Source organism: Monodon monoceros, unplaced genomic scaffold (genome assembly GCF_005190385.1).
Source record: "Monodon monoceros isolate NGI ecotype Baffin Bay Population unplaced genomic scaffold, NGI_Narwhal_1 Super_Scaffold_21, whole genome shotgun sequence".
NCBI classification, from domain to species: Eukaryota; Metazoa; Chordata; class Mammalia; order Artiodactyla; family Monodontidae; genus Monodon; species Monodon monoceros.
The window spans coordinates 86,855,773-86,921,812 of NW_021703778.1; the positions used below are offsets into that span (position 1 = coordinate 86,855,773).

Genomic DNA, 66,040 nt, shown 5'->3' on the forward strand with positions numbered 1-66,040 from the left:
AATGTTTTTAATACAAAAGAAATAAATAAATAAGAACCAACTAAATCTGAAACCCTGTGCTCTCCCTGCTGACTTAAGTCTCACTTCCCTCCCTGTATCTCAGTGGTCCCTAAGCTGCCACCCAGCTCCGTTTTCACTATATCCACAGCTCACCCCGGGCTGACACCAAGGGTGGGGGTGGGGGGGCAAGGAGGGATTTCCCAAGTCAGCAGTCCTAGCCCTGAGTCACTTCTGCACTCTGCAAGCATCAGCCTCTGAGCTGGAGCCCTCCACAGGGTGGGACCAGCAACCTCACCCTGCCCCAGGCACCACCTTTGGAGAAACCACCACCTATCCTGGTCTTACCCCTCCCCACTTCCTGCTGCTGACCCGGCTAACCTGAGGCAGTCCCAGAGAAGGGCCTCGCCCTCCGCCGATCCCACATTCGTGGTTAAGGAGATATGGCCAGACTTTTCTGGAATTCAGCACATTTCTGATCTTTCCCAGCTCGGAGGAGTAACAGCTGGAGACCAGTGTACTGACCAATAATGGTTACTGCTCCCTCCAGCCCCCGCAGTAAATTCTGCCCAGCATAATGTGAACTGAGGCAGTTTCCTGATGCTTGGAGGTTTATTCGGAATGCACGATCGTAAACAGACCCAAGAAGCTCCAGCTCACCCCGGGAAAGATTTCACAGTGACTCACCCCGGAGCCTCAGCCGTTCCCAGAGACACAGCCTCACTCTCTGAAAATACATTTTTGTCCACGTTTAGGGAGAGGGTCCTGGCTGGTTATTCCCAGGACTTCTTGGACCTTGCAGGGAAAGATCATTTGGGGTGAAGAGCCCCCAGCTCTCGCTGACTCAGCAGCCCACCAGGAGGCAGGCTGCAGCGGTCTCAGGCAGGAACTCTGTAAAGGCCCAGGGACTCCGAGAACAGGGCAGAAACACCCCACCTCTGCCTGTTTCAGAGCCGCACAGAGGGAAAAGCAGTGCCACCTATTATAGCACTGCTCTCCCATTCTAGAACTGAGGTGGGAGTGGGAGGGCTGAGTGCGATCACTACAGTGGTCAGTATAATCTATGCTCCAAAAAGGACAGACATTTCGGAGAGTGAAAGGGGGCGTCATTGATAGCTATGCCAGAATAACATATGTTAAACAGGAAGATGTGTGGTCACGCAGAAAACGTCTCCCACTTCTAGTGCCAGATTAGGGGTCTGCTGCTAGGATGGTACCCCGTTCCTCCTCAGAACTGTGCCACTGAGGAAAGTCTACTTTCCAAATCAGAGCAAGGCCTCTTTCGGCAAGCTCCCCAGCATCCCAGGGAAAGGAGAGGAAACTATCCTTTAGGAACCACAAAACTGTGGCAGGGCCGTCCGTTATCTGTCGGCTCACCACTGCATCTCCAGGGCCAAGACAGTGCTTGGCAGCTTGTAGCAGCTCAGTAAATCCTTGCTGAATTAATGAATGAATGCCTGAGCAGAGTTTCTAAAGTCATCAGGGAACTTCAGGAAACCAGAGAGACTTAGCAACCCTAGGTAACACTGTTACCTAAACTAGGTAACAGTTTAGGTTTGAACTCTAAACTGTTATGAAAATCTAAGGCATTGCATAGACTGCTAAGCAATGCCCTTTGGTGGAGTGTATAAATAAATGTGAAACATGCAAAGCTTTCAAATACCAGACTGAACTGAAACTGCAAGCTTCCAAATAAACTGGTTGGGAACAAATGATTTTGCTGCTGAACTTCAAATAAACTGCAACTACTTCCTGCAATATTTCCAATGTGATCTCATTCAAAATTTTATTGGCCAGAATTGGGACTGAATCAACACCATCCTCGCTGTGTGTATGTTCTCTGCAAAGCAGGGGCCATGACAGAATTAGATTTGCAAGAGATTTATTGGGGGAAATGTCTGTCAAGGCTAAAGAAAGAGGAACAGGAGAAGGCAAGGGAGGGCTTTCAGACCATGATTCGGCAGGGACACCTGGGAAAGGAGGAGGGGAAGGAAGGAAGGATGGGAAAGAACCACCTCAGGCTTGATGCAGTCCCGAGAAAGTTTCAGCCAGGCTAATGGGAAATCCTGGAGCCAAAGTTGCCAGGAAGAAGAGTTCCACATCCTGTAGGAATAGGCCAGCATGAGTACCCACCCCACTCCCCGCATCAGTCACTGGCTAGGAGAACGTGGCCTCCGCGTGAACATGGTGGCGGAGCAGAGGGGCAGCAGCCGGGCTCTCGGTCCACTGCCCCCGCAGCATCAGTTCTAGGCCGCACGTCTTTGAGGCTTTCACAGACACTGTTTGAAATACTATTCTCCCTGGAATGACTCTTGTTTTCTGTAAATCCAAACAGGCTCTGGAGAAATTAGGCCCGCTATCAGTTGAATACTCGAAGTAGATAACAGGTAAGCTAACCCACCACCACCATCTTTTCCTCCCCAGGGCCGTAACTTTTCATTCCACTAGTCAAGATAGAATTTTCTCACAGAATGTCAATCAGTGGCAAGCTTTTATTTAAAAAATAGAAGTCTATTCTTTCATTTGCGTATTTCCAAAGAATCAAACTCATCCTGGGCAGCCTGCATGGTGGCTGTCCAGAGGGACTGAAAAGGGAGGCATCTGGTCACCATCATCCAGCAGTAAATGCTTTACGGGGTTAGATTTTGAGTTCTTCATGCTGCTCGCGGTCAATCAGTGGCTGTGATTTTGGTCCAGGAGCCATCCAAGGATGGATGGCCATCCCTCCAAGCCATCCAGAAGCTGAGCCATCCTCAGCTCCTACCCAGATGGAACAACTTCCGCAGAAAGGCTGGTCCTCCCCAGTAACCCCTGTAAGAAATGACACAGAAAAGTTCTTTGCGTCGGAAAAGATGGGGGTGACTTCGGCCAGCCTGGCGGCTGCTCACACAAAACACTTATCAGGCCATACAGCAAGACTGACAGCGAAGTAGAAAGATCCCAGGACTAGGAGGGGACAAGTCCTGGCTTTGACACTGACTTGCTATGTGAGCCTGAGCACGCTGACTCGGTTCAGCCAAACAAAGCCCCTACTACATGCACACTGCAATCCCTTCTACCTTCACCTGCTCGTGAATTAAGTGTAGGTCAGGGTTTCTCAACCTCGGCCCTACTGACATTTTGGACCAGATACTTCTCTGTGGTGGAGGCTGTCCAGTTCAGCTACATCCTAGGCCTCTGCTCACTAGATGCCAGTAGCATCCCCTCCAGTTGTGACAACAGAATGTATCTCCAGACGTTGTCAAACGTCCCCTGGGGAGCAAAATCACCCCTGGCTGAAAAACACTGGTATCGATATTCTGACTTACTTTTCTTAAAGGGTTCAGGAAAGTCAAATGAGATCATTTTTTTCTGCAACCAAAAATGAGGAATTATTAAGTTTGGTACTCTGTTTACTACTTGAATGCCTACTATGTAGCTGTCTCTTTAGGCATTGTCTCATTCTTCCCCATCCTGTGAGGAAGACAATGTTACTTTCATTTTGCAGATGAGAAACTTAAAACACAGAGAGCTTAAGCAACTGGCCCTAGGACACACAGCTAGTAAATGGCAGACACGTGATTCAAACAAAGGTCAGACTCCAAAGCTTATGCTCTTAATCGCTATGTTTTCTTTGTCCTATAACATAATAAAAACAAAAGCAAGGTAGATGATAAAGTACTTGACATGTCAAAGTGATTTACTATGATGATTACTATTATTTATCCAGCAGCAAGAGAGAACCAGAAACTGGAAGACAGAAGACTCGGTCACTGCCAATAATGGAGACAACAGGCTGCATCCCCTGTGGGTGGTAGCTGTGCCAGGGCTCCTTTCCCTCACGCAGGGCAGCCTCTTTCCCACCACATCTGGCCGAGGCTTCAGAACCCTTCTCAGGCGGCCATCACTAATCTATGAGACCTGGCACAGCAAGGTGGTTCCCTTTCGACAGTCCTGCTCGGGCTCATATCTTCTGAAGCTGGAAGGCCTTTTGGAAACAACCGCCCTGCACAAGTCGGTGCGATCTGCTAACAGCTGTGCCTCTCCCCCAGGCAATGCACTGACCTTAGCATCACATTCCAATACAGGAACGGCATCATGTCAGCCTTCATGAGGTACATGGAAAGCCTCTCTTTGCTCTGGTCAAAGGGGAAGGTTTCCAGGGGCTGAGCGTTGTAGTCAAATTCCGCGAGAATAACACGGTTGTAGCCAGTCACCAGTGGACACGACGTGTAGCCATCATACTAAAATTGGCCATGAGACAGAGTTGGAAAGTGGCTTCTTTCACGGTGCTATGTAGATACTTTAGAATTTATTGCTTACTCTGAGCAGTTGTAATTTTTTTCTTTTTTTGTATATTCTAATTTTTTGTACAGTGAAAAAACAGAAATTATATAATACACTAAAGGCAAAAACTGAAGTGCCCATATTAGAGAAATTAAGAAAGTGGCAAAATTGTGGGAAAACACTGTTTTCATGCAGAACGGAAGATGGTAAGTTGAGACAGTGATTCTTACAAGGCATACAAACCTTCTTCACTGGTGTTTGATTCTTCATAATCAGAGAAATTGTTCTGTCAAGTATTCCTGACTGGGCAGCTACATGAGAAATGGAGAAGTCAGAAAAACATAAGCATCTAGATTTTCCATGAAAACTAATTTGTAAATAACTTTAATGTGAACATGTTAAGAAGACCCCATCCCTCTAGACTGTAACTAGAGCACAACTCTTAACCCAGTGATGAAATCTAGCTTCACCAGGGACAAGACAAACTAACATGAGGGGCTCCTGAGGTGACACAGTGGGAGGTACACAGCCTCACTGTGGAAGTCTTGCCGAAACGTATGATCTGAATCTGATCATCAAAAACTACTAGAGGGTTCTACATTGTGGGATATTCTACAAGATAACTGGCCTGGACTCTTCAAAAATGCCAATGTCATGAAAGTAAAAAATAAAATAAAATAAAATAAATAAATGTCAGAGGCTTCTAGATTAAAGAAAACCAAAGAGACATGACAACCAATACAGAGTGTGGCCTTTGACTGGCTCATGAATTTAAGGGGAATTGGGGCCGGGGGGCAGGGAAAGCTATAAAGGACATTTTTAGGGAAAATGGAGAAATTCAAACTGGATTGTATTGATGATTTTATAATACAATGTTCAGTTTCTTGGATATGATAATGGTCTTGTGAGTATAGAGGAGAAAGTGCTTTTTCTTAGGAGATAGAGGTTGAAGTGTTTGAGGGTGAAGTATCAGGATGTCAAAACTTACTTTCTAATGACTCAACCAAAAAATGTACATAGTGATCAAGCAAAATATTAATTTATTGGGTAATTATTATGTTAGTCACAAAATATTAATAACTGGTTAATACCTGAAGGGTATATGAGTATTCACTGTACTTTCAAATTTTTCATAGATTTGAGATTTTTGAAATGAAAAGTTGGGGGAAAATTACTGTTAATAATGAAAAAGACGGGTTTCCCTGGTGGCGCAGCGGTTAAGAATCCACCTGCCAATGCAAGGAACACGGGTTCAAGCCCTGGTCCAGGAAGACCCCACATGCCGCGGAGCAACTAAGCCCGTGCGCCACAACTACTGAGCCTGTGCTCTAGAGCCCGCGAGCCACAACTACTGAGCCCACGTGCCACAACTACTGAAGCCCGCGCACCTAGAGCCCACGCTCTGCAACAAGAAGCCACCGCAATGAGAAGCCCGCGCACCACAACGCACCGCAACAAAGAGTAGTCCTGGCTCGCCGCAACTAGAGAAAGCCCACGCACAGCAACGAAGACCCAATGCAGCCAAAAATAAATTTTAAAATAGTAATAATAATAATGACATTCAATGGATTTCCTAGAAAGTCTTTCTTAGGTTGACATAGTCAAGCAGAAGTAACACGTTTGGCAGGTGTGTAATTCACACAAAACGCTCCCATACCTGTCAGCAGGGAGGTCCGTGTTTCATAGCATCTAAAGAAGACAGTCCCTGTCTACAGAAAACAGAATCTAAAAGGCAATTCCCTCCATCACTGCTAGAGCAGAACATCGACGTGAAGAATTTAGTTTCCCAGGCTGAGGCCTTAATCATGTACCAATCAGGGCACTCTCCACTGTATCTGTCTTAGTGCAATTTTCTGCTCTGCAAGCTTTCATTGACTTGCATGTGTTTTCTGGGGAAACAAATGCTTCCCTAGTTTTACGGTGTTTCAGGCAGAAGAAAAATAGCCAACCTGCCTGGCATCGGGGGCAAAGAAGGCCAGGGATGAGAGCACGGCAGTATGAGAAGTAACAGAATTCTAGAGAGCTGGAAAAGCGGTACCTCTCTCTCTCTAATGCCCCCTCCCCTGAAAACCACCCCTCTGACAGAGAAAAGGCAGATGAGGTCGTGCTACTCTGGTGCAAAGCACTCAACAGATACTTTCTTCTTTACACAACACTAGGTTCACGGACAACTTGCTTCTGTGTTGGGGAGGCCAAAGTCATTTTTAGGCCACAAAAGTTTCTTCATTATTAATGAAGATAATGAAATCTATCTTCATTAATATAATTAGCACATAATGAAATGCCACTTGTGCCCAACTTTTGTTTTTGTTATGATGGTGCCTGAGGATGACATCATGTTGAGTGGGGAAGAAACACAACTCGTGGTCTTACCTACAGCAGCAGCGGTCTTTGACGTCGGCAGGTTGGTGCAGTCCCCGATCCCAAACACGTTTGGGTACCGCTTGTGCTGCAGAGTGTCTTTATCCACGTCCACCCAGCCGGCAGCGTCAGCCACAGGACTTGTCTTGAGGACATCTGGTGGGCTCATTGGCGGTGTGACGTGAAGCATGTCATACTGCAAAAAGGGAGAGCATCCAAATGTGAGTTTCTTCTGTTATTTCTATAGCCCCACAGGCTCCCGTCCTAACTCCCTAACCCACACACTGTGCTATGGCCGCACGGAGCAGTGTAAGTGCTCATTACTGATCCACACCCACTCCAAGATTTTACACGCTCCTGTGCAAATGTGGTGATAAAATAACTGACATGGTCTCCCTATACAGAGGGCACGTGATCCCTTGGGCAGTAGGCATGGGGGAATCCGAAATACTGGAGTGAACCTCACTAACATTTTGAAAGAACTCATTGATGTTTCTATTTATTACTAAAACAAAGCAGGGGCTGTATCTCAGTTGCTCTCGCCCTGACCCTCAGCTGTCGACTTGTAAAAGTCTGGTACTTCAGTTTTATTCTGCAAAGAGGTTCTCAGAGCACCTGAAACTTGTAAAAGCCATGTTAGGAGCTCGTAAGTGGGCACCATTCCCAAATGTGGGCCAACACTCAAAATACATAAAGGAAACCATCAAAACGCCAATTTAAGGTGAAATAAAGGTGGCAAGAATATTGGCTAGCACTTTGAAGAAGGAGGGGTCTGATTCAGTGTTGGGTTTATTGAACCATGTGGGAGGCAGGGTGGATTTTTTTTCCAAAAACCTGTATCAGGGTTACCCTTGGCAATAGGGCACTAACCAAACCTGGTCAATTCTGATGGCTCATTTAACTCTTTTGTTTATGTAATGTTCTTTTTTGTTTACATGAGATTTTGCAGTTTATCCTTTTTATTCCTTTCATTTAATAAACTCCATCTAGCAATATCAAATTGATTTAAATGTTCACAAAACATTTCATTACGGTGAAAACTTTAGCATCTTAGGACAATCCTAACCTTGTAATAGTCAACAACCCCTGGTTTCCATAAGGAGCTCTGTCCCCTCACCAGGGCCTGGCAGTCATTGGTGGCAGAGGGAGTTAGGCAGGTGACTTGTATTTATTCCCACTCTCAGACAATTATAAGCTTAATCAACCTTAAGGTAGAAGGAGTGGGGCAAATGGGCAGTGTTCTGCAAAGTACTCTGGGTGGCTCTTCAGGGGCCTGGGTCCCTGAGGCTGGGTCTGTTCATTTACATGGAGACTGACCACATGTCTGCACGACAGCAGATGGAATGGTCAAGAACCGTCATCCACCAAATTATTAAGGCCATGTCTGTATTTCTGCAGTTAACCAGACCACTTTTTTTAGCTGAGGGCTAAACCTTACTAAAGTTACTGTGCTTGAATTTCACAAATACACATGAATTTCATACATCTTTTCTAGAAGGAAGGTTAAATATTTCCACATAATCATCATAAAGGTATGAAGCTTTACTTGAGAAAAGAACTACTGGGGTTTGCATTATAGATTTGCTGAAAATTAACATTAGCATTCAGTTGTAGCTTGTTCTTTATCCATTATTTCCATAAACTGAATCTGATAAATAACTTGGTTATCCTTCATTAACATAAATCATCTATTGAGAATATAAACTTCAATGTTCATAAGCAGCATTTGGGAGACTTGTGGAAAATGCAGGTTCCTGGGCCCCACCACCCCCAGATCCCAATCCAGTACGTGTGGGAGAAGAACAGGAATCTGCACTTTAACAAAATCCCCTAGTGATTCTGACATATGAAACCTGTAGATGATAGTCTTAGAAGCTCTGGCTTGAAGGAACAGGTTCATTTACAATGAAAAATGAAATGCTATTACTTAGAAAGTGATTTCACCTTTCCTTTCCTCATCTATAAGGAAATGCACTACGTTAGACAATCTCCAAAATCTCATCAGTTCTAGGACTCCATGATATAAAAAAAGTTTAGGACTTCCCTGGTGGCGCAGTGGTTGAGAGTCCGCCTGCCGATGCAGGGGACACGGGTTCGTGCCCCGGTCCGGGAAGATCTCACATGCCGCGGAGCGGCTGGGCCCGTGAGCCATGGCCGCTGAGCCTGCATGTCCGGAGCCTGTACTCCACAATGGGAGAGGCCACAGCAGTGAGAGGCCCGCGTACCGCCAAAAAAAAAAAAAAAAAAAAGTTTAGATATTTATAAACATAGGAGACTTGGACCAGTTCACAAGCTCTCTATGAAGGATCAGAGACTATAGGCTTTTGGGTACATTTAATTCTTTACAGCAGTGGTGCCCAATCCTGGTTACACAAGAGAATCATTAGGGGAACTTTTGAAATTCCCAATCCTCAGTCCACGCCCTAGACCAATTAACCAGAATCCCTGGGGGTTAGACCCAGGCATCAGCACATTTTAAAAGCTCTCCAGGTTATTGCAATGTGCAGCCAGGGCTGAGAGCCACTGCTCTAAAGACTTTTGGTCGATTTTTTGAAATTCATATTTTAAACAGGGGAATTGGGTCTGGAGGGAAAATCTTACCTAAAATCCTATACTTCAAAAGGGCACAAATAATCTTCTTTCCTTATAAACCCTTTAGAAGAACCATAACCATTTATTTATGCAAGTCCCTATCTGCAGCCTCAACTATCCACAGCACAGCTGAGAACCAAAGTAAAAAGGCCCAAATAACAAAATTAAGTCCATGCACTCAAGCTCATACACTTTGCTCATAAAAGTATGCTGTGGGCCCTCACACACACATAGCCTATTTGCTTTAACTTTACATAAAATTTAATGCTTTTGGCTATCTCATTTTCCAGCCAATAAAAAATTAGAAATAGCAATTTAAAAGAGCTGAAGCTGGAGGGACCTTCCAAAGCCACAACTACCTGACAGCAGGAAAAAAGAAAACTGGAAAACCACAAAGCGGACACACACAATATCAAATAACAGAGTAGTCTGAGACTCTTTTGTAAGGTGATAACTGGCTCTAAACAACCCAGTAGGCCCTAAGAGCATAACTCTGCAAGAGCTATGCAAAATTATGACCCTGAGCTGGGGCAAGTAGATAAGCCTGAGACATACTGTGACACCAGAAAGCAAGGAAGTGCTCAAAAATATGATGGGGACATGTCACAACGACATAGGAGCCATCCTGAAAGGGCTCCTACTGACCAAATCTGGGACAACTTGAGCACCAAAATAATTAAGGACAGGGATGAATTATAAACCATTGGGGGAAAAAAACAGAAATTCATGAGTTCATACTAATAATTAATTAATTAATTGAGAAGAGAGGGCTTTTGCTGACAGGATGCCAAGAGTCTACCAGTAAAGGTGGAGGGAATGCTGGACTGGAACATCATTTTGCAACCATCATAGTAAAGACTGGATTAGGCAAAAATCATCAATGGATGTTAAATCTAGTGGGAAACTTTACTGAGTAGGGTGTTTGCATGGTCTGAAATTGCACCCCCCTCACCCCCACCAAACTCCTTATTATTAGCAAGGAAGAAAAAGAATAATAAGTATACAGTGGAGAAACTGGACCATATCTTTTTATATGTTTTTTTGTTTGTTTGTTTGTTTTTTTGCGGTACGCAGGCCTCTCACTGTTGTGGCCTCTCCCGTTGCGGAGCACAGGCTCTGGACGCGCATGCTCAGCGGCCATGGCTCACGGGCCCAGCCGCTCCGCGGCATGTGGGATCTTCCCAGACCGGGGCACGAACCCGTGTCCCCTGCATCGGCAGGCGGATTCTCAACCACTGCGCCACCAGGGAAGCCCTGGACCATATCTTGACTGGCGATCAAAATGAACATCTTCAGCGAGGGGCAGATGAGCACTGTGTGCTTTCCCATGTTATGCCCTAGAAAGACACACCACTTATGCGGTATTTCAGTCCAAAAAGCAGAGCCTGAAACTCATCAGAAGAAAACATAAACAAACCCAAAATGAGGAACATTCTATTAAAAAATGAAAGTGGGGTGGGAGGGAGCTGTATAATGTCAGTGTCATGGAAGACAAAGAAAGGCTGTGGAAACATTCCAGATTAAAGGAGGCTAAAGAGACATGGCAATTGTACCAGCTTCTGTCCTGGAGGGGATAGCACTACAAATGCTACTTGTCAATCAACAAAACCGGACTGTAACTCATAGATTAAAATATTGTATCCATGCTAAATTTACTGAATTGATAACTGTACTGTGGTTATGGAAGAGAATACTCCTATCTCTTAGGAAATTTACAGTGAAATATTTAGGGGTAAAGGACCATGTTGTACGATGTACATAACTCACCTTTAAATGCTTTGGGAAAATATATTATATTACATTACATTATACTTACATATAGAGAGAAACAGAAAGTGAAATCAATGAGTAAAACTCTATAATAAAGTGAATCTAGGTAAAGTCTGTATACAGTCTTCTTTGCACAATTTTTATTTTTGTAACTTCTCTAAGTTTGAGATTATTTCTAACTAAAAGTTTTTAAAAATATGACCTTGAGTCATTAGCAGCATTTTAAATGATAGTCATTACATGCCATTTAAGAAAGGAAAGATGTGTGAAATACATTTTAAAAAGAGTTTGTACTAGGAAGCTTAACATGTGAAGTTTTGATGTTTACAAAATTCATCTTTGGTTCACTTCAAAATTTCCTTTTATGGACTCCTTCATTCCTCTAAAAATGCTGAATGAATAAACTGTGACTCTATGTACTGTTTCCTCATTAGTAACAGCTCTTGCCAGAATGACAATAAACAAATGATGCTTCCATGCATCTTCTCCAGGTGGCTTTGTTCTTAATGTACTAGTCCCACACTTCACAGAAGAAGAAACAAGACACATAGAAGCCAAGTCCATATACAAAGGCTAGATCTTTCCAAGCAGGATGTGGCTCCACCAGATCTTTCAAGGATTTTTAAGCCTTTCCTTTCAGGCACAGGTGAAAGATGTTTAAAGACAGCCCCTTCCACAGTTGAAAGATACCCATCATTCTTGAACTACCCACAAGCAGGGCTGACTCTCACAAACCATAAATTGAGACAATCACCAAATCCTGCATTTAAGGAGCCTTTCTTAAACTCTAGGCAATAAGTGAAGTTGTAAAATATTTTTGGCAGCTTCACGTGACTCAATGCCAAGGAAGTACACACAAAATAGCATAAAAATTCACTTGGTACTGGTAGATGAACCTTCCTCACCTCCCATAGACACAGCCTCTTACCTCTTTCTCCTCCCCACCCATTTTGGTCCACCGTCTCCCCTGTTGCAACCCTAATATGCTCACTGTAACCAGCCTCCCAAGCACATGACAATGATGGACAAGGAAGTGAGGGCCTCAGCGCCGCCTGCATCTACGGCACTGCTCAGCTGACAGCTTCACCTCCACACTCACTGAAATCACTTGGGTCTCTCCAGGTTTGTCCAGATTTTCAAAAACAGCCTCTTGTTTATCAGCTCGGACTTCAACGAGGTTTTGCTTGTAGTTAACGGTGAGGTTCCTCTCCCGGATAATCTCCTGCAGGGCATCTGCATACTTCTTGACCCCAAAAATTGCTCCAAGAGAAGTGTTGAAAATGATATTGGCCTTGGATCGCTTCCCTGTCTGAGAAAAAGAATAGAAACAACCAACATCAAAGTATTACTCCGGCCACCCTTTTTTTTTTTTAACCTAGACAAGACTTAAAACCCTCAGAAGAGACCTCGCCAGCTTTCTCCATCATTGTGCACTGGTGGGTGAGCTGTGGACCAATCCACTGCCTCCACATTTTCTGTCAGTGACACAGCAACTAAGAGCAACTTGATTCAGGTGTTGAGGTGGACCCTGTTCAAAGAGGGCCAGAGATGAAAGTCAAGTCCAAGGGAAGACAGAACTGAATTGTTTATTCATATATTCATTTGTTGATTCACTCAGTAAACATTTAATGAGGTCCTAGAGTTGGCCCGGTACTATTCTAGGTGCTGACAGGACAGAAGTGAACAAAACAAAGTTCCCGTCCGCTTGGCTCATACGCTCTAGTATTGTTCATATGTTTCAGAGAGGCTGGTATCCTCCCAAGTGCCTAAGATCTTAAGGCACCTGAAAGAGAACCTTCCTCTCGGGCCATCTAAGACTTGGAAGATGTTATGCAAAGAGAATTCCAGGAGGGAAGAAAGCTAACCTCTGACTCTTTTCTTTTGTTCAGCTCCTTTTAGGATTTGCTCACCTGGATCACACTATTTGAAAGAAGATGGGTGGGTAAGAACCTCAAAAGGCTGTGCCAACCTGGAATTCTCATGACCCAGGAGTGACCTTTTCTTAGAAACAGCAGCGATGGTGGACCTTTTCCTTAACTGCCCACCCCACAGGGTTGGGGCAGGTTTACATAACCCAGGGGAAGGCCTTCCCAGTGCCAGGCTCCAGGCACACATTCAACACCTCTTCAGTCCCACCTTCCCCTCCCCTTCTGCCCACCTGTCCCTTTACAGAACCAGAGGCTGCTTTGAATCCTGTCACTGTCTCAAGTCAAACCGTGCTTTGGTAAACCAACTGTGACATCCCACACATGGGCAGGAGGGCGACAGCAGCTTCGCCACAGCTTCTCATCAGGTGTACCCGAGCTGTGGACACCTGAAGATGTTTGAGGAACGCTGAGAAAGCATCCTCACCCAAACATCTCTTTCCACTAAGGTCCAAAGTTCTAAGTGAACAATTTTTTGTCTTTAGAGTTGGCGGTTTGCCTATTATACGTCCAAGAATATATAATAAGAGCGAAAAAATATTCATAACACTGAAGTTGAGCGGGAGCAGCTGAGGATATTATTATGTACAAACATGAACAATGTGCAACTAACTGTGCAAATGCACGGATATATTTAAACAATCTCTAACATATCTCACCAGTAGACTTTTATACACACATTTAAAAGTATATTACAAAGACTATTTAATAACATATAATACATATAAATTTGTATGTACAGTATGATTATAACCATGTTAAAAAAATATGTATAGGGAAAAGAATGGAAGTACATGTCAAACTGATGACAGCAGCTATACCAAAGCAATTGGATTATGAGTGACTTCTTCCTTTTTTTCTATTTTGTAAACTTCCAATTACATAATTTTGTACATATGTAATAAAAATTTTGAAACAAAAAAGGTATTTTGACATGGATAAAAATGAAATCCCGGGCTTCCCTGGTGGCGCAGTGGTTGAGAGTCCGCCTGCCGATGCAGGGGACATGGGTTCGTGCTCCGGTCCGGGAAGATCCCACATGCCGCGGAGCGGCTGGGCCCGTGAGCCACGGCTGCTGAGCCTGCGCGTCCGGAGCCTGTGCTCCGCAACGGGAGAGGCCACAACAGTGAGAGGCCCACGTACTGCAAAAAAAAAAAAAAAAAAAAAATGAAATCCCTCCTGCCCTCCTTGTCTCTATCCCTGGAAAAGAAGCATACCTTCCTGAAATAGGCCTCTGATAAATACATGATCTTCTGCGGGGCTCCAGCGCACTTCACTGGGGTATTAGGGAAGGTAAAGATGGCATTGCCCTCCTTAAAGTCCTGCAGAGCTTTCCATGTCTTCTCTACCGTCCTAACTGAATAATTGGACCCTATTTGGGGATGGGCAAAACCTTCAGGGAGGCCTTTGATCTGCAACAAAGCACACAAAGAAATTATTATTTAACAAAAGTGCAAATGGAGCCTGTGTTTAGAGTCCTTGTTCTCTGCCATTTCTACAACCTCTCAAGTATTTCAGCACAATCATTAGCCCCAGGACTCACACACAGTGGAGCAGGCAGGTGGCTGAGGGATCTGCTAAGCCCAGAGCTGTGGTGCCTGCAGTCACCTGTCAAAGCACAGAACAGGCTTGGCCCGGCGGAAACCCTCGGCCTCCCTGGCCTGGAGACCAGCATTTGAACCTATCTCTGCCTACCATCAGACTGAGGACAAGAAGCCAGGCTTACTTCCTTTTCGGAGAACCCGTTGCCTTACTGGGGAGAAAAAGAACAACAGGCAGAACCAAGAGCCATACTGTCAGTGATTAACAAAATTAAATTACTCTGTATCAGGCTGGACCAGGCCCAGCTCTTGGTAAAGGCCACAAGGGCAGGAAATTAAAAGCATGGACTTGGGAACCCTACAGACCGAGCCCGAGTCCTAGCTTTTCCACTTACAAGCACTGTGATCCTGTGTAAATTACCCAATAAATCAGCTGGTGGGTCTCAGGTGTGATCCCCAGAACAGGACCACCTGGGAACTTGTTAGAAATGCAAATTATCAGGCCCCACCCCAAACCTACTGGATCAGAAACTCAGAGGCCAGCCCAGAAATCTGTTTTAACAGGCCCTCCATGTGATTCTGATGCACACTGAGAAGCTTATGTTCAGCATCTGTGAAATGGGGATAAAAGTAACTGCTTCATGGGGTTGTTGGCAGGAATAAAGGAGACCAAGCGTGTAAGGTGATTAGAAAAATGACACTTACGTGGTAGTGTTTTGTAAGTATTAGTGTATTCCTGCCAGGAAGATTAACTGGGTCCCTGTCTTAAATGTTAGAAGGTTCATACAATGCAATGAAGATGGAAAGGAGTGAGTTAAGGGACTCAGGCACAAGCAGGGAACCATCAAAAACAGTCATCAAGATGGCCTGGTCCTTCAGAACCTCCCCAGGCTGTTCTCCATCCTGTTCTCCCGGCTGTAGGGCACCCACCTGCAGAGTCACCCAACACCTATCCCTCAGGTCTCAAGGAAACAGAGTCCTATGGTCTCCTCCATTGCATCCAACATTAAGAGCAACTATTCCTCTGATTACTGACCATGTCTTCTGCTGCAGTTTAAGTAGCTGTAATATTCTCGGTCTCAACAACAGTAACCATTTATTACCATAAAATCACCTTGCATTTTAATGTTTCTGCAGTTTCACATCTATGTTAATATTCACTCTATTCACTATACCCCTCTGAGGGAGGGGGTGGAATATTATTGACCCACAGACACAGACAAGGAAACTGAAGAGCGAGGTTGAGAGACCCACCTAGACTCTTACAGAACTAGATACCGAGGCCCCTGACCACTGCCTGTGGCTCTTCCCACAGGACCTCCATACTTCCTGGCTCCCAAAGAAAAACTCAGTGTCCAAGAGACAAACAAACAGCAAATCTGCCTTCATCGTTTTTCTCTAGTCTGAAGAAGTTGTTGCTAAGGAAAAGGGTGCCATAAAGCGGTAACCAAGTTCCTTTTAAGGAGACTTGGTCGTAAAGGGCAGTTTATGACGCCACTGAATCCAAGTTGCTTCTGGGAACCCTGAAGCAGAAGGAGACGGGAAAGTCTGAGATGAGATAACAGGCTGTGCGCCGGGAGCTGTGGACCGTCCTACTGCACTGGGCAGACCAGCGAGCAGGACACGGCGCTGCAGAGACTCCCTCGGGAGCTGGTGGGGGAAAGAGGCGGAGGCAGCTGGGCAGAGAGAAGCTGCTGCGGTTCAACAGAGCCCAGATCAGAGATCCAGCCCTTCTGGAGGCCCAACTACATTCCTGCCCCCGAGATCCAAACACCCTGGTATCCTCATCAGAGAAATCCCTTTTTGTTTACACTAACCTGGGTAGTTTTCTAGTATCTGCAAAGACTGCTAGGTAACACAGTAGCCCTGGTAATGTTATTCATGCTCTCTTAGCCTCAGTTTCCTCATCTATCAAGAGGAGATAAAAATATCTGCCTCACAAGCAGTTGTGAGGAGTCAGCATTAGATTCCTAGCATGGCCCCCGTACATAGTGGAGACTCCATAGTAACAGTTGCTTTTAAATATTATTGTTTCTTGGTTTACTGCAAGAGGGTGCTAAGAACCCTCAGCACTGGTCTCTTCAAACAGTCCTCCTCTCACAGCACTGGGCTGTCGGGGTGACAGGATGGTGGAGATGGGCTGTCTTTGCTAAGTCAACTGTGGTGGGCTTTTTAAGAGGCACAGACATCCCAGAAATTGTAACTGGCACCTTTCTCCATAGAGTCTCCTCCACAGTTTGTCGTTATATGAGGCTCATGACCCATGGCACCAAACTCTTCACACCTTCACACCAAGTCACGGCTTGTTTAAACCTTCACAGAACACGCCCCAGGTCATTTTCACTACACCCTACCCTGGACATGTCACGATTCTGGTTTTTTACACAGAAACACACTTCAAAGACCCTGCTGATCCAACTCAGACGTGGCCCTCACCTGGACCGCATTCCTGAAACTTGTGACCTGGTCATCACAATGCTTTATGTGCTTCAGCTACTTATCCACAGTCCCCAATAAGCTTCTGGAAATCATAATTACTAACTCACCCCATTATGTTTTAGGAAAATAAATTTGAATCTCACAATTGTCAGAAGGCATCTGGCTCTCTAGCTCACTGAAAAGGGAGGTCTAAGGAACTTCTAGGGCAGCATTTATATTGTGTCGGTCACTTCATACCAAAAACCCCAGCTCTATGCAACAAAACTCAAGACATCCTTCCAGCTCCTGATAAGCTAACTGCTGGTATTCTACCCTTAAAGTCTACTTAGAAATTCACACTCTAAATCTTACTTTTAAAGGAAAATTTAATCTGTAATATAACCAACTAAGTCCTACAGAGAAAGGTAGTTTTCTTGTAAGTGTGGAAAAGGTGGCTATTTTGCAAGAATTACCATCAGGCCATGGACACGCCGAACTCTGATTATAGTTTAAAGCTAGAACATATCATGATCATTGACAGAATCTTAGAGAAGACTTTTTTAAAACCATAAAAAGACTGCTGAGAAATAAAACTAGAAGGGGATTGCTTAATACTCTTTCTTGTCAAAATGAATGTAAAGCAACTAAACGCTGTTTTGATCGTAGCGTAAGGACGCCAGTGTAACATAAAAGTAGCTTAAAACAGTACCTTCTCATAGTCCAGCTGAATTCCGAGAGCAATGATAAGATATTTGTAGGAAATCTGCAACACACACAAAAATGACATTTTAGACCAGGACCCAAAATGTGGCAGCCCAAGGGCTGACTCAGGTCCCAAATGTGTGTGGCCGACACTGCATTTCCATTTTTTACCGTGACTGACTTGGGGTTGTGGGTAGTGCACAGGACAGCAGGCAGGGATGCACGTTCCAGTTTGCCATCATGCCCACCATTCTCTGCTGCCTCACACCTCACTGCTTCACAAATATTGTATAACCTGCCTGGCCTCTGGGAGCTCGAGACACCTGTATTTTTACACAGGGGAGAACGACAGCAAAGAGGTCACAGTGCTTCCCTAGTGCTTGTGTTAACACAACATTTTTCACGTTGAAGAGTGGGAGGATGACTTTCAAATCTTAAAACAATCAGCTTTTTTTTTTTAACATCTTTATTGGAGTATAATTGCTTTACAATGGTGTGTTAGTTTCTGCTTTATAACAAAGTGAATCGGCTATACATAAACATACATCCCCATATCTCCTCCCTCTTGCGTCTCCCTCCCACCCTCCCTATCCCACCCCTCTAGGTGGTCACAAAATACAGAGCTGATCTCCCTGTGCTATGCGGCTGCTTCCCACTAGCTATCTATTTTACATTTGGTAGTGTATATAGGTCCATGCCACTCTCTCACTTCGTACCAACTTACCCTTCCCCCTCCCCGTGTCCTCAAGTCCATTCTCTACTACACCTGCGTCTTTATTCCTGTCCTGCCCCTAGGTCCTTCATGACCAATTTTTTTTTTTTTTTTAGATTCCATATATATGTGTTAGCATACGGTACTTGTTTTTCTCTTTCTGACTTACTTCACTCTGTATGTAGGTCCGTCCACCTCACTGCAGATAACTCAATTTCGTATCTTTTTACGGCTGAGTAATATTCTAAAAACAATCAGCTTTCTTTAAAAGCTATCTGATAGCTTGTGAATCCCAAGCAAATTTGACCTGTCGTATGAATTGGATTAATATCGTAAGTGAGAAACTGCTCTTTTGAGGGCCACTAAAAAGGATGTGTGTGATATAACCTACCTGATCTTGTTTAATGATCTGTCTGGAATTTAAAACTCCTCTCTTTATATATGGGCATTGTGCTTACCCATGCTGAAGGCAAAAGTATCCATGTTTATTGTGATGGAAAATGGGGGTTTAGGATCAGAAGTTGGACAAGTTGAAGCACAAGAGTGTAAGCAAGAAGGATGTAAAGTGAAAGGACTTGCCTAGAAAACTGGAGAATGATTGCCGTGACAGGAGCCCAGAATGGAGCCACAGGTGGTGACTGCCACAGTCTTGTGCCAAATAGAGAAGCACTTGTGTTATACAGCAGCAATGTTCTCCTCACTACATCGAACGCTCCTAGAGGATAAAGGTTATGCCTTGTTCCCTATAGTCCTAGAATCTAGCACAGTCACTAAATTAAAGTGAGGAAGTTGGTAATGTCTGTTGGACGAAAGGATAGGTGGATGGTTGATTTCAGTTGCTTGTGAAAAATACAGTTTATCAAAGTGGACAGATAATATATACATCTTCACCTGTATGATTTGCCTACCCACAGAGACTGGGTGCCCTTAAATTCCTTGGTCTGTAGGAAGGTGTACCAGGCCCACTAAATGGCTGAGTGAACTGTGTTGAGTCTTCAGGGTGTGAGGTCAGAGATGGCATGGGGTCTGGGGGTGGTGCCCTACAGGTAAGACATATGCACACTGTCAGCAAGAAAAGCCATTGGTTTGTGCATGCCTTGATGGTTCTATTAGAGCATAATATTGATTATTTTAAGGACTAGTAACAGACATGCTTAAGATTATTAAAAAAATAAATAAATAAGGGAGAATAAACCCTAAAGTAGCAAACAACACAAGAAAGCCTCAGGTCTTTTGAATGAGTTCAAGCTTCCAGGCCAGATGACCTAACTCTAAGGAATTGCAAAAACTTTAGACAAAACTTTTGAGCAATTTCAGAGAACAGTGCAGACCCCGCTGGAAGGCTAAACATGGGCAAGTGTTCTAATTTTATACAGGGGATGAAGGAGGTAAATTCTGACACTAACAATTTAGTAAATAGGATGTTTAAACATTTCAAAATTCCAGGCTCATCTACTAAATAGATGTCTCGTAATAACTTAGAAAAAGAAAAGCATCAGCATGTGTTCACAGATTGTAAACCTGCTTTCCATCAGTCAGCAGTCAAACACTCTGCGGGCGCAGGGAGGATACTCAAATCTTTCCTTTTCCTTTCTTCCATGTATTCTTTTTTTTTAAAATAGATCTTTATTGGAGTATAATTGCTTCACAATACTGTGGTAGTTTCTGTTGTACACCGAAGTGAATCAGCCATATGCATACATATGTCCCCATATCCCCTCCCTCTTGAGCCTCCCTCCCCTCTAGGTCATCGCAAAGCACCGAGGAGCTGATCTCCCTGTGCTATGCGTCTGCATCCCACTAGCTATTTTACATTCGGTAGTGTATATATGTCGATGCTACTCTCACTTCACCCAGCTTTCCCCTCCCACCCCATGTCCTCAAGTCCATTCTCTATGTCTACATCTTTATTCCTGCCCTGCAACTAGGTTCATCAGTACCATTTTTCTTTTTTTAGAGTCCACATATATGTGTTAGCATACGGTATTTGTTTTTCTCTTTCTGACTTACTTCACTCTGTGTGACAGACTCTAGGTCCATCCATCTCACTATAAATAACTCAGTTTCGTTCCTTTTTATGGCTAAGTAATATTCCATTGTATATATGTGCCACGTCTTCTTTATCCATCCATCAAACAACCTAAACAATATTTAGGTTGTTTCCATGTCCTGACTATTGTAAATAGAGCTGCAATGAACATTGTGGTACATGTCTCTTTTTGAATTATGGTTTTCTCAGGGTATATGCCCAGTAGTGGGATAGCTGGGTTGTATGGTAGTTCTATTTTTAGTTTTTTAAGGAACCTCCATACTGTTTTCCAAAGTGGTTGTATCAATTTACATTCCCACCAACCAGTGCAGGAGGTTTCCCTTTTCACCATACCCTTTCCAGCATTTATTGTTCCTAGATTTTTTGATAATAGCCATTCTGACCAGTGTGAGGTGGTACCTCATTGTAGTTTTGATTTGCATTTCTCTAATAATTAGTGATGTTGAGCATCTTTTCAGGTGTCTCCTGGCCATCTGTATGTCTCCCTTGGTGAAATGTCTATTTAGGTCTTCTGCCCGTTTTTTAACTGGATTGTTTGTTTTTTTGATATTGAACTTCATGAGCTGTTTGTATATCTTGGAGATTAATCCTTTGTCTGTTGTTTCATTTGCAAATATTTTCTCCCATTCTGAGGGTTGTCTTTTTGTCTTGTTTATGGTTTCCTTTGCTGTGCAAAAACTTTTAAGTTTAATTAAGTCCCATTTGTTTATTTCACGTATTGTTTAAAAATTAATAACAGCAACATTTCTTGAGCATTCACTCTGTACAAGGCACTGTTATGAATGTTTTATGTTTTAATTCATTTAATCCTCACAGCAACCCAATGAAGTAGGTATTATTAGTAGTACCATTTTACAGATGAAGAAACTGAGGCACAACTTGATCACAAAGATTTACTGAACACCTTCTGTGTGACAGATATTGTGCTAAGTCCTGGACATACAACGCTGAACAAGAAAGACCCAGTTCCTACCCCTCCAGGAACTCAGTCTAGTGGGCAAGACAGACATTACCAGATAATCACACAAACAATTACTAAACCACAGAATGCTGTGATGGCATGTCAAGGGGGAACCTGACTAGTCTTGTAGATCAGGGAAGGCTTGTCTGAAGATGTCATCTCTAAGCTAACAATAAGCAGGAGTTAGCTAGGGTAAGAGGTGGAAGCAGCATGTGCAAATGTCCTGGGGAAGAAGGAGGCCAAAGTATTTGAGGAAATGAGAGGCCAGTGTGCTGGAGTAGGAACAAGGAAGAGAACAGAATCAGGTTAAATCTGGAGAAGGAGCAAGGACCAGTCTACGTGGGGCCTGGGGGACACATTCCAAACAAACAGAACTCTGAATCAGGGAAAAATCAGAGACACAGACACACTGAGGCTAGATTTCAGCAGTACCCTCACATTGTAAATAGGATAGGAAAGTGTAAACAAAGAATGGAAATGATTTGGTAAATTTTTTAATATTTTCAAAAGAATATTGATTGATTTATGTAAGCTAGAAAAAAGTTCTCTAGGGGCATGTTAAAGAATTAAAACCTTGAACTTAAATGAAACCATCATGGATAATGGCAAGGAAAAATTGCTAACTGGATGTCTGAATCAAAAATCTAAAAGATCCAGGCAGGCTGAGAGGGTGAACCAAAACCAAGAAGAAGAGACGTTATATGTAGATTTCTGTGGCTATGGAATATTTTTGCTTAAAAAGTCTCGGAGAAGAGTCTCACCAACTAATACCAACTTCTTTCACAGCCCTAAAACAAAACTCTACAACTCTCCCAAGGGTCTAGGCCTTAGATGTCAAAGCAGGACTCAGAAGTGAGAGCATCTCCCAGTGCCTCTCATTCTCAAGAGATAAGACAAGTTTATGTTCCTTAAGATACACACAAACCCAATCACAGAGGACTCTGAGCTATTCCTATAATGCAAAGGGGTCTGACTAGGAGGCAGGCACTGCTGTACCAAAGGGGGATGTGTATTAGAAGATACAAGTCCGCTGTTCCCATGAGCTGGCAGCAGACTGGCAAGGGAAATGAGCCCCAAAACTCAATCCTGTGAATTGAGAACTATCTTGTGTTTAATCCAGTCTGCTCTCCTGGACATGCTGCGGAAAATATGGACGTGTTTCAACAGGGAGAAAATAGTACATATATAACATATAAACGTTTTAATTTAATGTAAATAAATAAATATGTATGCATATATTTTAGGATGGGGGATGCCTGACTTGACAGTAGATCATGTGAAAAAAAGACCCAGTGGTTTGAACTGACCTCTAGCCCAGCATGAATCAGCACTGTGATAACTTGGCAAATGCTAGCTTGGATTCTATCTAGTTGTGGGAGAGAATGTCCCACTCTATTCTGGGCTGTTCTGTAGTGTTGGCTACTCTTCCAGGCACCTCTAGGGGCCATGGATCATGGGGGCAAAACAAGCCAGATGCTGTCTCAAGCAGGGTAAAGAGGGTAGTGAGAGGGCTGGAGCTCATGAAATCTGAGGAAAGTGGAGACAGGAGGACAAGTCTACCTGAGGAGAAGACTGACACAGACTCTAGGAGCCACCTTCAAATAGTTGGAGAGTTTCTCCACAGAAAAGAGAGAAGGCCTTCTCTCCCACACTGTAGGAAGAATAAGGGACAAGAACAGTATTATGGCCACTAACACCCTGGCCCAAGAAAGAACAAAAAAGAGGTTACAGGGAGGTAGATTCTGACTCATTAAAGGCAGAACTTTCATATAACCTGTCTGTCTATAAAAAATGAAGAGGGATAACTTGTCAGAGAAGTCCCTGGCCCTGGAGAGTGTAAATACTAACCCATTTTAAATTCAACCCCCTACCCCACATGCCCCAATCCCAGTAATTCGGCTCTATTTTTTTAAATTAATATTCACCACCTTCTAACACATTATATAACTTATTATGTCTACTGTTTATTGTATGTCCTCCTCCACTAGAACATAAAATCCAGGACAATAAGGATTTTTGTCTATTGTCGTTCACTTGTATATCCCTAAAACTGTACCTAGGTTATAATAATGCTTAATAAATATTGAGGAAGGAAGGAAGGAAGGGAGGGAGAGAGGGTGGGGAAGGAGGGAGGAAGGAAGCAGGGAAGGAGGGTTGGTTCAGGGTTGATCAGGGCTCAGGGAAAGGCTGCAAACAATCTCTGAACTCCTTGAAATTAAATGCAAAATTAGGTACATATATGCATTTTCTAGACTGGGCTAATTAAGATCCACACTCAGAAAGATCCATGACCTAAGGAAAGGCTGAGAATGCCTGGCGCCAATGGTCCCTGCTTAGAGCAAGGGGTTGGATCTGAAAGATTCCCACCAACTCTCAGATTCCACAGTTCTGTGAAAATGCTGGAGTGCCCAGTCTGGAGGGAGCCGGGTCAGGATATTAAGGCCAATAACACCCTGGGGGCCCAAGAACCATGGGAGCCCGGAACAGGGCTGTGCGGCACGATGGCTGTCCTGGGCTCAGCAGCAGACGAGGGGACACGATGCCCCGATGGCTCCTAAGCCTGTCTTCTCACCATCCTGCCCTCATCCCCTCAGTCAGACACAGGGGCTGCAGTTGCTGAAAAGCTGTGATCCCTGTGTGGTGGGGGTGGGAGGAGACTTCTAAATGGCGCAGAGCAACCATGAGCCGCAAGCTGCAGCAGCAGCAATTCTCAGCCCTGGCACCACCGCAGTCACACGGTTCCCTAACAGCTCTGGCAGAGCTCCCCCGAGTGTGACTGGGATGGATACTTCCCAACACCCCCTTCCTCTGCAGGACCAGGGTCAGATAGAGAGGCTGGCTGCTTCAAAGGAAAAAGGAGGGAGGTACCTGGTATTTTCACACAGAGCAGTGGTATTTGTGCAATAAAAATTCAGGCATATGATACTGTACCAAGCAATAGGACAAACAGTGGTGTTCAATAAATACTTGTCTTCATTGTTCATTTATTAATTCAGCATCTCTCAGTCCTTCCATCTATCCCATCCTCCATTCCCCACACCCCCTCCCATCTCATGCAGTATTCAGCACACACACACATGCACACACGCACATGTATACTGCCCTCTTACCATGAAGCTGTCCAGTTTGATAATGGCTGTGCGTTCAATACAAGCCCTCAGGTTAACAAAAGCCAAAGGACCCGGACGGTTACCTCCTTGTCGTTGTCTGTGTGGATGCAGTTCTTGTCTGGGTTCAGATCAACCACTCTAGCTTTGATCCACTCTACACCAGATGGAATCACACTCGCTGTGGGACGGCCAGATGAGGCTAATGGTTTGGCACCAGCTCCCACCAGGGTCCAGATTGGCTGGTAGAAATGTCTCTAAGAAACAAAGTATTGGGAGATTCATTTCAGTGTGAGGCCGATCAAAAGGGTCATAGCTCAAAGTACATGAGCTAGACTCTCTCAGTTCTTCCCTCCAGAGCATCACAGAGAAAAGTCTCCAGAAGGTTAGTCTTCCCCCCACCGACTCCACTGACGTCTCCTACTGTGTTAAGCTCTGAAGGGCAGTCACCTACAAAAGAATTCTGCCAAGATCAGCGAAAAAAGCCATAAACTATCTTTAGTGAGCACTGTATTATTTATTGCTTAAAGTAGATTTGGTGTTTAACATGTACATGTTACATATACATGCATATGAACACACACACATTATTAATCCATATATGTGCACGGATATAAAGAAAAAGTAAGCCCCCAAACCTAAATACGGTTCCTCAGAAATTTGTGAGGTGAGTCTGAAAAGTTTACTGCCGCTTTGGGGATGCTCAAAACTTCATTAACTTCCCACTGTGTTTCCCAAGCCCATGGGGAGGACTACAGACATCCCCTATCAGCACTAGGATCCCTCTTCTCCTTTCTCAGAGGCATCAGATCCCACCATGATACCCAAACTTCCAGTGTTTTCTGGAGTTCTTCTGCTTCAGATGGTCCACTCTTGATCTCAGTTAGTTGTGAAAGTTCTAGGCTTGGGGCCAAAGGGTATATTGGCTTAATGGTCTCTGAGAATTCCAGTGCATCCATGGAGCAGACCGGGAGACCAAGAGATCTCAACTTTCTCAAAACGCCTCATATTGGCTAGACAGAATTGCCAACACCCCCAGAGAGTGAAGAGGACATAAGGAACAGCTCTGCAATCTCCGTACAGCCATGATGCATGGAATCAAAGATAAGGGGGTTAGGGCTTCCCTGGTGGCGCAGTGGTTGAGAGTCCACCTGCCGATGCAGGGGACACGGATTCGTGACCCGGTCCGGGAAGATCCCACATGCTGCGGAGCGGCTGGGCCCGCGAGCCATGGCCACTGAGCCTGCGCGTCCGGAGCCTGTGCTCTGCAATGGAAGAGGCCACAACAGTGAGAGGCCCGTGTACCGCAAAAAAAAAAAAAAAAAAAGATAAGGGGGTTAGAGGTCTCCAGTTGTGAGAGCTCCAGCTGTGAGAGCTCAACGATTTCAAGTCCATCTTGAACAGAAAAGGGAACGAAAATACAAACTCGGATTATTTTTTAGACTGCAAACAAGCACGAGCTCTAGCAATCACTAAACCAGACACAGGAGGGAAAGTGCCAAAGGCCTGAGCCGCTGGCAGCTCCTGTGACAGCCCCTGTCATGCACTTCCTCACAGAGCAGGACAGACTCCATTCTGGCCTCCTGAATTGTGTCCAGTGCCTTGGAGGGGCCTGTCTCATCACAAAGAGTAGCCCCACTGGGAGGCCTTCCGTGGGTTAGCTACAATCCACCACAGGCCACCTGATACAGCTCTCAGACCACTGTCATTTAAAATGTTGTCCCTGAATTAAAGTCACTTTTAAAAGGAAATAGACGGAGAGTGCCCTCCAGTCTCCCCACAAATCACAACGTATCAGTTGGAGATTGCAAAAAAGCCCTGGGCAGCCTCGTTTGGTACTGGGAAGACTTCCTGAAAAGGACTGTGCCTTTCTTGCCCTACCCTCTCCACCAAACCAGCACCAGATCCATTTTGCTTTTTCCTCCCAAAGATACAGCTTCCCACTGGTGCACACCCAGTTCCTTAGGAAACATTAAGCCAACCGCCAAAAATCTTGACTATTTTTTGAAGCTTTGGACAATCCTAAAATATTTTTCATGAAATAGTGCCTTACAAACACTTCCCAACTTCCCACCTCGTGTCTGCTACCTTTTTGTGCTTTATAATCTGTTTATAATCTCTTACACTTAAATTTCTCAAGCCCACTGACACCTTTTCAGTGGGTTTTCACCTTTTCCCCACCGCCCCTCAACTCATCACCCTTTCTCCAGACTGGAACAGGGAAAGGAAAGTGCAACGGCCACTGATTTTCCTCTGGACATGAGACTGAAGGTGGAGGACGACACGAGTTGAATTGTTTCTCTCCAAAAAATATGCTGACGTCCTAACCCCAGGACCTGCGATCGTGACCTTATTTGGAAATAGGGTCTTTGCAGATGTAATCAAGTTAAGATGGGGTCACGCTGGATTAGAATGTCCTTGACTCTCTAATATCTATCCATCAGACTGTCTAACGTCTAATCCAATGATTGGTGTCTTTATAAGTAGGTCATGTGAAGACACTAGGGCCACACAGAGAGAAGGCCATGTGAAAACAGAGGCAGAGACTGGAGTGATCTACAACAAGCCAAGGAACACCAAGGACTGTCCACAACCATAGAAACTAGGAGAGAGGCATGAGACAGCTTCCCCTTCCCCCTCAGCCTTCAAGGGGAGCATGGCTTTGCTAACACCTTGGTTTTGGACTTCTAGCCTCCAGAACTGCGAAAGAATAAATTATCTGTTGTTTTAAGCCTCCCCCTTTATGGTAATTTGTTATGGCAGCCCTAAGAAACTAAAAGAGAGAACATAAACCAAGAGATCTGTCCTCGCTCTCTCCCTCCCCCCACCTTCTCCCAATTCTTTTGGACGACCTGCTTTTTGTGCCCAGAAAGAGAAGCACTAACCTGGAAACACGGTGGCCTAGGCATGACAGTCATCCCCAACCCAGCCCCTAACCTACGCATGCATGTGCACGACACACACACACACTCACACACACACACACACACACACACACACACGCACACATGCACGCACTCAAAAGGGGGAGACCTACCTCGCTGGGCTCAACGATGGCCACATTCTCTGCGCCCACTTTCCTCTTCATGCGGGCAGCCATGGTGATCCCACCACTGCCCCCACCCAGCACCAGCACCTCATAGTGGTTCTTGGCTGCGAGGCTGGCCCCTGTGTGAAGCTGAAGTGGTTTGGCCTGCTGACAGCCCAGCCTGAGGAGGCAGGCAAAGAGTCGGACACGGGGGCCGGACACCACAGCGGCCAGCGGGGTCATCTTCAGGCTGGATCAGGCTAGAAGGGAACAGACAAGGCTCTGTGTAAGGAAGGAGCCACTATGGGACCAAAGCATTTTCATTCAGGGAGGGAGGGGAGGCTGGCATCTGGCCGGCTCGAGCTGGTTGACGCCGTTTCAGCACCACCTCCCCACCTGGCTGTGGTCAAGAGCTTCTTGGGAATGCTCCACAGATGGCTAACAATTGGCTAAGCTTTCCTTTTCTCCCTCTCCTCCTCCTTGCAGGACATCTCAGACTTTGAACCAAGTAAGTCTCATCTTTTAAGTTCTCCTCATAATGTGCCTGTACCTCTCCTTGTCCCTCCCTAAAGCTAGGGCATCATCTACAGTATCCTGCTGTCATCCTTCTCCTCTCAGGCACATTCCTCAATTCTTCCTTTGGCTTTTCAGTCCACCAAATATGTATGAGTCTACAGGTAGACACCTGAACAATCCCTTGCCACAAAGGGCACCTGAGACCTTGCTGAAACAGAAAGAGTCCAGCAAGAAACCCACCTTCTCTGCAGCTCAGAGTTCAGGCCAAGGTAATCAGAGCCTCAGCCCCACTAAGTAGTACCCGGATCTGCCTGCCCAGCGACACACGATTTAAATCACTGGCTACAGACACATAAGCAAAGGCCCTCCATATCTTTGGCAGTTTCAACCAGATGATGCAAAAGCCATAAAAGGAGCCCTGCCTGGTATCATAAAGTTATATTTTATGAAAAGAATCTGCATATGCTGCTGACTAGTCTTTTATTATGTCCACCCAATTCGGTAAATAATCTCCCCGAGTAGTTTTTCCAAGAGACACACTTTAACCTTTAGGAAAAGGTGTTTCTGCTCTGAGCAGCTGGTGCTTTGGCAGTGAGGAAATGAAGGCGTCTCAGAAGCTGGCCTTGGCGTCATGCCATCCATAGATCCAGCCTTACATCTTGGATACAGTCTATTGTATAACTTGAGGGGTCCAGACCAAAATATCTCCCTCCCTGCGTATTACAGCACCCCAAATTCCACCATCAAGCTCAGTCCTGTGGGTTCAACAATGCTCCAGGAACCCTTTATTAAAATGCAAGTACCCAGCTGGGGGATAACACTTCTAGCTGCTAAGCTCACCAACTTCTTAACGGGAACAACTTAATTTTATGACTCCCCCGCCCCTCCAGTGGAGAAGAGGAAGGCTACACGAGGGAATTAGAGGAAGCTGGGAGGGAAAAGGAAAGGAAGAAAGAAGTGCCCTGGAGGAGTGAGAAGGAGGGGCCGGAGTGATGATTTTAATTAAGATTAACTCTACTCCAGTGTTTTGGAACCCCTGACAATTTCCTCAATATTTCAGATCTGAAAAGCAACCCAGAGCTGGGGGAAGGGACATGGGGGCTACAGAAAGTGGGGCAGGCTCATACACTGTTGCCACAAGTTTAAATCAGTATGACCCTTATAGAAAACACTTCTCATCCTTTGACCCTGCATTTCCATTTCTGGGACTCTGTTCTAAGGAATTAACCTCTAATACTTAAGAAGACAAACCTTTACAAAGATATATCTCACATATTCATTCATAATACGTTCAACCCTGAGTTAACTGGTTTGTGGATTGGATCTGATTACGTCCTGGTTACAGAAAAAACAACTGCAGGCTCCACAATGGCCAAGGAAGGCTCAGGCTCCAGACTATTCTAACCAAGGCTAATTTATGATTACTTCTCTTTTAAATATGGCGGGGGGGTGCGGGGAGATGGGCAGGAATAGCCATCTGCTTGTTAAAACTTTGGGGAAGGGTTAAGTAAAATATGGTTACACAAGATGACCTATGTAGTCTTTTCAAATTATGTTTACATAATTAGCCTTTTCCAGAATAATTACGTAACGATCAGGATATAAACTGGAATTACAATATGAGCTCAACTATGTAAGACAAAGTGTATTTTAAAAAAATAGCAAAATGTTAACACTGGGTAAGTGGTTTTTCTCTGGGTTTTAGAATAATGGGTGATTTTGATTTCTTCTGCTTTTCTGTATCTTATAAAATCTCTACTGTACACATATATTAATGTTATAATAATGAAATCTATTTTGATGACAATAAGAAACATGTACTAAGTCCTTTACATAAACATTTAACTTGTGAGATGGCTGTCATTATCATCCCCATTTTACAGATGATAAAACTGAGGCAGGGAGCTCACAAATGGTGGGCTGTGATTTGAACCTGGGCACTTCAGTGCCAGAGCCTCTGCTTTAAACCACTATATCTATTATCTCTATCAATAACAACAAAACAGTGCTTACATGATAATCTTAAATGAAAAAAATCCAGATATCTTTTCCACACTTCCCACAAAAGGGAAACCATTTTTTGCACGGTACTGACACCTAAATATTAGCAATGTTTTGATAACACTATAATTGATTTTTTCCCTCTTCTTTGCATGTGCTTTTCTCACGTTTTCTTTAATGAGCTTTAAATTTTAAAAATCACTCAATTTGGTTTTACTTGTTTGGTTGGGTTTTTTGTTTGTTTGTTCTTTGTTTCTTAATCATTGAGGAGTGGAGGAAATCACCAGCTAGGATATTGCTGTTTGCTAGGCAAGAAGATATTTTATGGTGAATAGACAGTCTTCACATCCTGCCTTTCTATATGTCCACAGAACAACGGAATCACAGCAAAACTCCTCACTTGCCTTTTAGGGAAACCACTTTTTCATGGTCCTGACACAACATCTTAACTCCATGGAAAGAGTTACAAAATAATGATCTAAAAGGAGGCCTGGCTAAGTTTCTGCTTTCTAACCACGCCATCTGAGGCTCTTCAACCTCCTAATTCCCTTCCAGCCTAATACCCCATGGTTCTCCTCTTGAAAGAGGAAGAGTTTATGCAAATACTTCCCTCATTCAGCCAAGAAGGCTAGTTCTGTTTTATTTCAGCAGTTACCCATAGCCTATTCCTGGATTCAGTGTAAATAAACACAAAGTCCTCTGAACCAGTTCTATCAACTTCATTAAAAACAGTCATCAAGCAGAATATCCTGGTCTTTGCAGTCAAATTTCATTTGTGAACCATAAACAAAAATTTCACAAACATAAAAGAACGTGTTAGAGGAAATGTTCCAAGCTTGAAAACACTTGAAAATCTCAGGAACACTCCCATTCTAACAATGTAATGTCATCCTCACTTTCGGATCAGAAAAACCAGAACCACAATCTAATGCTATTTGTGGAGAAGGTAGGGCATGATACGAAGTCAAAGACCAGAAAAAACCCAGGACAATAATGCATAATCATAATTTTTTAGTATCCCACTTTGCAACTGTGGTATAATAAAATATATATATTTGCACTTTATTCCCTGTTCATGGTACAAAGCTCCTAAAACCCTTGGAATTTCCTGGGTGACAGGAGTTGTTATTCAATAGCAAATAATAATAAGGAGCCCCTTTCAACCATAACTGTTAAGGAAGCGACTCAGGATGGGACCCCTAGATAGCTTCACGATGGAGGCCGTTCACCAGAAAGACCAAACATGTCATTAGAGGGTTGGAATTTTCAGCCCCGCCCCCAGTCTCTGGGAGGAAGTGGGGCTGGAGATTGAATTCTATAAAAACTCTTGAACAGGGGCTCCTCTGGTGGCACAGTGGTTAAGAATCCGCCTGCCAGTGCAGGGGACACGGGTTCAAGCCCTGGTCCAGGAAGATCCCACATGCCGTGGAGCAACTAAGCCCGGGCGCCACAACTACTGAGCCTGCGCTCTAGAGCCCGCGAGCCACAACTACTGAGCCCACGTGCCGCAACTACTGAAGCCCGCGCGCCTAGAGCCCATGCTCCGCAACAAGAGAAGCCCCCGCAATGAGAACTCCGCACACCGCAAGGAAGAGTAACCCCCGCTCGCTGCAACTAGAGAAAGCCCGCGCACAGCAACAAAGACCCAACACAGCCAAAAATAAATTAATTAATTAATTTAAAAAAAAAAAACCTCTTGAACAATGAGATTCTGAGAGCTTCGGGGTTGGTGAACGTGCTGAAGTCCTGGGAGGGTGGTGACACACCCAGAGAGGTCATGGAAGCTCTGTGGCACCCCCCCCACCCTCTCCCCCCACCCCAGCCCATACCTTGCCCTACGCATCTCTTCCATTTGGCCATTCCTGAGTTGAAATAAGCTTTATAAGAAACTGGTAAGCATAAGTGAAGTGTTTTCCTGAGTTCTGTGTGTCATTCTAGCAAATTATCAAACCTAAGAGGGCATCCTGGGAGCCCCAAAATTTGTAGTCAGGCAGGCAGAAGTGTGGGTCGCCTGGGATGCCATTTGCAGCTCTGGGAGCTAACATCAGAACTGAACTGTTGAACACCCAGTTGGTGTCAGAGAACTGGCTGGTGTTGGAAAAGACATACACCTGGTGTTAGAAGTAGTGTCAGAAAATATCGACAGGAACCAAGAGAAATTTCTGACATTGACCTAAACCAAGTCTGGAGCAACAATCAAGAAAACAGACAATTGAAGGAAGCAGGTCACACAATCTTAACCAGAATGAAAAAAAAGGAAAGGCCAAACTTGACCCTGAAGTCAACAGAAAAGAAATAAAAAACCTCTGTCAACAAAATAACTAAGGAGCATAAATCTAAGTCTGAGTCTCCCTAGAAGGTAGCCTGAAACACATCTACCTGTTAGGTTAAGAAATAAGAATTACCCACTAACGATGCAGACGAATGCAGCTGCTTTCTCTCTACCCTCTTATAAGGTGAAACACACACTTTTTAAAAGAATCAATAAATAGGGCACAGTTAACTTTCATTTAACAAGTGGCACATTTATTTAATTGAAAAAAATGTATTTCATGTAACAAATACATGTCCTAGTTAAATAACGTCATGCTTTTAAGTTAGATAAAAATTCAATTAATGCTAAATCAATTGAGGGCTTCCTTCAAAGAATCAAAATAAATGCTTTGTTACAGCTGTAGTCTGACTGAAGTAAAATCCCTGCTGATTGAAAAATAATACAGCCTGCTAGGCATCTCCTACTTACATCGCTGGCTGCTGACTCCAGACCCCCTGGTCTAGACAAGTCTTTGGGACTCCCCCACCTCTCACAGCCAGCCTTTCTGGGACAAGCCGCAGACTGCCAGTGTCGAGAGCTCTCTAATCCTATGCCACATGCATGCCACTCACCGGGTGTCAGCTAGGACACTTGGCCCAGTTCAAAAAGAGCTGGCCTCTAAACAAGGATTATTCAGAGCATCTTAATGAAAGACAGGCCAGCAAGACTTAGCCAACCTTTCAGCTATTTTTGCTCTTGAGGAAACAGGGGGTTTTTGTATGGGTCACAACTGTCTTATCTCAAGCCCATGCCAGGCTGGGCCCTCATTGCTTTCGGTTTCAATAACTACAAGGCCAACCTTTATTATATCGTCTTTGTAGAAAACTTCAAAAATCAAAGAGGAAAACAGACAATGAACAGCCTCCACCTCTTACCACCCACCCCATTCCTCCTACCTGACCTCTGGACCTCCAGCTTCCCAGCCAAGCTTATGCTGAGCTGTGATGTCCTGAGGGTCTGGATCCCTGTGGGTCCCAGTCTCTGAGACACAAGTGAACCTTGTCTACACAGCATGGGTTGGGCTTACACCTAGTGCGCAGGTGGTAAGACTCCTGGAAGGCTCTTCCTCCTCCATTAGCTCCTCCCCCTTAGGCTTCCTGGGCCTTTTAACTTAAATCAGCCAAGGCTATCATCAGTTATTTACATCTCTCAACAAAATTACTTCCAGAAGACAGGGTTCGATAAGAAAAAGTAGGGAGAAACTATCATAATAATAATAGCTAACATTTACTGAATGTTTACTAGTTGTACTTATGCTGTCTCAGAGGCAATAACTTTGTAAAGAGGGTGTTAGTATCCCCATTTTACAGACGAGAAAATTGAGGTTGAGTGTAAAGTTAGAGCACCTGCCTAAGGTCACCTCACTGATTAAAGAGCAGAGTTTAATTCAAACTTACTCCTCAATTGAGTTCTCACAGTGTTAGACCTAAGAGATAATTCAGGGAAAATGCCTATCAGCTGAATTTTATTTAATTCAAATGTAAAGTAACTTGTGCCCCAGGGAGTGAGTTGGGAGGGAATATATGATACTAAATTTTAGCTTACTAAACAAATTGGAAGAAAAAAATTTTAAGTTTTTTGGGGGATGAGTGAGGTAGAATAATAGTATTGATGTAAGTTTTTATGGGCCCTTAAATTTTTAAAATACTGGGATTCTTGCAGTTTAAATGATTTGGAATTTGCTCAAAAATATTACAGGAGGTGAGTAGGTAGGAGTGTAGATGACATCAGATTGGCCATGAGTTGATAATATTTTTTTAAATTGAAGTATAGTTGATTTACAATGTTTCAAGTGTACAGCAAAGTGATTCCATTATATATATATATATATATATATATATATATATATATATATATTCTTTTTCAGATTCTTTTCCATTATAGGTTATTACAAGATATTGAATATAGTTCCCTGTGCTATACAGTAGGTCCTGGTTGTTTATCTATTTTATATATAGTAGTCTGTATCTGTTGCCAAATACAAATTTATCCAAATTCCAAATTTATCCCTGCCCCCCCTTTCCCCTTTGGTAACCATAAGTTTGGTTTCTATGTCTGTGAGTCTACTTCTGTTTTGTAATTGTAAATAAGTTCATTTGTATCATTTTTTTAGATTCCACATATAAGTGATATCATATGTTATTTGTCTTTCTCTGTCTGACTTATTTCACTTAGTATGATAATCTCTAGGTCCATCCACATTGCTGCAAATGGCATTATTTCAGAGTTGATAATAATCTGAAGCCAATTGATGGATATATATATGGGCATTCCTTGTGGTAATCTATGAATTTTTGTATATGCTGGAAAGTCTCCTCAATAAAAAATTAAAATGAACGAATGAATGAAACAGCAAAAAACAGAAATCAAAACACAGTATGTCAGGGTGGACATTACCTTTGCTCTTTAGTCACTGAAATGTTAAGGTCTAAGTATATTTCAAGTAATAGCAAGACAACAGAAATACAAGAAGTAGCAACACAATTACAACACTTCCCTCCCAAGTGCCTAGAGCTTTACAATTCACAGGACCCATACCTGAGTCTACACTGGAGGTATCGATACCACTTTACAAATGGGAAAACTGAGGCTCAGAGGGCCGAGGTGATCTTCCAAAGGTCACCTGAATCTGCAGCAGGGTCAGAGCTACAGTGAGTCCTTTCCGTGAACAGCAACTTTTTCTGAATGCCCTTTGGAGCAGCAGTGCAGGCATTAGCGGGAGCCTACAATTCAGAGGTGGAGAGCTCCCAGTCTGGACCTTCTCCCAGCTCTGAATCTCAAGATGACCTCTTTGCTGGGGCTCCACATGCCATCCCCCAGAAGGGCAGCCCTCCAGGCAGGGGCAGATCCAGGTTTTATGGGCATTGAAGCCTATACACGTTGGAGACCCAAAATTACAAATACAAAATTAGATAGTTAATACTAATTTGGAATGAGAAAACAAGTCCAAATAAATGTCTGGATCCTTGGTGAGTCAAGACTCTTCTGAGATCTCTTTTAGGCAGTTTATCAGAAACATAAGCATAATGCTTTCTGGTTATAACCTGGCTACCCCTCTGCTCCTGGAGCTCCCAGCACCCACAGAGCCCTGTGCAAGAGAGAGGCCCAAAAGCTTAAACTTCATTTGCTTCCGGGTAAATCCACCTCTAGTGCCTACTGCACTCCTCTAGGGCACTCTGCCCACCCACCCCTCTGGGACTCACTGAACTGGCCTGGTCCCGCCCTCTACCAGTTCTCTGCAAAAGCCCCTCCCACCCCTTGCCAGCATACCACGGCTACTTTGGACAATCTGAAGCTACATCCTGACCCCTATTGTAAAACTGGCTCATCACTGTACCATCTCAGACTCCGATGTGCCAGGCACTGTGCTAGGCACTAGAGGTAGACATATCATCCCCATTTTACCAGCTGAAAAAAGTGAGGCTCCAGGAGACTGGTTACATCAAGGCCACACAGCCAAAAAAGGACAAAACCAGGATTAAACCAGAGGGGATGGAAAGGAGAGAGGGAGAGAACCAAAGCAAACGTCATCACTTTCCCTATTATACGAAGGGCACTCCTGGAAATTGGCTCACACAATTATGGAGGCTAAGCCCCAAGATCTGCAGTCAGCAAGCTGGAGATCCAGGAGAGCCAATGGTGGAGTTTCAGTCCAAAGGAACAGCGGGCTCAAGACCCAGGTAAAGCTGATGTTTCAGTTCAAGTACCAAGGCAGGAGGAAACCAATGTCCCAGGTCAAGGCAGGCAGACAGGAAGGGTTCTCTCTTCCTCGTGTGAGGGTCAGCCTTTTTGCTCTATTCAGACCTTCAACTGATAGGATGACACTCCCCACACTGAGGAGGACAATCTTCTTTCCCCAGTCTACTGATCCCTCCAGAAACACCCTTATAGACACACCCAGAATAATGTTTAACCAAACATCTGGGCATCCTGTGGCCCAGTCAAGTTGACACATGATATTGGCCATCACACCCTCTGACTTAAACTATAAAAGGGCAGGTCCAAATATGGAAAAAATCTCAGGAAGGAAATTGTCACTGTGACTGGATTGCCAGGAAAATACCAAACGTTGCCCCCCAAATGCTATGGTACCTTAACGTGATCTCATCTCAATCTGAAGTACATGCAAGTATGTAGGCATATTTGTGGCACTTATCAAGGGCATTGAATAAGACACTTCATGAAACCTTCCTGGAGATATTTTGAATCCTACTATATTAATCATGTTTTTAATTTCTGTATTTTATGATTGTTTGACATTTGGGGGCTTTGTTAATCCTAAAGAGACTGCCCCTCTCAGGGCTAACCAACTCCTAAAGACAGTACACAACTCAGTCTAGGAGCACACCTTTGATAAGTAAAGCCAACAAACCCAGAGTCCATACCCGAACCACTTCCTCTGTCTGGCTTTTACATTCCAGAAGGCAACATTCTTCTGCCCTAATCATCCCAGGACCAGACATCAGACAACTAGGGCCGTCCCTATACGCCAGAGCCCACTAAAATTATTCAAATTAGCCAATCCCAAACCTGGTCCGCCTGTTCCCCCTGCCTCATGAAAACCACATTACAGGTTTTCCTTAATTGTTCTGCCTCCTGACCAACCTGCATGCTTCCCCATGTGGCCCTGGTACATGGTGTACCAGGCCTCCCATTCCTAGGGAACTCGGAGTCAAAACTTTGTCCTTCATGGCGGTCATCTCCTGATGTGCTGGTTTCACCATGCCTCATTGAAAACAAATCCCAGGTACATTTTAATACACTACATTAAAGTGCATTCACTACTGTCCAGTCAGATGGAAGATTTTACATGTTTAACAAATTTTGCTCTACTCCTTCTCCTTACAAACTCGCTGAACTGTCAGGTGGCATTTAAAAAGCAATTTAATTACATATTACTGTTGAATGCTATAATTATGTGAGTGAGTGAGCCAAGTTTTGCAACTAAATAACATAGCTACGGTATGATTTTTTAATGCAATAATTACTCCTGAAGAATACAGCACCGGGCGGTCCTCTCTTTTGTCCCACTCTATTAATGTACTGAAACGGGATATCTTCTCCAACAAGGAAAGTTTTCCCATATATTTTAGCCATTTAACCTTGATAAAAGAGAGGTGTCATCAGCCAGAAGTGCTCAAAAAACATCACCTAAGCTATATTTTTATTTACAGATTTATTTCCTACACAAAAGGTATGCAGATTAAATTACATTTAGCTATGCTAAATGTGCAATCATATCTTTATGGAAAGAGTTACATGAAATCTGCATGGCCACAATTCTGCTGTATCTAAGAACGTTTCTACAAGTATTCGTTGAGTACCTACTACATACAAGGACCTGTGCAGATGGACAGAAATTTCCCCACCCAGTCCTGGTCCCATTCCCAGTCTATTAGCTTTAGATGCTAATGGAAGAACAGCAGAGCTTGCCAGTTACTGATAAGGTAGGCCAATAATAAGGTGAGCCAAATTTCAGGGGAAAGGTGTTTGGTTGGTTTTGGCCACACTGTGTGGCCTGCAGGATCTTAGTTCCCCAACCAGGGATCAAACCCAGGCCCCCTGTAGTGGAAGCGTGGAGTCCTAACCATTGGACCACCACAGGATTCCCCAAGGGAAAGTTTTTTTTAACATTAGAATGTCTAATTTAAATATTGGAAGGTTAAAGGTAGTGAGATGTGTGTACATCTTTCCCTTTCTAGCTTGAGTAGGGATGTGTCCTAGTGCTTTGTGTTTTCCTCTACACTCAATAGAGTGTTTCTGAATTAATTAAGTACTACCTTCATTCACTGTGTACACATCTGACATACAAAGGTACTGAATAAATCCATCCATCTGCTAATTCATTCTATGCTCTAAATGTTTGTGCCCTCCCAAAATTCATACGTTGAAATCCTAACTCCCAAAGGTTATGGTATTAGTAGGTGAGGCCTTTGGGGGTGATGAGGTTATGAGGGTGGAACCCTCATGAATGGGATTAGTGCCTTACAAAAGAAGGTCCGGGGAGATCCCTCACCCCTTCTACTATGTGAGGACACAGGGAAAAGACATTGGCCCTGACTCAACTATGCTGGCACCTTGATCTTGGACTTTCCAGACTCTAGAACTGTTAGAAATAAATTTCTGTTGTTTATAAGCCACCCAGTCTGTGGTACAGTAGTCCCTCCTTACTCACAGTTTTTCTTTCTGTGGTTTCAATTATCCACAGTGAACTTCAGTCCAAAAATATTAAATGAAATTAAATTTTTAATTTCAGAAATAAAAAATTCGTAAGTTCAAAACTGCATGCCATTCTGAGTGGTGTGATGAAATCTCACGCCATCCCACTCCACCCCACCTGGGACATCAATCGTCACTCTGTCCAGCGTATGCTGCCCCTTAGTCACTTAGTGGCCACCTCGGTTATCAGATCAACTGTATTTCAGCGCTGTGTTCAAGTCACCCTTGTTTCACTTAATGAAGGCCCCAAAGCACAAGAGTAGCAATGCTGGCAATTTGGATTTGCCAAAGAGAAGATGTAAAATGCTCCCTTTAATTGAAAAGGTGAAAGATCTCGACTTAAGAAAATAAAAGAAATCATATACTGAGTTTGCTAAGGTCTACAGTAGGAATGAATCTTCTATCCATGAAATTATGAAGAAGGAAAAAGAAATTCGTGTTAGTATTGATGTTGCACCTCATACTGCCAAAGTTACAGCCCCGGTGTGATAAGTGCTTAGTTAGGATGGAAAAGGCATTAAATTCATATAGCAAGATATTTTGAAGACCACATTCACATAACTGTCATTATAGTACATTGTCATAATTGCCCTATTTTATTATTGTTGTTGTTAGTCTCTTACTGTACCTAATTTATAAATTAAACATTATCACAGGTATGCACATAGAGGAAAAAACATAGTATATACAGGATTCGGTACTATGCATGGTTTCAGGCATCCACTGGGGCGGGGGGAGGGGGATGGGTCTTGGGACGTATTCCCCCACCGATAACAGGGGGCTACTGTATTTGTTATAGCTGCCCAAACAGACTAAGACAATTACTGAGATCCTATCCTTCATTACGCCAGGAGCTGTGCTGGGAAAATAACCAGTGAACGTGTCACATCAGGTCCTTGTGCTGATGGAACTTACATTCTAGTGGAATGGAGTACACGTTAGCCCCTCAACCCCGGCTATTATTCCCTTCTGAAATGCCCCTTCCTGTCTCCTCATCTTAGCCGTGGCCCAAAGTGCAGTCCAAGTCCCAGCTTCTCTAGTCCCTCCAGCCCAGGTTGGTTCTACAAGTCATGGTACCTGTCTTGCCCTTCTTGGAACTTTCTTGTGGTCACTGTTATTTGTTGGCATTTTGATGCATATGTTTTCTCAGAGAGATTGAAACCTCTTGATGGTTGGAGACTCTGGTTCTAACTCTGGTCCCATCTATCCCCACAACGCTTACCGAGTATCTGGGCCCTTCTTGTCAACCCTGGGGTCCAAACAGTTGGTGGCAACAGGCAGAAAACCTCTGCAGCCTACCAGGAGTGCAGCACTGTCTAGCCACCTCCTCAGGGACAGTTGCCAGAAAATGAGGCACCTGTATTTTCCACCACCTACATCATCTCTGGATTAGGGGAAGGAAAGTTGGTGCTGGCTTCCAAAAATCTGGGTTTATATCCCGTATCTTAGATTTAACTAGCAGAAGCAAAGTACAATGTAATCATTATGAGCTAAACACCTTAGGTGTTTTGAGGAGAGAAGAAATAATCAATGAAAACTTGGTGAAACAGAATCTGAGCAGCAGGTAAAAGACTGGCAGCATTTGGACAAGTGGAGATGCTATGGGAGGGAACAGCATAGGTAAATGAATCAAAGAGTAGGCTACTGCCCTCCAGACCTCTCTCCAGCCTTCTCTGCCCTCTCCAAACCCTGGGAGCTGACCTGCGAGGTGCGCATCAGCTGGCCTCCCTGGTCCTCTGGCTTCCAGTTGGATTCAGCCAGTGGGAGGCACCAGGAGATCAGAGGATGCGAAAAGAATGAAATTCGCATATTTATTCCCCAGACCCCTCCCAGCCAAGCCTCAGCTGAGCAATGCTGGATTCCTCCAGCTGAAGGCCTTGGCTCCTACGGGGTGGCCTTCCCCTCAGCTACCGCCCTGACTCAGGGTTCTAGTAATCACTCCCTCTACTTGCTTCTTCAGGCCCCAAATCAATACCATTGCTTCACCACTCTTGTTGGTTCCCTTCAACCCTGCCCACATCTTTGTAAATAGTTGTTTCATTAAACCCTTAACAGCACTGTTTGAGTGTGCCAAGTGTTTCACAAGACCCTGACTAATAAGCTGGGAAGGCCAAGCAGATATGACTGATACTGAGAGGAGTAGATAATAAAGAAACATCATAGCCCGATTATAAAGGGCCATGCCAGGGAACTGAGGCTTTATATATCAAAATTTTCAGAACAGAGGGGAAAGCTTTGCGAAAATCAATCTAGTGTCCAGGAGAAAATTAAGTCAAAAGAGAGACAAAACCAATTCTGGACATCAGTTAGGAGACTAGTACAGAGGTCCAGGTATAATGATAAGGGCCTGATTCAGTGCTAGCAATAGAAATACAAATAAAGGGCTTCCCTGGTGGCGCAGTGGTTGAGAGTCTGCCTGCCGATGAAGGGGACACGTGTTCGTGCCCCGGTCCGGGAAGATCCCACATGCCGCGGAGCGGCTGCGCCCGTGAGCCATGGCCACTGAGCCTGCGCGTCCAGAGCCTGGGCTCCGCAACGGGAGAGGCCACAACAGTGAGAGGCCCGCGTACCGCAAAAAAAAAAGAAAAGAAATACAAATAAAGATTCAGATAAGACAGAGGTAAGGGAAAGAGAATGACTGGATGAGAGGTAAGAAGGGCCCCTGTGGGGACGGAGCCAAAGTTGAATCTAGGCAGCTGAAGAGAGAGGCATTGTGTGGACAGAAACAGGGAAGTCTAGGCAAGGGCCGGTCTGAGCTAGTTTGGGACAAGTTAGGGATTTGGGAGATAGAATCCCAAATGCTAGAATGAGCATGGCATAACTGTGGACAAGGAGAAGAGAGCCTAAGCTGGTGCCAACTGGGAAGACAGAGAAATAAGACTGTATAGGCCTATTAAGTAAAATTTGGGGTTGGAAGCTTAATCCTAGACAATTCATAATCTCGTCTAGGGGTCACAAAGTAGCAACCTGCAGGCCCAATGCAGACCAGAGCTGTGTTCTGTTTGACTCACAAATTCTGCTTAAATTTTGAATTAGTGCCAACATTAAAATTTTTGGATATCCTACCCTTGAGATTCCAGATTATTGGCCTCTCTGACAACACTGAACCCACATTCTCACATGTCAACTCTCGGCTGGAGCTGAGTCATCACTGCCCATCTAGACCCTGCACGAGGTTCCAGCTCTCACCCAGCCCCACGTGGCCTACGATACTCCTTTGTTACTGCTCAGCCCTAGCTGCACACGAGCTGTGGTCCCTGCTAAAGGCAGTGAGAGCCCTTGGAAGTTCTTAAGGAAACTGCAAAAGACCCCCTGGGGGGGAGTCGAAAGGATGACTTAGAGCAATTCAGTTGAGTTCAGCATTTTTGAGTGTTTACTATGTCCCAGGCACTGTGCTAGGCACTGCAGAACCTGGGATGAATAAGAAGAGTCTATTGTCCCAGGGAAGACCAGGAATATGAAGGTCCATTAAATGGCTGATTCAGAAATTCAGGCACCAGCAAGGGCTTCGAATAGACACGAGAACAGAGAGGAAGGTGTGAATGCAAAACAGATGTTGAAGGAATTTTTGTGACAAATTAGCCATAGGGGATAAAGAAGGAAGGATGTGAACCGGGACCTTGTTCAGGTGGCTATACTGGAGAGACAGTGTCAGTAACAGCCCTGGACTACTCAGAGTGCAGTGAAGATCCAAAGCAGCGTGAGAGAGAAGGAAACCACGCCCCCTGAGGGCCCTGAGAACGAAGGAGCCGAAGGAGCTGAGCCCGAGAAGGGATTAGGCAGCTGGCGCCCTTCCTCTCAACCCACCTCCCCATTGAATTCAGGAACTGGATTACTATTTTGTTAACAAATAAAGAAAATGGGGCAATCTTCATTTAGGCCTGCAGGGCCATGTTGGAACTCTACCTCTAGAGCTGTTACAATGCCAAATATTTGTTTAAACATGAAGCTGTGAAGGTAGTGCTCTAGTAGTGGACCAAGAGAAAATCATCCAGGCAACAGAAACAATCCCGGACAGCTCCCTGATGATTCAGGGTTTAGAGTCACATTGGGTTTTTTAGTTCCCTAACTCTTTAGGGGGAAACTGTAGGAATTTTCTTTAAAGAATTACTGATTAAGAGTTACTAATGAGGGGGCTTCCCTGGTAGCGCAGTAGTTGAGAGTCCGCCTGCCGATGCAGGGGAAACGGGTTCGTGCCCCTGTCTGGGAAGATCCCACATGCCGCGGAGCGGCTGGGCCCGTGAGCCATGGCCGCTGAGCCTGCGCGTCCGGAGCCTGTGCTCCGCAACGGGAGAGGCCACAACAGTGAGAGGCCCACGTACAGAAAAAAAAAAAAAAAAAAAGAGTTACTAATGAGGACATGGCAATGAAACAGTGGCTCCCTTTGCTACTGAGAAATTTCCTACAAGTTTCCCTAGCCCATGTTCATTTTACAATCAGAGAGCTTTGCAATAGGGGGGGGGGACTGACAATTTCACCAAACCATACATTTGCTAAGCAGAAAATAAAAATCCTATTTACAGAAAGAGAATTCTCTCACATTACAACTCCAGAAAAAAAAAAATAAGAGTCAGTTGGATTATTTCAAATGAAGTTAAAGGTTTTGTCTGAATTATACGGGGGGAAGTGCCTTGTTTCTCTGCTTGTTTTAGCCAGTGGGAGCTTGACCACTCATGTTCTAGTGTATAAATCATCACAATTTAGCTCCCCTTCAACCCCACCATTCACAGTTGGCCTCTAGTCAAGTATACTGAAGGTTTCAATGTTTGCATATGCCTGTGTGTGTCCATCCCGAGACTGTACGACAAGACACACAGGAGAGGGAGGCCTAATGTGGAATTAATTTGCTTCCAGTCACACAGCAGGGATCCACCTTTGCCTTGATCTCCTGAACGCATTCAACGATCACAATAAAATTACTCACCAGCCTCTGGAGTGCTGGAATGCCCACTCAGAGTTTCACATACAAGAAGTCTCTGAGGAGTGGAGTTTCATTATAAACAGGGACTGGCCAATTTGTCAGGCATATTGTTCCATGGAATCCAGCGTGTGAGGTCTTAACACAATGAGAAGAGACTCTTTAATTACACCTTACACATGTGTTGTTTGAACGTGACTGAAGAGATGCCAAGTTCAATACTTTAATGGTTAGGATAGAATGAGGGGGTAGACACAGTAACAGGTGTGCCAGGTTCCCTAAGCTAGTGTCTTTCCTATGTCTAAATAAATGACACAGTTTCCCATTCCTGCAAAAGCCTTGTCTGAGGACATGTCAGGAGTTAGGAGACCCAAGTCCACATTCCAGGTAGTGCCAGGTAGGGCTTGTCCTTAACTATTCTGGGTCATGTTTTCTTCATCAGTGGAATAAAGGATTGGACTGGGTAGTTTCAAAGGTCCCTTCCTTTTTTAAACTCTGTGATCCTCTAAACGAGGGGAAAAGGGAAACAGAGGTTCACAAGCAGATACTCAAATGTGAATACTTGTCCTACTAACTCCATAAATTGACTGGAGCTCTAAACTACTGCAGCAAAGAATGACAATGGTTTGTAACCAAGCCTTGAACATAATCAGAATGGAAACCATATCTCCCTTTCTCTTCCCCCGAGTCTGACACCAGCACCATTGCTGACCATAATTCACTGGGCAGTTGCACTGTGCACTATCCCAGACACAACAAAAACATCAGAAAAAATTACTGAAGGTTTTCTACGTGACAGGCATTACACTGTGAACTTCACATAATTTCTCACAACAACCCGAGAGGTTGGTACTATTATCCCTGTTTATAAGTGAGGAAACAGACATTGTGGAGCCACGGGCAAGTCGCAACCGCGTTGAGTCCTCTTCCACAAGCGTAAAATAAGTGGATGTGTCCAGTTGGCTTTAAAGGTCCCTCCTACTCTATGACTCAAAACAAGCTTGGATTTGATTACCTAGACCTTGAAAGGCTCACGATTATCGTGCAAACCCAGTTGGCCAGAAAATAGGATGGCCCGTCACCCACTTAAGGCACCATGCACATGCTCACAGAAATACAAAACCACATTTACTAAACGCAGCACCTCCTTGGGATGTTCTCACAATCTATACTGTAAACAAGGTGATTGTTAAAACACACCATTTTCCTATGAAGACACCATGGGCTGCCTTACAGCAAACTGCCAAGGGAAAAAGAAAGTATCATAGACTGAAATCACCACAGGCCCCAATATTGAGGCCTCCCCCTTCCAGAAGTCAGGGATTGGTCCCAGGATAAAGACACAGATATTCCCTCTCCATTACTGTAGATTGGGCTACAGCTGCAAGTCAGGGATTGGTCCCAGGATAAAGACACAGATATTTCCTCTCCATTACTGTAGATTGGGCTAGAGCTGCTGGTTCCCAGCTACACAGAATGAAAGCTCCCTGAGGGCTGGGCTAGGGTCAAATTTGTAAATTCATTATGACTGGAAAGGAATTACCCCATGGTACTTAAGGATGATCACCAACACCATCATCCCATCACCCACCATGCATTTATAAAAGCATCTGCTCTGTACATGGCTCAGCAGCTAGGCTGGTCATTTGCCTAAGACTGTTTTTCCTAACAGGACCATGAAGGTGAAGAAGGCCTTAATGACCTCAGACAGGATCCAAGGGACAATACAGAGTGTCTGTAGAAAGAGAGCATAAGATATTCTTGGGTAGGTAAAGGAGAGGGGTCCTAAAAGAAAGTGATGGACCTGCTGGGATCACGACTTAGAATAGAGTGCCAAGTTATATTAACTTGTTAGAGCTGCCATTAAAAAAAAAGAGAGAGAGAGAGAGAGAGAGAACCCACAGCTAAACAACAGAAATTTATTTTCTCACAGTTCTAGAGGCTGGAAGTTCAAGAGCAAGGTCTCTTGGGGCCCTATGTAATTGCAGCAGTATAATATTTTGATATATTAACCAACTCTTTTCACCTTGAGATTCCCAGTTACCCTGGGAGTCAACCCCACTCATGCAACCAGACATGTGGCACCCACTGCCTCAAGGAGGGTTCACCCTATGGAACTGCAGAACCAAAAGGTCAGATGCTTAGCTTTTGTTTTCAAAAGGCAAGGTCCAGGTTGAATTAGTCTGCCTGATTAACATCAGGCTATCCTACAGCAAAAATTGAACCAGAAATATCAGCGGCTTGACACAAGAAAACTTATCTGGGTTGAGCCTTCCTCCTCCATCTTTTGGCAACATCATTTGGAACACATGGCTTTGAAGGTCAGTGCAACAAAGGAAGAAAGAGAATAAAGAGCTCACATTCAATATAAAATTCCTCACCCTGTGTATTTATTCTGATCAGGCTGCCATAACAAAATACCACAGACTGGGTGGCTCAAACAACAGAAATTGATTTCTCACAGTTCTAGAGGCTAGAAGTCCAAAATCAAGGTGTCAGCATGTTTGGTTTCTCATGAGGCCTCTCTCCTAGGCTTGGACCTTCTTATGCCCTCAAATGGTCTTGTCTCTGCACACCCCTGGTGTCTTTTCCTCTTCTTATAAGGACACTAGTCATAATGGATTAGGGCCCCACGCTTACGATCTCATTTAACGTTAATTACCTTTTTAAAGGCCCTCTCTCCAAATAGTAAGATCCTAAGGTACGAGGATTAGGGCTTCCACATATGAATTTTTGAGGGGACACAATTCAGTTCATAACACCAGCATTTGCCCTCTTCAAAGTTACAGGCGTAGACAGACCCAGCGTGCTCTAAATTTACTGTTCTTTACAAAGTTCTCTCCCCATCTCTCTGCCCCAACTTAGCAATTTTACAAAGTAAACCACAGGGTTCACTAGCTGGATCTACTTTTCTTCTTCCTATTACCATCCACATTTACTGGATTACATAGACTTTTTTTTTTTTCCCCTGCATGATTATTTATTTTTTTATTTTTTTCAGAATTTATTTTCCTTCTTTATTTTATTTTATTTTTATTTTTTTAACATCTTTATTGGGGTATAATTGCTTTACAATGGTGTGTTAGTTTCTGCTTTATAACAAAGTGAATCAGTTATACATATACGTATGTTCCCATATGTCTTCCCTCTTGCATCTCCCTCCCTCCCACCCTCCCTATCCCACCCCTCCAGGCTGTCACAAAGCACCGAGCTAATATCCCTGTGCCATGCGGCTGCTTCCCACTAGCTATCTACCTTACTACGTTTGTTAGTGTGTGTATGTCCAGGATTACATAGACTTTTAAGGCTGGGAATTAAGAAGCAACTAGCTGGCTTTAGGTCTAGTCTAGGCAGCTTGTAGCAACTTTCACCTTCTGCCCCTTCTTATCAAATCTTCAAGGGTCATAGAGGAGTTATGTAATGGGTGACGGAGCAGGGAAACGTGAAAAGAGGAAAGAGAAATGTGCATCTGTGTCCAGAAATGCCTCATCATGGGTCTGTCTCCATTCCCTATAAGACAATTTCCTGCGTTACATCACATCAGATTAACAGGCCTAGACACAGGCAAGATGGAGGAGAAACTGTTCTGCAAAGGAGTTCTAGTTTCCTATCAACACTCAATTTCATTTTCTCTGGCAAAACACCAGCCACACAGACCCACACGCCCAGACCCATAGGCCCTGATTGACATTTCAAGCCCTCCAGCTCCAGCTGTGTTTCTACATTGTTCAGCCAGTAGGAAAAAGCAGCTCGAATTTTAAGCAGAGTCATTTCGCAAACCACCAGCTGTCTCCTGGATAAATTCTGGGTTTTTTAGATGTAGTTACAAGCAACCCTCTCCAATGCACTTATTCATTCAAACAATATTTATTGACTACATTCCATGTACCAGGACTGGGGACATAATGGTGATTGCCACAAGCTTGGGGTCTAGTGAGGGAGACAAGTTCTAATAAATAGTACCTATTTCACCCCTCTGTGCCAGGTGCAATACTGGATACCTTAAATACTTGGGAAGGTACGATTATTTCCACAGTACAATGAAGAAGCCAAGGTGAAAAGAAGTCCAAAAGACAAGCTCGTGCTGCTAGTCAGTGGAAGTGTCAAGACCAGAAGCCATGTGACCTGACTTCCTGAACTTGGGTGGAAGATAAAAATTTATATCTTTATTTTCACTAATCTCTAACTGAATTTTAGCACTTTCTTCATATATTTATGCAAGAAACCCCAGCAGTACTAGTAGTACCTATGACTGTGTCACCAATAGAAATCACAGATATTTTCTTACATTACAAGCATTGCCCAAATCCTGAAATATTATTTGTGTTCATTACTATTTCAAAATTATGATAGCTCTTAGATCCACTGCTAGATCATGTTACTTAATGCATTCATTTTTCTAAAGGCACATATACTACTGCATAAATTCTTTTAATATGTTGACAAGTGTTTTGAAATAGGTTTCCTTTATAATTCTATGCCTTTTATTTTACACCTTCAAAAGTACTGCACCAAGAAGTGGTCCTTAGGCCTCCCAGAAATGCCAAAGTGGCAATTGGCAGAAAAATGGGTCAGAACCCTACATTACAGCAATGGGCAGCCCAGGCAAATCCAGAGGCTCTGCTCACTGTGTCTTTGAGTAAGAAGCTAGGTCGGGATTCTTTTATAACTAAAAGAGAGAAGCGAAGAGGAAAGGAAAGGACCCCAATTCCACGAGAGGACCCTTTCTACCCTTTCCACCAGTTCCTGCTCAGCACGTGCCCTAAATGCTCTCCTCTGCTGGTTCCAGCCGCAGCTGAAGCTGACTCCTTGAGCGCCCCTCCGTGCCTCGAGCTGTGTGGATAAATGTGCCCCACTGTGGGCAAGCAGACGTCACTTACTACCCCCGGGGGCTGAGCACCCCTCGCGCCCTGGGAACCATGCTGAGTGTCAACAAGCGAAAGGTGCCAGAAATTCCCACACACTAAGATACCAAGAAATTCCCATACACAAGACGACGGATGCTTCGGGTTTTTAACCGCCCCTCGCAGGTCAGCCTCTCCGCGACCCCAAGGCCCGACACTGCCGGAAGGAGTCCCAAGACCCGGGTTCCAGTAAGGGCAGCACTAGCTGTAGATGCCGGGGGTGGGGAAGAAAAGTGTGAAGAGGGATGTAACCCGACACACAGGGGCCGCGCAGTCCCAGCTGCTGGGACAGAGTTGGGTTAACAGTCGGCCTTATGGGTGATCTCTGTCCCCGCCCGGTCCCCCTCCCCTGGCCAAGTGCCCGATATAGGCCGCAGGATGCCTCTTACCCAGGGGTGCGCAGAGCCTCCGGCCACAGCTTTGGTGCAGCAAAAGCAGCCGCTCCCTGCGAGGGCTCTCGCCTCTGCTGGGGCCCGCCCGGCCCTGGGCGGAAGCTGGAGGCGGGGAGAGCGAGCCCACCCCCACCCCAGGAAAGTTCCGGAAAGGTCCCGCCGCTGCCCCGCCCGGCGCCACGAGCCGGGGAGCCAAGGCCAAGTGCGAGCTGCACCCGGGCTTCGAGCGCTCACAGGATACAGCCAGGGACGCGAGTCCAGAGGGCCCGGGGCGCTGCCAGCAGGGCAGACGCCCCTACCCGCAGCGCACCCTGGAGCGCGGCCGGGTGCCCTTGGCGCGACATAGGAGGGCACGGAGGCCACCTGTCGCTCCCCCCATTCCCGGGTGCCTACACCGTTGCGTAACTGGGAGGAACAAAGGTGAAGGCAGGGCTGTGGATAGAGGCCCTGGCGGTTTGCTTTGGGTCGTCCAGTGAGCCCTGCTGGGCTTCTCATCTGGTTCCCAAGACTGTCCAGAGAGACAAGTGTTCCCGCGTTCATTTCACAGATAAGGTAACCAAGGCTCAGAGAAGCCCCAAAACTTGCCTTGGTAAGCGCCGGAGCAGCGCTCTTCCCTCAGGGTGGAGGTCAGGGTCGGCTGGCTTTCAGACACTGGTCTCCACACCACGTTGCGTCCTACTTTGATGACTGGACGTTTTCAGTTGGCTGCTCTAAGTAGGTGCGAAGTGTAGGTGAGTGGTCCTCGACCACATCAGATCTAGAGCACCTTTTTATAACACATATAGGGTGTCCAGAAGTCTTACTGCAATTTTAAGCTTTTATAACTTCAGATGTGTTACAAACTTTAAAGTCCCTTGAAAGTATAATTACGTTTCTTTTACATTTATTTCGTTCTGTAAATTCTGAATAATTCTTTTTGAATTTTTTGTTTCAGTCAACTTTTTTTTCTTTTTTCTTTTTTTCTTTTTAAAGAGGAACCCTAGCAAACTTAAAATTGAGGCAATCAAAGAGGTAAGAGCTCGGAAAAGCAACCTAATAAAGTTGTCCCCCTGCATTGGGCGCACGGAGTCTTAACTAATGGACTGCCAGGGAAGTCCCTATGTACTGTCTATATTTGTCACTTGTTATCTTTTTGGCTTGAAGTCTATTTTGTCTGATATGAGTATGGCTACATCCACTTTTGTCTGCCATTTGCTTGGAGTATCATCTACCATCCCTTCATTTTTAGCTTATGCTTGTCCCTGGAGCTGAGGTTTGTCACCTAGAGGCAGCATATAGTTGGGTCTTGTTTTTTAATCCATCCAGGCACTCTGTGTCTTTTGATTTGTGAATTCAATCCATTTACATTTAGGGTGATTATTAATAGATGAGGACTTAGTACTGCCATTTACTTTTTGTTTTCTGGTTGCTCTATATCTCCATTGTTTCTTTTTCCTTGTGTTTCTGTCTGCTATTCTAGTTTGGGGGTTTTCTATGATGTTTTTCTCAGTTTCCTCTTTTTTTATGTTTCGTGTCTCTGCTCCAGATTTTTGTTTTGTGGTTACCATGAGATTTGTATACAGTGTCTCATAGGTAAAATAATCCTTTTTCTGCTGATAGCATCTTATCTTCATTTACCTATATGGGTTTCTTCCTTTTCCCCCTTTTTGTTTTTGTTGTCTCAAATTATCTCTTTATGTTGTGAGCTTGTTACAAAGTTGAAGTAGTTATAGTTACTTTTTTCTGCTCCCCCCCTTTAACCTTTATGCTATAATAAAGTGTTTAAAACCTATTCTGATTGAGAGTTGCAATTTTCTGGTTCTATTTATCACCTTGCTCAAAGTTTTATGTACTTTTGCCTTTTTGTTTCTGGTAAAGAGCTCCTTTCAACACTTCTTATAAGGAAGGTCTAGGGATGATGAACTCTCTCAGCTTTTGTTTGTCTGGGAAAGTGTTTATTTCTTCTTTGTATACGAACTATAATTTTGCTGGATAGAGTATTCTTGGGCAACAGCTTTTATCTCTCAATATTTTAAGAATGTCATTCCACTTCCTCCTGGCTTGTAGGGTTTATGCTAAGAAATCTGCTGAAAGCCTAATGGAGGTTCCTTTGTGGGTTACCATCCTTTTTTCCCCAGTTGCCTTTAAAAGTCATTTTTTTGTCATTGACTTCTTACAATCTTAATATAATGTGTCTTGAAGAAGGTCTTTTTTTATTTAGGTAATTAGATGTTCTCTTAGCTTCATGGACTTCTATAACCAGTTCCTTCCCCAGGTTTGGGAAATTCTCAGATATTATTTAAATAAATTCTCTGCTCCCTTCTCACTTCCTTCCTTCTGGGATACCCATTACCCTAATGTCACCCTTCCTAAAAGAGATAACTCTCATAGAATTTCCTCATTTTTTTAATATCTCATTTCTCTTTCCTCTTCTAGTTGCATCATTTCTAGATTTCTATCTTCAAGCTCACTAATTATCTCTTCCATATGGTCTGCTCCATTTTCAATGCTTTCTAATGCATTCTTCATCTCATTTACTGACTTATTCAGCTCCAGAATTTGTTTGGCTCTTTTTTAGAGTTTCAACATCTTTGGTAAAGTATTCCTTCTGTTCACTAATTTTATTCCTGAGCTCACTGAACTGCCTTTTTGAGTTTTCTTGTAGCTCATTGAGTTTCTTCATGAGAGCTATTTTGAATTCTCTTACCAGTGAGATCGCAATATTCTGTGACTTTAAGTTGGGTTCCTGGATAATTGTCATCCTCTTTTTGTGGTATGGTGTTACTGTGGTTCTTCATGGTGTTTGATGAATTGTTCCTCTGCCTGTGCATTTGAAGTAGCCAACAACTTTCTGCGTGATTCTAACAATTCAACAGCTTAGAAATTAGAGGCTTTTCTTTTGTTTTTCCAGTAGGTGGCACTATCGGACAAGTTTTGAGTTTCTCTTACCTGCGCTGCCTCTGATAAATTATGTTTGAGAATCAGTACTTTCCACCCTCTACCACCTCTGTCACAGGGGTGACCCCTTGCCCTCCTTATCATTTCTGTTCCTCTGGGGGTCAGTGTTGCTGATGTGGCTGCTTTGTGCACCAGGATGGTGGGCTCTTCTGTTGCGTCCAAGATCCCCTGAGTCACAGGCTCCATTACCACTGGGAGGGAGGGTGGAGGCCGGCTGGGGTCATGCAGGTGCCTGTGCCGTGTCCAGTGTTGTCAGGTTTGCAAGGTCCACCACTGCAGGTGGTAGACCACGGGGCACCTCAGCAGCTGGTGGGCCGGTATCCTAGGTACCACTGCCACTGCTGCCCAGCTACTTGTGGCTGCAGGCACTGCTGTGGCCAGGAAGCCAGAGTCATGTGTACTGCCTCCCCTGCTACTCCTGGGTTCTCTGGGGCTGCAGGCTCAGCTGCCATGGTGGGGAAGGCCGGGATTACAGGCACCACCTCCACTGTTCCCTTGGTTCTGCCTCTTCTCTGTGTTCCAATCAACCCACGTGTTTTTCTTTCTTTTTTTATACTTAAATGTTGGGGCAAGAGGGGGCACCAGAAATCATGCAGGACTCAGGACAATTAATTGTGTATGGCACTATCCACAGAGTACAGGATGTTGGTATTCCCGGTTCCCACCCTCTAAGTGCCAATAGATCGTGTCCTAATCACCTTGACAAATAAAAATGCCCCTGTGTATTTCCAAAATGCCCCACCTCACCTCCCAGTTCCACCACCTGAATGAAATTAGAACATTTTCTAACACCATACACAAAAATAAAATGTATTAAAGACCTAAATGTAAGGCCAGACACTATAAAACTCTTAGAGGAAAACAGAGGCAGAACACTCTCTGACATAAATCGCAGCAATATCTTTTTGGATCCACCTCCTAGAGTAATGAAAAAAAACAAACAAATTGACCTAATTAAACGTAAAAGCTTTTGCATAGCAAAGGAAACCATAAACAAAACAAAAATACAACCCACAAAATGGGAGAAAATATTTGCAAACGAAGTGACCAAGGGATTAATCTCCAAAATATACAAACAGCTCATGGCGCTCGATATCAAAAAAACAAACAACCCAATTAAAAAAATGGGCAGAAGAGCTAAATAGACATTTCTCCAAAGAAGACATACAGATGGCCAAAAAGCACATGAAAAGATGTTCAACATCACTAATTATTAGAGAAATACAAATCAACACTACAATGAGGTATCACCTCACACTGGTCAGAATGGCCATCATCAAAAAAGTCTACAAACAATAAATGCTGGAGAGGGTGTGGAGAAAACAGAACCCTCCTACACTGTTGATGGGAATGTAAATTGGTACAACCACTATGCATAAGAGTATGGAGGTTCCTTAAAAAACTAAAAACAGAACTACCGAATGATCCAGCAATCCCACTCGTGGACATATATCCAGAGAAAATCCTAATTCAAAAAGATACGTGCACCCCAATGTTCAATGCAGCACTATTTACAATAGCCAAGGCGTGGAAGTAACCTAAATGTCCACTGACAGAGGAATGGATAAAGAAGATGTGGTACATACATACAATGGAATAGTACTCAGCCATAAGAAAGAATGGCTTATGTTCTTTGCAGCAACGTGGATAGACCTAGAGATTATTATACTAAGTGAAGTAAGTCAGAGAAAGACAAATATCATATGATATCACTTATATGTAGAATCTAAAAAAATTATACAGATGAACTTATTTATAAAACAGAAACAGACTCACAGACTTTGAAAACAAACTTTATGGTTACCAAAGGGGAAACGTGGTGGGGAGGGATAAATTAGGAGTTTGGGATTGGTATATACACTACTATATATAAGATACATAGTCAACAAGGACCTACTGTATAGCACAGGGAACTCTACTCGATATTCTGTAATGAGCTATATGGGAAGGGAATCTGAGAAAAAAATGGATATATGTATATGTAAGACTGAATCACTTAGCTGTACACCTGAAACTAACACAACATTGTAAATCAACTGTACTCCAATAATAAAAATAATACTCCAATAATAAAAATTAAAATTAAAAAAAAAAAGCATCAGCAGTCCTGGTTTTAACAACAACAACAAAAAAAGCAGCAGCAGCAGCCCTGGTTTAGATGGGAAGGGTGCAGGCAGGAAAGAATCACAAGAGATGTGCTGCTTGCTGGGTGGTTTGAGGTTGGTGGTGTGAAATCAGATTCAGAGTTAAGACAGGTGTCCTGAGCAGATCCCACATGCTGGGGGCTTCTACCTGTATTCATCCTACTATCTCACCTAAGCCCTCTCTTAAGCCCTTGAAGAAGAGCTGGGACTGTAACATGAGACAGCCAGGAAGAGGGGGAGCTGAGAGTTCACTCATTCGCTCGCTCACTTACACAGTCGTTCTTCCATATGATGCATGATCCCTGGGTCCCTGCCTGCTATGCATCAAGCAAGCCCTGTTCCCACTGCCTGGCCATACACTGTTGAAAAACTCAGACTCCGTTCCTACCCATGTGGGACCTGCCAAGTAGGGCAAGTGCACCTGGGGAGAGGGGAAACTAGGAGACGCACTGTTAGAGTGGGAAGAGGAAGTGATAGGCGGGGCGGACACGAAGAGGAACAGACCCCAATTCAAGAAGATCCAGGAGACAGAGTAGTAAACTGGCAGGGCTCTGGGAAGACACGCAGGCTAGTGAGCAGGAAGGGCTGGCAACAGGAATGGGTGGGCACGGGGAACGGAACACAGGAAAGTGCTCTCTGGAGAACAGGAAAAGGAAGGCGCAGGAGGAAGCATTGTGAAGAGGCTGTTCCTGCAGGCATGCAGCTTTAAATAGTACCCCCTGCTTTAGCCGGATCAGCACGCCCCACCCTTGTCCCTTCCCCGTAGCAAATCCTCCCCTCCCTGAGTAGCTAGAGAAGCAGCCTCAGCCCCTGGCCCCAGCTAACCCTCCCTAGCTGAGAGAGCAGCGCAGCTGACAAAAAGCTTCTGAGGAGCTGCAGCGAGATGTGTGTGAGCTAGGGTGAGTTCCTAGTGCAGGGACCCGCCAGCACACAGTGTTCATCCTGCCCGACCACCAGGCACTCTCAGAAGCGGAAGGGGGTGGGCAGACAGAGCATGAGTGTGTGTATTATGCCAGGTGTTTTTTGAAGGCAGCCCCAGCACCTCCTGAATGTACTGTTTTCATCACAGTCATTCTGCATGTCAAATAAAAACTAGAATTGCTATCAGGCTACAGGGTGGCTGGAGTTTTCTCATCTGTTACATAGAAGATGAAGCTGTTTTTCAGACCGGAAGCACTAATGCATATGGAGGTGCTTCACAAACTACAAAGAGCTCTAACTCAATCAGCACTCTTGGTTGAAGGCAAGAAAGCAGCTCTGGATAACTTATACAGAAAAGGAATGTATTAAGGCTTTCAGGGGTTCACACTACCCTCAAAATGACAAAGTAATGACGGCAGGAAAAGTGCACAGGAATCAGCAGCTCTGCAAAATCAAAAAGCAGAAAACACAACACCATCCTTCAGTAGGAACAGCCTGGCAGCCCTCAGAATACTCCCCCTGCCTTGGCAAATGACTCCAGAGTAAGTGACACAAATATAAAGGGAACGAGAATTCAAGTCCTCATGGAAGTGTCCACTGACCAAACTGATGACAAAGGCCAGCGCCACAGCTGTCAGAGGAAGGAGAGAGTGTACATGGCCCCTCTGACTTCCACCAGGATTCTCATGATGAGTATTTCCCCCAAATTGGGAAAGGGACTGAATACTAGGCGGCCAAGAGAAAAAAAGGAAGATGGCAACTATAGGCTCCGTACATATTAGATCTTATTATATATTTTTTTCTACTTATATAAGCAAGGTGGTATGACAGTGAAAACCCTCAGCCCTAGAACAACAAAGACTTCTGCTAAATGCACGTGCAGTAGAGGGACTCCCCTGGTGGTCCAGTGGTTAAGAATCTGCCTTCCAATGCAGGGGATGCAGGTTCGATCCCTGGTCAGGGAACTAAGATCACACATGCTGCAAGGCAACTAAGCCCGTGCGCCGCAACTACTGAGCACTCGAGCCACAACTACGGAGCCCACATGCTCTGGAGCCCATGCACCACAACTAGAGAGAAGCCCGTGCGCCTAAAGGAAGAGGCTGCGTGCCGCAACTAAGACCCGATGCAGTCAAAAATTTAAGGAAAAAAAATGTACATTAGAGTGCTGGAGAATGACGGTGTGGCTCAGGCAGACTCAGACTCTCCATCCAAACGGGTCTCTGAGGACATGAGTGGAATCAAGTCTTTCTCAGAAACTTAGCTTCATAAACTCAGTTTTGGGAAATTCCTTTTGCCTAAATTTCCTCATCTACATGATAGGAATAAATATGTCCTCCTACCTCAAGGATATGCTGGAGGAGAAAACACTACGACTTTTGGGCCACAAATACCTCAGAGTATGTGGGACTGTGAAGACCAAAGGCTACCTCTGTGTTCATACACCACCACTCTCAGAAAGAAAGAACTGACGTGCCTCGGTTAACTGTATCGGTAAAATGGGTATTTTTATCAGTACCTACCTCATAGTATCCTTATGAAAATTAAATGAGTTAATATATACAAAGTGATTGGTACCATACCTGGCATAGAATAAGTATTCAGTAAATTGTAGTTACTAAAGTAACTATAGTATTATAGGAATTATTGTTATCCAGTGTTCAGGCAGGCATTATACAAGGTACTGAAGAGAAAGTTCTACAGGTCTGCCCTAAGGCAAATGAAACAGTATAGTATTGAGTCTAATATAAGAATATTAGACCTCATTTCTCAAAGATGGGAGTAATCGGAAATGTACAAAACTATTTTCAGTACAGATATACTGCACTGCAAAGTGCCCCTTAGACATAAAATTGAACCTGAGAGTGGAACTGATATTCCCAAGAGATGAAGCAAAAAGTGGGGGAGGTCTCAATGTATCCTCCAGGGCAAATAAATGCTTGTGGGTGTTCCTTCTGCCTCAAGATCAAGAGCTGGTGTGTAGGAAGGGCTCCATTGTAGCGAGGGCTGGCTCCCTGTCAGCATCAGTTCCTTCAAGATGCTTCTTCCCAAACCTGCCTTCGTGCCAGCAGTGAGTCCCATCATTACCAGTTTCTGTTCCTTTGGTACTTCGTGTCATGGTTACTTATTACCCCTTTTAATAAAGTTATGCATAATGTGACAAACTGCGTCTCGCCATGAAAGACATAAAGCCACTGAGGGCAGGAACTGTGTCTTTTACATCTTCTTGTCCCCAGGACTTAGAAATGTCTTTTTCCCAACAAAAGTGTGTTGGGTTCCATGCAATGGTTCCTAGGTAGAAGTGTCAAAAGAAGCTAAAACAGGCTGCCCCAAAGGGCTGTTAAAGGCCCAGCAAACTTGTGACTCGCATTTGATAAGCACCTGGAGAATAGTAGTCAATGAAAAACTCAGGAGTTGCGGAGAGTATGAGGACCTAAGGCCTTCCTGACCCCTGGAGCAGGTAGCAAATCTTCTACTAGTTCATCTATCTCTTTTCTATGCACGTTTGAACAACGCAGGAAAAGTCCACCTATAAGGGAGCACTGGGAGGCTCTGAAGTTGTGCAGCTGAGGTTCTGGGCAGCAAGCATTTCCCTGGAGGGGCTGGGAACCATGTCTCCTGTCCCCGCAGTCACCCCTTGTGTCCTACAGATCTACTTCTCCACGCAGGTGCAGGGAGCAGCTCCTCATGGGCCCGTGGGCCTTCCCTCCTGAGGGGCAACTCAGAAGAGGGAGAAACTGGGTAAGTTACTGTCCCCTGAGATCACTAGAGTTGATCCCAAGGCCACATTTTTACTCACCGTCTCCCCTTTCCCCCCTCCCCTATCCATTCTACATCCCCTTTACCCTCAGCTCTCATGTAGGCAGGTCCTGGTGGCTTACCTGGTGGTGTGACCCAAACCTTTATTCCTGAGGGGTCTGAACACTTGCTGATCAAACCCTCCTCAGACTAGGTTGCTGCATGTGTCTATTCACAGTTTTAACGGAGCAAAGGAGTCCAGCAGATGCCCACCTGAAGCACCTGAGTCTCACACATATTCCTCCTTGCTCCCCTTGTGTAAAAGCAGCCTTCCTCCTCCCGATGACCAGGGTCAGTTACGCCTGCTACCATGGCAACTCCTCTCTTGCCTGCTGGTCCCTGGACACAAAAAGTTCAAAGTACCCTTTGAACTTTTTACCCCATAGCAGCAGCTTTACCATATAGTTCAATGGGAACTTTATTGTGCCCCTGTCAATAGTGCGTTCTCTTTGGGGGCCAGAAACTCCAACCATGCAGAGCCCAGAGTTGCAGGGAAAGGAAGCACAAAATCCCGCAGTGGGTCATTAGGAATGACAGTAAACAAGGCCATCCCTGCTTCCACCGCTTGGTTTCCAGACCCTTATATCCTTCCTACTGAGGACACAGCACCCTATAGAGGTCTCCGATTTAATAAAGACACCTTGTTCTGAATGACGGCACTCCATCCTTTCAGAGTGCTTTCTCAGAGCTGGCGCTTCAGTTGTGAGTAGAGAAGGCCCTCCCAATCCATTGGGCCAGTTACCTCTGAGTGGAGTAGTACACAACACAACCACAGGACCCCTGGTCATGACCCTCTCCAACACCCCCTCCATTTGAAAGTATATCCCCTGGTTGGATGCTCTGCTATATGAGGTTCCATACCTGTGGATCAGACATTCCTTAAGCCTCCAGAGAGAAATGCTGGTTGAGGCTCTGTAGGCAGCAAAACCAGACAATATTCATTTACAGTTTGCCTCGGGGTTATGTTAACTCTCCCACCTCCTATCATATTATAGTCTGAGAACTCTGGACCTCTTAAATATCCAAGAGAACATCACACTGATCCATTACACTGATGACTTCCCTGATTGGACAGGACAAGCAAGAAGAGGCTAGAATGCTACAGTCAGTAAGATGCTTGTGCTTCAGAGGATGGGAAATAAACCCTATGGAGAGTCAGAAACAGGCCATTTCAATGACGTTTTTAGAAGTCTACTGGTCAAGGGTATTCTGGGATAGCCCTTTCTAAAGCAGAAGACAAATTGCTGCATCTTACAACCATGTCACAAAGAAGGAAGCACACTGTCTTACAGACCTCTTTGTGTTCCCCAGGGATATTTCTCTGGCCCACATACTGAGCGACACAGTGTTGAGTGGGGCCGGAGCGGGTAAGGGTGTTGCAACAGGTCCAAGCGCAGTGCAGGTAGCCCTGCCAGCTGACCCCCACGGTGTTGGAGGGGTCAGTGGTGGGAAAAGATACAGTGTGACCACTACATGGATCTGTGGATCCAGTGGGCCCGCTGTAAGCTGGACTTTATCCAGGACCTCACTCTTCATAGGCCCCCAATCCAACAGGAGAGCCAGGATGCTCCTTTGGGTCTCTAGGTATCAGTGTCAGCTCAGAACCTTTGTCCAATAGTCCTAATGTATAGTCACCCAAGTAAATGGCCATAGGTAGATTCTTTTGAGGAAAGACTGGAGGAATCGCCACAGTATATACTTGCCACAGTGTTGCAGGGTCCGTCCTCCAGCCACTTCTTCAGTCAATGGGTTCCAGATCTGAAAACTGACTCAAGTCTGAGAGCTGAGCAAGAGATCATGACTTTTTCTTAAAGTGACTGCTCTCAGCCTCTTGCTCCAATTTTGTTGTGCTTTTTTGTTTTTGTTTTTGGGGGGCACGGCTTGTGGAATCTCAGTTCCCCAACCAGGGATTGAACCTAGGCCACAGCAGTGAAAGCACCAAATCCTAATCGGTAGAACACCAGGAAACTCCCGTGTTTGGGGTTTTTTTTTAAATAGATGAAAGATCAGCAAACATGGCCCCATGGGCCAAATCGAGACAACCACCTGTTCTTGTAAACAAAGTTTTATTGAAAGACAGCTACATACATTTGTTTACATATTATTTATGGCTGCTTTTGTGCTATAACAGCTGAGTGGAGCAGCTGTGACACAGACCATGTGACCTTCAAAGCCTAAAATATTTACTCTCTGGCCATTTACCTAAAAAGTTTGCTGACCCTGTTACAGATGCTAAGTATCTTGTCAACTGTCTGCCTATTTTGCCCCTAGGTGCAAAATCGACACGGTGTCCCATTAGCCATCTCCACAACCCCCTGCTGGCAAAGCCCACTGATTGCCCTCCAGCCTTGCCTTTTGGTGAGGGAGGTAATTATGGCCTCCTGGCTTCTGGCAGCTAAGTGCCACCTCTTGGCCTGTATGAACCCCGTAGATGCTAACAAGCTCAGTTTGTAACCGTCTGTCCTTCCATCATCCCCAGCCTCCAGAACTTCTTAGTGATGTTGGTGCCCCTCTCATCAGTACACTTTGATAGCTTGGTGACTGGTGTGTCCTCTCATGGGATGCATCCTCTGGTGGGTCTTTTGGCTTACATAATAGAGCCCTTCCAGCATGTCCACTTTCCTCAGCCTCTTTATTCCTTCCTGGACTGTCTGCTGGAGTGAAGGAGAGAAGCAGAGGTTGGGGAGAAGCATCCTAAACTGCTAAGCAGAATTTCATCAAAGCCAATGGGGAGTCCCTGAGCCAAAGCTGACATCACAGAAGTCCCATGTCTCCCAGGGAGCGGACCATTGGCTGGAGGCAGCCTAGAGAAAGCGTGCCTCAGTACAAATGCAGGGGGGGCCTCAGAGCACTGTGGCCAGAGCCCTTGGTCAGCTATGGTCCACTAGTTAGAGGTGTGTGAGACATAGTCTCACGGTGACGACAGGAGCACAGAATGAAGATTAGGGTGGGTGTGTCAAAGCCTGATTTACATGCCAGTCTGCACCCTTAATAACAGGTCTAACTTCTAAGGGGGCATGAGCTGCTGCTCAGAACGACACCTCTCTTAGGAAAGGAGGGTGAATCAGGAGAATAAGAGGCTCCGGGATGGACTGCAGAGAGGCAAGGTGTCTCATGTGTGCCTCTCCTCCTCTCTCCTCGCCATTATTCTTTCAATCCAGACAGGAAAGGTACATCTGCCCTCATTCAGAAGCGATCTCTTCCCAGCTCCCTCATTGTGCGAGGGTAAATTCACGGACCTTAGGATTCTTCTGAGGCCCAGGCTGTGAGGTAGTTAAAGGCTAAAAAAATCGCATCTGAGATGAGTGCTTTTGCCTGGATGCTGCCACTGCACCAAGCAGATGGACTGGTGAAGCAACAGCCCATAAGCCAACATTCCTTGAGAGCCATGAGATACAAAGTATCTCATAATGTTAATACCAGAAGAGTCTTAGGGATCACCTCCTGTCTGCATGTTTACCCCTGAGGGAAACTGAACTGCTCAGGGGCCTCCAGTGAGGAAATCTGGCTTCTCGTCCTGTGTTCTTCCCCCAAAGCCATAAAAGTGCAAAAAGAGATGGAGCTGAGTGGTCAGCTGAAGACCCAGAAATGCAGGCCAAGCAAGGCAACCTCCATGCTTTCTTGAGGCGCTGGTGGTGGTGAATGTCTCAAAACAGCTGTAATGGGAATGTCCTGGCCCTTCTGGAGTAACTCACTTCTCCCAGCAGCTCTGCCCTTCTTCCATCTACTCCAGCAGCAGCAGCATCTCAAGGGAAGGCTCCTGAGCCGCATCTCACCCAGGTGCAGTCTCACCGTTGCTTGTTTCTATTGCAGAAATGTCGAGCTTCAGAGTCAGTCTAAAATTAAAACAGCCTTGCAGGAAAATCAAAGAAGAGTTCTGTGCATTCTTCCTACCAGGCTCTCTCCTAACAGGGAAACCCATGCTTCCTCCACTTCTTCCAATATTATCAGACTGGATTAGACAAATTAGCAGATGGTTTGTCCACATAATTCCCTATCACTGGTATAGCTGTAGGGAAAGATTTAAAGTAAAACTCCCAAGCCTATTTCTATCTCTGGTCCTAGGGTCTCTAGCCCAAGAAAATTCCCCAGCAACATGGTAGTTTTGGGTTTCTCCCAGAATCAAATTCAGCTCCACCACTTGCAGCTGTGTGATCTGGGCAGTTATCAGACTCAATGTGTCTCAGCTGTCCTCATCTGTAAAATGTCCTCATCTATAAAATGCGGATAAGGATATGGTGTTAGGGTGGTAACTGCTAAAGTTGTTGTTATGAGACGTTGTGTATAAAGCACCTGGCATATAACAGATGCTCAACAGAGCTAGCTAAAGCCTAACTTTAGGCTTGGGAATGAGCTGGAAGGTGATGTGGGATTAGAAATCCAGCCAGAGATGAGAACACTCTAAGAAACTGGATAATACAAGAGAAAAACCCCAGCAAGCAATGAGAGTAGGTGTGTGGCTGGCAGCAGCACTGCTCCTACCTGGGTGCTGGTCAGTGTGCTGGTCAGTGTTATCTTCTTCCTTGAACTCCTGGATTAGCAGGCATGGAAACACATAATCTCCTAAATAGCATCCTTATTATTAAATTAGATAGTGCACACTAAAACACTTTGAAAGATATAACATGCTAGGGAAACTAAAAGACAATGACAACGCTAGATGCTTAAAGTTGCAATAAATAAAGAATTGTTAAGGTTATCTCATAAATAAGGGAAGTAGGGGATGGGAGGGTGGTACTGTGGAAAACAGGAATCTTAGCCCAGTAATTAAATCCCATAGGGACCTAAGAAAAGCCCAGCACCCAGGTCACACAGAGCCTTATACAGGAAAATAGCTCGGGATCCAAGATATTTTGAGGGGTCTATGACCTTGCCCCCTTTCAGAAGTAGAAGTTCATGGATCCCTACTCCTCCCCACATAACACTCAGCTGTTCTGTCTGCTTCCGTGTGTCTTCTCATTTCTCCTTCAATTACTAGAGGGCTGATTCTCTCCAAGTATTCTAATACATATTCCCAAGACAGTAACCAACTAGGCCAATGAGATACTCTATGTCCCCATCTAGGCAGAGTTTTTCCTGCCAGGCTAATTATTCCACCACTGAGCCCATGGGTTGGCTGCCCTTGGGCCAGGTGTTAACCCCGGATCCTATCAGCAAAGGCCCAATGGGGACAGTCAGGTGAATAAAAGCACAGAACTCGAGACCTTTGCCCACAGCAAGATCTTTGGCCTGGAATGTTTTTCTTAGAACAGTATTCTGAGCATGGTGGATGATGATAGAAGATTGGAGAAGGGTGGGGGGGTGGGGGTGCCGTCAAGCCTAACATCAAACTAAAAGACTCAAAAAGTTAGAAAAATGTAGTTTTAAACCTGATGTTTCACAGATCACTTTCAAACACCTCACTGTTTAAACAAAAGTTCAGACCATACGGAAAACCCTGACTTACCAAAAACACTATAGTTGAAAACTTAGTGGCTTAGGCCAAACTTCATCAAACTAGTTGAGACAATACAGAATTTGTTGACTAGGGGAGCAGAGTACCACAAGATGGCAGCATTGTCCCTTCTGTGCTTCATCAGGTTCTAATTTTAAGATGTGCTCATCTGTTGAGCCTGCTCTAAAACTGCCCACCTCTTCCTAGAAGCCATTTTTAAGAAAACTGAACAGCCCCTAATTAATATAGAAGGTATAAAGCTACAAGTGATGTAGCATCTATTTTTCTACAGTCCCGTACACATATTATCTCTGAACTCATTTTATTCCCAAGATCTTGGGACTGGCTATCATTTTTTTTTTTTTTTAGTCTAATTGAGTATGTAATCAGGGATGGAAGCAGTGGCTCAGATTATCAAAGGATTACAGACTCCCAAGCCATGTTTCAATTTCAGGAACTTAATCTTTTTATTTTAATAGTCCCTATTTGGCATTTATGTAATCCAGGTTTTTATTATAGCTATTTTTAATATCTGTTTATTTCTCTTACTAGATTCAATTCAGTGTCAATCATGATGGCTAATTTTATGTGACAACTTGGCTAGACCATGGTACCTAGATATTTGGGCAAATATCAGTCTAGATGTTGCTGTGAAGGCATTTTTTAGATGAGACTAACATTTAAATCAGCAGACTTTAAGATTACCCTCCATAATGTGAGTGGACCTCAACCAATGAATTGAAAGTCTTAAGAAAAAGACTAAGAAAATTCCCCTTGAGAAAGAGGGAATTCTGCCTCCATACTGCCTTTGAGCTCAAGCTGCAACATCAACTCTTCCCTGCGTCCCCAGCCTGCTGGCCTGCCCTGCAGATTTTGCAATTGCCAGCTCCCACGATCATATAAGCCAATTCCTTAAAATAAATATCTCTGTCTCTACTTCTACCTCTCTACCTCTCTACCTCTCTCTCTCTCTCTCTCTCTCTCTCTCCACACACAGACACAGACACACACACACACACACACACACACACACAGATTCATTCTGTTTCTCTGGAGAACCCTGATTAATAACTATAGGCCAGGCACTACTGCACCATGGAACAGAAATGACTAAGAAATATCCTCGAGCTTGAGAGACATGTGAACACATAACAATACTGTAAATGCTAAGGCAAATGTATTAAGTACTATAGAACACAAGAAAAAAATTCTTTGGGAAGTGGTTTGAAAAACCATAAGGAAGAGACATTTGAGTTGCAAAGAACAAATAGGTGTCTAACAGGAAGACATTAAAGAACCAAGGATCCTAGTGGAAATCCTGTGAACAAAAACAGGCATGCACAAAGGGGCAAAATAAGCACCATCCCCACATGTGAATATGTGACTTCAAGATACCATGATATAACACCCAACATTTCTTGAGCTCTTCCTATTTTGTTACGGGCTTTTATATGGATATCATAAAACCTCATAACCTTATGAAGCCAGAAACACTTATCCCACCTTTACAGTTTAGGAAACTGAAAGGTACACAGGGTTTAAGCAAGTCCAAGGCCCTAAAAATCAAGCAGGAATATAAACCACAGCAGTCTGACTTCAGGTCCACAATCCCAACCACTATATTACGAAGGTTCTATATCCTTTAAAATTTAAAGGTTTATGATCAAAGCAGAGGCCAGGAAACTTCAGGTCTATATACATGTATGTTTTTATTTCTTAGTAGTTATTCTCTTGTACTAAGTGTTCAATATACTTTTTGACTCTCCTAATAAAAGTCAAACCTGGAATAGGAGTGAGCAGCACCCACACACGCTTATCCAAATTTGAGCACTGCAGGCCTCCTGAAGCACTTTAGGAATATACATTATCTAAACCAGAATGAACAGCAGGCTACCACCTTTTCTTCAGTTTATGATGAAGTGACAGTAGGGGGCAACCTTATCTTAAAACAGGTGGATATTATTAATTTATTATTCTTCACAAACCTATAAGCCTCCTTTATTAAAGGTACGTAAAAGACACATCACCTTTCCCTTCTACCTCAGACTTGGCCTTTCCTTTTCCCTTTCTCTATTACCATCCCCAACCCACCCCAAATTTCACCGATCTTCTCTTTGACTGCCCTTCCTTCACATTGTATTTCTTTGGAATTTCTGCTTTAAGTGCTTTTTAAACTAGTCATTAGAACCATCTCCCTTGACTACTCCCCTTCACTCTCTTAATGGCTATGAAAATAAACCTAGTTTCACCCAAATGTTAACCTGAAGACTAGATGGCACCTGGCCTCATACATGCAAGCAGAGCTAAAACAGTGTGAATCAGCTATCAATAGAACAAATCTTAAATATCTGATTCATCTGTACAAGCATAATATCTGAACAAATATGTAAAATAGGAACTATCTTGATCCCAAAGGAAAGCCTAGAAACTAAGTAACTTTTAAAAATATGTGCACAGTGAGGTCTGAAGGTTTAATGATTAAGAATCACTGCTTTGGGGGCTTCCCTGGTGGCGCAGTTGGTAATAATCCGTCTGCCTATGCAGGGGACATGAGTTCGAGCCCTGGTCCAGGAAGATTCCACATGCTGCAGAGCATCTGGGCCCATGCGCCACAGCTACTGAGCCTGCACTCTAGAGCCCGGGAACCACAACTACTGAAGCCCGCGTGCCTAGAGTCCGTGCTCCGCAACATGAGAAGCCCAAGCACCGCAACAAAGAGTAGCCCCTGCTCGCCACAACTAGAGAAAAGCCCGTGTGTAGTAACAAAGACCTAACGCAGCCAAAAATAAATAAAATAAAAATAAATTAAAAAAACAAAAGTAGTAGCTATTATTCTTATTCTCAAATAGTGAAGAACTTTATGAAGTTGGGTTATTGGTAGAATCTTTTCGTAACACTTTCAATCACCTTTCCGAAAAGGATTTCATGAGCCGACCAGTCATTTTGTGACACAACCTACAGAGAACATTAAGAGGAAGATGACAGGAGAGGAAAGCAAAGGAAAGGAATGTCTGAAATAAAGTACATAAAGGGAAGTGTACAGTGCTGTGTGCACACCAGTGCTTGATAAATGATACTGGATAATTCATAGGCCTTTCTTTTCTTTATTAA

General features: G+C 44.3%; 1 protein-coding gene across 2 annotated transcripts; it reads right to left on the reverse strand.

Moving 5' to 3' along the window:
• Window positions 1-1,875: 1,875 nt before the first annotated feature.
• Window positions 1,876-48,825, reverse strand: SQOR (sulfide quinone oxidoreductase). 2 transcript variants are annotated; one of them, XM_029238805.1, is made up of 10 exons: window positions 48,692-48,825; window positions 27,440-27,690; window positions 24,489-24,659; window positions 17,580-17,633; window positions 14,129-14,323; window positions 12,086-12,295; window positions 6,637-6,820; window positions 4,507-4,574; window positions 4,042-4,220; window positions 2,457-2,808 (listed from the first exon to the last, which is right to left on the reverse strand). In XM_029238805.1, the coding sequence occupies exons 2-10, from the start codon at window positions 27,671-27,673 to the stop codon at window positions 2,751-2,753; spliced, it is 1,353 nt and encodes a 450-aa protein (XP_029094638.1). In that variant the 5' UTR covers window positions 27,674-27,690; window positions 48,692-48,825; the 3' UTR covers window positions 2,457-2,750. The 2 variants fall into 2 exon arrangements, with proteins under 2 accessions (XP_029094639.1, XP_029094638.1); XM_029238806.1 differs by lacking the exon at window positions 17,580-17,633 and having other exon boundaries at window positions 1,876-2,808; window positions 48,692-48,779.
• Window positions 48,826-66,040: the final 17,215 nt, after the last annotated feature.

Bases quoted from the DNA above. Each gene is read 5' to 3' on its own strand.
- SQOR (XM_029238805.1), bottom strand. From the start codon at position 27,673: ATGACCCCGCTGGCCGCTGTGGTGTCCGGCCCCCGTGTCCGACTCTTT. The intron at 17,634-24,488 runs GTAACCGTCCGG...TGTGTGTTGCAG, and splicing joins ACACAGACAACGACAAGGAG to ATTTCCTACAAATATCTTAT. The intron at 4,221-4,506 runs GTTTGTATGCCT...GGCCAATTTTAG, and splicing joins ATCAAACACCAGTGAAGAAG to TATGATGGCTACACGTCGTG.